General features: G+C 45.3%; 1 protein-coding gene across 1 annotated transcript; it reads left to right on the top strand.

Annotated features, from left to right (window-relative positions):
* The first annotated feature begins 21,198 nt into the window (after nt 1–21,198).
* On the top strand, nt 21,199–58,305 carry Ipo5 (importin 5). Its single transcript, XM_032917417.1, has 24 exons — nt 21,199–21,394; nt 27,860–27,940; nt 30,640–30,832; nt 32,572–32,674; nt 33,413–33,509; nt 33,837–33,941; nt 36,637–36,759; nt 36,844–36,964; nt 38,865–38,952; nt 39,697–39,803; nt 43,227–43,351; nt 43,435–43,524; nt 43,605–43,778; nt 45,326–45,544; nt 46,732–46,815; nt 48,764–49,018; nt 49,725–49,821; nt 51,088–51,260; nt 51,853–52,020; nt 52,776–52,898; nt 54,047–54,266; nt 54,864–55,092; nt 56,410–56,551; nt 57,005–58,305. Exons 1-24 carry the CDS (start codon nt 21,305–21,307, stop codon nt 57,089–57,091), a joined length of 3,294 nt encoding a protein of 1,097 aa, XP_032773308.1. The 5' UTR covers nt 21,199–21,304; the 3' UTR covers nt 57,092–58,305.
* The last annotated feature ends 13,285 nt before the right edge of the window (nt 58,306–71,590 follow it).

Raw genomic sequence — 71,590 nt, 5'->3', positions numbered from 1 at the left:
GGCAATCACAAAAGCATTGGTGCTCACCCATTTATTTAGGAAAACTTGTCTAAGTCTCATCTCCCATTCTCCCCTGGCCCTACACATCTGTAATCTACCTGCTCTCTAGAAATTTGCCTTTTCTGGCTATTTTGTATAAATAGACTCAGTGTCATCTTTTGTGGTTGCTTCTGTCCCCTGACACATTGTTTCTAAAGTTAATCCAGCATTATAGCATCTATCAGAAACTGTTATTTTTTAGATGGGTGTCCTGGCTCATTTCTAAAAGGCCAACGCTCTGAGAGCATGTTGTTGTTAAAATATAAAAATAAAAAAAGTAAATGTTGTCTTTTACCCCACTAGGTCTGTACTGTGGTGTCCCAAGACATCTGCTAGATATCTGGGCGGAAACACATCCCAGCCGCACACTTTCCTACACTCAAAGCCTCACATAAAAGAACACACAACACAATAATCTTTGACCCAATTGGTAAGATATAATTGCCCACTTAAACATATAAAGCCCGGTACCATCCATCCCTTAGGAACATTGATAACAACCTGTAAATACACAGAGCAGGATCTTAACATCACCTGCCATGGCTTCTCCCCCTTCCTCTCTCCTGTCTCCTCCTCTCTGTCCTAGTCCCCTCCTCTTCCTTCAAACTTCTTTCCCGCCCACCCTTCCTTCTCCTCCAATGACAGGCCTCCTTCTATCCTGTACCTGCCCCTCACCTGTACTTTACAAATTCAATGGGGAGTTGGTTCTGGTGAAGTAACCTGAGTTCTGAACACAGGACTATGCAGCTGACCTTGGGGCAGTGGAATTAGCATCAAACAGAGATAACTTCAGGGCAAACCACAACATTTCCCCCTTTTTGTCCAGTTAAAAAGCCTTTTCACTTATATATAATTTGAGTACAATTATTACCATTCTACAATTTATAAAGCATATGATATTCTCAACACCCAGTCCATCACTTTATCAGTTAAACAGAACATTTAGTTATTTATTCCAGCTTAAGAGAGGTTTAAAATCTACATTATATCTTGGCTAGTTTGTATACTATCTGATAACTATCCAATAAAATATGTATAGAGTTAAACAGCCCGATAGGCTATGAGACTATAATGTCTTCAACCCCGTCAGAAATCTGGGAATGACCAAATCCCTATACACAAAGGAAGCCTAACACGGCTTTCAGAACTGACAGGTTGTAGAGACAAATCTCCACTAGCACAGTCCCCTATTAGCAAACATGTGAGCGCAAGTCTTCAGCCTTCTGGCCCACAATCAACTGACAGACTCTTGAAATGCAGATTTTGAAGGGCTGATCACCCAGTCTTGGCAGGGTTTATCAGTCAACTATTCTGCATAATTTGTCCTTTTCTGGACAGTATTAGTCTGTAGATGAAACAGGCAGTTTTGTCCAGTGGCTGCCTAGCCACAAAGTATTGCCTCACCTGGATGTAGAGATGTTCAAATTCTTCGTTAAATCCAAAGGGGAACTGTTAGGAGCAGATATGTCTCAACAAAAGATAAATAACTTTAAATCTCAAATTTTGTGGATTTCTGACGTTTTTGAAAACCATCTATCTATATAAGACAATCTGGACTGTTGTCTTTATATCTTAATAATATCTTGAAAGTTCTCTCACAACATCAGTAATATGTTTGCTATTTGGCCCTTAACTCACATGTGTAATCAACTCAGAAGTTTGTAATGACATCAATAGAAGGACTGGCTCTAAACCTTGTACTTTTAATCTCTTTTAACAAATAAATTCTATATCAAAACAAAGATATGATTTTAGCTTAGTTAACAAATAAGATTACGACTGTATAACTCAATCTACCTAATTCCTCCCTGTTAAATTACAACCAATTTTAAGTACCTCGTAAAAACAACTTTAGAATAACCACTTTCAGCCTCCCAAAGTCCAGGGAATTGGGGTGACGACTCCTCCGTAGCTTCTTCAAGCTGTACATGGGCGTTGAGATATCCTTAGGGGTAGGGGGTAGGAAGAATGAAGCAAATGCTGTAGCAGGATGTGTCCTGACTGGACCCAGCTGAAAGTCCTTGAGACCAGGATTCCAAGTAAGCACACTCTAAAAATACAACTCTGAGGACAAAAGTTTAGAATCGAGATATCTTTTTGTTTGATTCTCCTGAATAAATTTTTCAGGCGGTCTACCTCTATCAAATCTGATCAGTATGACTCTGAGAGGTTTCCAGAGCCTAATCACACTTCTTAAAAACACAAAGACAAAATCTTTCTCCCAAAATACTGTGTTCCTTAGTCTGAAACCAGAAAAGTTTGTATCTTGCACTCTCTCCCAGAGTAATAATATAACCATAAAATTCAAAGTCACACCCATCATGAAGACTAAACAATTTTTTAAAAAGGAAATAAGCTAAACAGTGAGCCTGATAGGCTTTTGTGCTCTGTGATATCAGGAAATTAACCCAAAATTCCCGTGGAGCCCACGTTAAGAGAATTCGAGCTTCCTGTTGTGGTAAATATCAAAAGTAACCACAAACCCTCGCTAGCCGGCATCAACGAGCCATATGGCCTTTAGCGGGGTAATTCATAAAACAAACCAAATAACTTTTATCAATTCCAGTATCAATAAGCAACACATCAAACCAGGACTTTAGCCCAAAATATCTCAATCTGGCAAACTTTCTACCCGAAGCTACAGATTTTTATTTAACCTTAATAACTTCTATAATATATGCCTGCATTCACTCTCCCTGGTGTTACAGACATTTATCACAACTCTCTACTTGGAGTTAGTGACCAATTTTTCCCTATCTAAGTTCCGAACCATAGATGAAAATCCCCAAATGATTCCACCACGTGATTCGGGTAATCTCTGTACTCTCCTTAAAACAAACTTAAATGCCTTCTATCAATTCTAAAACCAACAAACAACTTAAAGCTCAGGACTTTAGCCCAAAATATATCCATCTGTTAAGCTCTCTACCCGGAGCCACAAAGTTGTCTTTTACCCTGCTATCTCTGACACCGTAGTGTCCCAAGATATCTCGTAGATATCTTGGGGCACCACAGTACGGACCTAGTAGGGTAAAAGACAACATTTACTTTTTTTATTTTTATATTTTTACAACAACAAGAGCAGAGTGATCTCCATCCAGAGTTTGAGACTAGGCTGGGTCATACAGAGGCCATCCTAGGCTATAGAGTGAAACCATATAGAGATGGTTTCACAGATATAGACACAAGATATATAGACATAGATGAGAAAGCATCTTGTTGGCCTCTGTTTAACTTCTTAAGACTAACTCCTGAATTATTTTCCATACTGCCACAGCACTTTTTTACATCCCAACAATGTAAGTGGATTCTAACTTTCCACACTCTAGACGTTTTGGTGGGTGTGAAGTGGCATCTCATTATGGCTTTGATTTGCATTTCCCTGATGACTAATGCTCAACGCCTTCCATCCACTTACTGGCCAACTGTACAAGTTCTTTGGAGGACTGCCTGTAAAGATCTTTGCCCACAAGAGTCTTTTTTGAAAAGTTAGGTAGCAGATTAAGTCATTAATCTCTGCGTTGCTTCAGATCTGGCCCTTCACTAGATGAACTACATGAGTGTTAACGGTATGAACTAGAAGCCCTTGGTCCCTGTTAGTTCAATAAATCCATGCTTTAAAAGGGCTTCTCGGAGCTGGAGAGATGGCTCAGTGGTTAAGAGCACTGACTGCTCTTACACGGGTCCTGAGTTTGATTCCCAGCAACCACATGGTGGCTCACAACCATCTGTAATGAGATCTCTGATGCTCTCTTCTGGTGTGTCTGCAGACAGTGACAGTGTACTCACATACATTAAAAAAATCTAAAAAGAAAAAGAGGGGGGCTTCTCTACTGAAGTTCAATGGTGTGTATGTGTGGGGTGGGGCAGGTGTATGCAAGTGGAAGACAGAGGCCGATTCTAAGTGTCCTTGGGAGCTCTTTGCCTTCTTTTTTGAGACAGAATGATTCCCACTGGACTGGAATTCACAAAGAAGCTGTCCAGAGAGGCTGGGTCATCTACCTGCCTTCATACCCTAAGCGCTGGGAGTGTAAAAGCAAGCACACATCACCACACCCAGCTTTTTCTTCTTTCCTGTAGGTGCTGGGATTGAACTTGGGTCCTTAAGCTTGCAGGGCAGGCACTTTAACAAGAGCACCACCTCCCCACACCTACAAGTCTGTGCTTTGTACATGGAAGTCAAAGACATAATGTGACAAAAGGTCCCCGTCCCCCAGAGACATGAATATTTGAGTCAAAGAACCGTGAACACCGATGACTGTCACTCCAGGCAGGTCCTCTGAAGGACAAAATCTGAAGAGCTGCTCTCCGTGTCATTGCCACAAGCCACAAGCCACAAGCAAGGGGAAGCCCCTGGATGTGGGCCTGCTTAATTTCCTGGGGCCATTAGAGCTGCTGCTGGAAGTAAATAAATCCGAGCCGAGTGTGGAGGGTCAAGCCTATAATCCCCGCGCTTGGGAAACTAGCAGGATTAAATGGTGCGTCCAGGCCAGCTTACACTGAGAGAAGATGTCTCGAGAGCAAATAAGACCATGGTGTACTTGTGTGAGAGTCTCAAAGAATGTTTACAATTCTAACCTAAGTAAACTAAGAACAGAGCAAGCTTCTGTGTGAATTTACATGACGTAGTGGTCCGCCTTCAACACTAGCCAAGTGGCTTCATCAAATGCACGAGGCAGTAAGAAGCCACGCACCCCAAGAAGAGTCCCACGCAGGCTCTCCACAGCGGCGCTCAGGAAGGGTGCACGTTGGAGATAGCTGGGATCCGTGGCATCTCCCCTCAGCTCGGTAATGAGCTATGTTACTTCATTTAAATGTGAACATTGCAGAACTATTTTTGAGTTATTTTTTTTAAATCCACAGTCTCAACATTCCCCAAAGTAAAATTGGTCATGGTAGGAGGGAAGGGAGTGGAGACCCATGCGTGAGTGGGTAGATGTAACTCCGAGGTCCGCGAGTCTGAGAAGATCAGAGTACCCGTGTGCCCATGGGTAGAAGTAACGCTGAGGTCCGGGAGTCTGTCATGATGGGGAGCCAAGTGGCTGGCAGGCGCAGTGCTGGAGCAGTAGCCGAGAGACCACCTCATCTGTATGTTTTAAACAAAGAGAGTGAGACTGGACCTGGAATGAGCTTCTGAAACTTCAAAGCTCACACCCCAGCGACACACCTCCACGAAGGCCACGCCCTCTCCTAATCTTTCTCAAATAGTTCCACCAACTGAGGACCAAGGAGCCATTCTTTTTGTTTTTTCATTTGTTTGTTTCTCAAGACAGGGGCTGGAGGATTGGTTCTGGTTAAGTGCGCTGACTGCTCTTCCAGAGGTCCTGAGTTCAAATCCCAGCCACCACATGGTGGCTCACAACCACCTGTAATGGGATCTGATGTCCTCTTCTGGTGTGTCTGAAGACAGCTACAGTGTACTTATGTATATAATAAATAAATCTTTAAAAAGAAAGAAAAAAAAAAGACAGGGTTTCTGTGTGACCCTGGCTGTCCTGGAACTTGCTTTGTAGACCAGGTTGGCCTTGAACTCAGGATCTGCCTCTCTCTGCCTCCTGAGTTCTGGGGATTAAAGATGTGTACCACCACTCCTGGCTCCTATTCTGATTCAAACCAACAAAGCTGAGTAATTGGAACCTTGAATCCCATATGACCTCATAGGCTAAGGCAGGCGTTGTCCTCTGTTTATTAACGTGTGTCTTACCCACCACCCTCATTAAGAGCGCTAAAAGAAATTTTGTGGGAGCTAGAGAGATGGGTCAGTGGTTAAGAGCACTGACTGCTCTTCCAGAGGTCCTGAGTTCAGTTCCCAGCAACCACATGGTGGCTCACAACCATCTGTGATGGAATCCGATGCCCTCTATTGGTGTATCTGAAGACAGAGACAGTGTACTTATATAAATCTTTTTTTTTAAAAAAAAGAAATTTTGTGAAGTCGATATGATTGGCTGGATGGATCCAAAAAGGGTTAGAAGGCTAAAAATGATTAGTAGGGGTAAGAAAGTGGTAAGAAAGTAGGGGTAAGAGTGCCTGCCTCAGAAGCAAACGTCCTTAGTTTGAATCCTAATTACCTAAGAACAAAGGCAGGATGGCCATTCACGTCTGTAGCCGTAAGCCTAGATTGAGTGGATCTAGGACTATACTAACTTATTCCCCAGCTATAAGGCCCCTTGTTACCTGCTATTTCTCCTAGCCATGCAGTACTGGTCCATGCAGCTTGCTCTACACCAGTCAGTCTCCTTCTCTCTCCCTCTCTACCTGCCATCCTCTTTCAAGCCTCCAGTCCCACCTTTCCCCTCCACTGCCCAATCACAGGCTGTAGCCTTTTATTGACCAGTTAAAGTGTGGAGAAGGTTCACTGGCCATCACTTGCCAGGGACCATTGTCTCTTGAGGGACCAGTATTAGCATTAGAATACAAGCAGCAGCAGGCCAACCCACCACATTCTCCTCACCTACCCAAGCACCAGCAACTACTGAAATCCTGTGGGAACAAGTACTCAAATGCCTGAGATTAGGGAATTAGAATTCGTGTCTTATTCAAACCACTGCATTGACTTTGTCTCAAAAGGTCAGATGGAGAGTGATAGGGAAAGACACCTGACTCCAATTTCTGGCCACAGGTGCACACACGTGCGCACACGCATATACACATTATGCATGACACACTCGAGGCCTGTGATTAAAACGGGGTGAGTGACAGGCACAACGGGTCATAGATCAAAGCGCCGTCCGCAGGCTTCTCTAACCCTGACATTCTAGGCTACCTTTAGCCACAACATTGGCTATTCACAATCCTCCCACTCCTGGGGCTGCTGAGGAAGTGCGATGCACGCTCCTTCCTCTCAAGTTAGTCATGGTGTAGGTTGAAGGATGATCAGGGCTCAGCTGGGCTCCACTGGCCAAAACCAAGCGACCCTTCACAGAGGCAGGAAGAACTTCTGAGAATCTTGCTCCTGAAACACGTTCTCCATACATTTCAGAAAAAAAATCTAGTTTTGAGCTGGGTGAGGTGGCACAAGCCTGGAGTTCCAGCGCTTTGGAGGGGAAGGCTAAAAGACTGGAAGTCCCAGACCATCTCCATTACTCAGAGTTCAAGGCCAGCCTTAGTGACAGGAGACCACTTCCCTAAAAACAGAAAGCCTGGTTTTAATCTCCCTGTAGGATCCTTGAGGGAAAATGCCCTCAGGACACTTGCCTAGGAACCAGAATATTATGATAAACTCCAGATGAAGGAAGAGGAGGTTGCCGGGCGTAGGCACTGAGCAGCTTTCTGAAGAGGCCCTTTGAGGGCATGTGGTTCAATCTCTCTTTACCCAGAAAAAACAGACCACAGAAAGGATTCTGTACAAGTCTTCTTAAATGGTTCTAAACCATTTAAGACAGTAGGTTGTTTAATTCAGAGTTAATACAGAGTAACGGTATTTAACAGTAGGGGCAGCCAAGTGGGCGTTGAGGAAAATGTAGATCACGCACATAATGTCCTGAGAGAATTTTATTACCAACCCAAAAGTCAGATCGTGATTTAATATGGAATTTCCTGTTTCTTCCACATAAATTTATATACGTTTGTTTGTGAGACTGGTTTTGCTTGGTGCTGAGTAATGAGAGTTGAAATATACAGGTAAAGAGCCGACTCGTGTGTCTCAAAGATGAACTTGGTGGCATCTGTGTCCCATCCCATTGCCCCTTAATTCATGTGTTTTGTTCTCCCGGGCCTCTCCCTCTACATTTAGGTATACTTTCCCTGTGTTATCCAATTCTACAGTTCAGAGCCTGCAGCTGAGCGGTGGGCAGACTCAGACAGCCATGAGGGGAGGTCACAATTGCATTCTAGTGTCTCCATGGTGACCTCTCTGAGCTGTGAGGTCAGAACTGTGGGGTTAGTGCCATCCTATGACCGAAGCAAGCATAGGGCTGAGAACAGCCTTGACTACTGTAAGTAGCCCTCATGCTCCCTTTAGACAGAGAAAACTTAAGAGCTTACGGAAAGGAAGGCATTTCTGGTTAAGATCTATGGCCCTCCTTCTGCTCTCCTGCTCCGGGGGACTGGGAGTGCAGCATCTATTGGAAGGAGGACCAGAGGAAGGGATTCTAGCCGGCAGAGACTAAGAGAAGTCCACGGCAGCGCCTTTAGCCCACTACACCGTCTCTGTGACCTTGGTTAGAGCTGCTTAAAGCAGAACTGGTCTCGTGACCCACACGGCCTGTCACCATCCCAAAATAGTGAGAGATGGTTCTCTAACTCACTCAGGTAGTTCCGGGGAGAAACCTTACCAGGGCCCATGTGTGAGCACAGCCACTTTTCTTGACTGGGATTCTTTGCGTCACCAGGTAAGTTATCCCGGGTCTGGCTGGCTTCTCTCCTAATGGAGTAAGTTATCCTGGTTTCGGCTAGCTTCTCTCCTAATGGAGTAAATTATCCCCAGGTCGTCTGGCTTCTCTCCTAATGGACAGGAAGATCGTGTTTTCCTTTATAACTCTGATCTTCACTTCTTCACCTCCTGCTCAAGTGATTTAAGTCTGGTCTGCTAGAATGGTCTACCCCCATTCCTGTAGCAAAGAACTACTGGCCACCTTCTATTTAAAGGCTCTGGAGTCCCAACTTGGGGCTCCTGGACGTTATGGTTGTGTCCTTTCGGCACTGAGCAAATTTCATCTCAGCTTTCAGAGACTTAGGCAAGTAAACGAGAGGGACGCATTTCACCTTCAATCACTCAGTAACCAACACAGGGCTTACTTAAAGAACCACCTACTCCCGGGGCTGGGGATTTAGCTCAGTGGTAGGCGCTTACCTAGGGAAGCGCAAGGCCCTGGGTTCGGTCCCCAAGCTCCGGAAAAAAAGAACCAAAAAAAAAAAAAAAAAGAACCACCTACTCAGTCGCTCTGCTCCTCAGAGAACTGAGCGTCCTCACCAGGGTAAAGCCAGTGTCATCTTGCAAAGAAATAAAGGCCCATCCATATCTATGGAGCTCCCTAAACCGTTCTGTCACCTCATGAGTGTGGGTGGCTGGTCACACTGGCAGGAGAGACAGCTATGGGTTGGAACATTGTGTCACCTCCAGAGAGAGGAGACCACTGGGAGATAGTTACAAACCCTAAAATGGAGAGTTAGTGGGGTTAGGAGTGTGGCTCAGTCCGTAGGGCCCTAGTCTAGCTTGCGTGAAGCCCTGAGCTCAATCCTCAGCATTGCATAATGGCCATAAAGTCAGATGTGGCAGCTCATGCCTGTGACCCTGGCATTAAGGAAGCACAGGTAGGAGCTGCTCTGGGGTTCTAAGCCAAACTGGTTTATATATTGAGTCACAAACCAGTCAGGGATATACAGCAAGACCTTGTCTCAAAAAAGCCTCTTCTCCCTCCAAGAGCAGCCTAGATGAAACTCTGCCTCATTCATAGATAGATAGATAGATAGATAGATAGATAGATAGATAGATAGATAGATAGATGGTTTGATAGGTAGTTTGATAGATAGATACATATATACATACATACATACATACACAGACATAGATAATAGGTAGGTAGGTAGATAGATACACAGACATATAGATGGTAGGTAGGCAGGTAGGTTGATAGATAAATAGATAGAGAGACAGACAGACAAATTGACAGTTGGATGGATGGATGGATGGATGGATGGATGGATGGATGGATGGATGGATGGGCAGGCAGGCAGGCAGACAAACAGACTGACTGACTGACTGACTGACTGACTGACTATGTGTGCTTCACTTCAGGAATGCGCTCTGCTCTCCACACATGTCACCTTCTACCTTTGGCTTTCCTGGCATTTAGAGCACACATGAAGCCAGACAACAAGTAGCAGACAGATAAAAACAGTGCCATTTTTGGTTAGCGGTTACCACAAAGGATGGCAGATGACAGAGAAGAGGCGCTCCTAAACTAGGGAAGATGCTGGGAGCACAAATCTCTAAGCTCCAGGACAAGGAACCCTATGCTGCCGGCTGCTCTGGGGATGCTCTGTTACAACACAATGGATAGCTGACTTGGTAAACCTCACCTGCAGAGGCAGGAAGACCCCCGGGAACTGGTCCAACCTCCCAAAACACAGATAGGGGCAGCCTTGAGAACGAACCAAGATCACTTAGTGGTGAAGGTGGGACAGGAGCCAGAGCGCTCATCATGTTCATGCAGTCGCCCATCACAGAGGAGAAAGTCTTCAAAGCTACAAAGGCTGGGGGGGTGGCTCTGTACACAAAGTGCTTGCCGTGTTCTGCTTCATCTCTGCAACTCACACAATGGAGGAAGGACAGAACCCACTCCACAAAGCTGCCCTCTGACCTTCATACCTGTGCTGGGGTATGTGCATACACACATGCACATTCACACACAGGCACACATGTATACGCACATGTGCACCCGTGCACACACATGTGTACGTACGCATGCACACAGGTGCAAACACAAATACAAACACGCAACACATAGATGCTCACGCATGTGCGTGTGCACACGTACTCATGCACACACAAACACGCACACATGTACATGCACACATGTTTAAGACACACAAACGGGTGCATACACACGTACATGCACAAACATGCACACACATGCACACACAGTTCTCCTGCTCACCCACTCAAGTTTAAGAGCATGTTTTCACTGTCCCAGTTTCCCCCATGTGCTCTCCAGTCACCGTAGCACAGTTCCCCTTCCACCCGAGTGCAGGCAGCATAGGGACCTGAAAACACAACCTTTGCCTACACCCTGCAGACATTCTTCAGAGGGGTAGGGACCATTATCTCTCTGGATAATCAAACAAAACTGGAAGCAAGAACAAAGCAAGGATCTAACTGCTTGGATGAAGGTGGGAGAGGTCAGCGTGTTGAGCATTTTTAGTCCAGCTCTGATCTCATTCGTTAGGTGAGGCTTAAATTCCATGTTGCTGAGAAAGAGGTGGCGTGAAACAGAGGTCAGGAGAGCTCACACTTAAAGGAAACTGGGACCAGAGAGGTGGCTCAGCGGGTAAAGGTGCTTGCTACACAAGCCTGACAACCTTGGACTCCACTGTACAGAAGGAAGGTGTGAACCTTCCATTCAGTTGACCTCTGACCTCACGATTGCCTCATGCACCCACCTACATGGTGCTCATGTGCACACACAATAAGTTTTAAGAACGTCTTAAAAGAAAATTGTTTTTTTTTCCCCCTTTATATTGGGTACTCTTTCCTCTGTATGTATGAGAGAGAGAGAGAGAAAAATCAAAACAACTCTGTCAAAGACTGTGAGACAACTCCCTTTTCCCTGTACCCGTTCGTCCAAACAGAGGGCTCCCCACTCATTAGTGTGTTACAGGATGTGTGATCACACTGTGAACACCAAGATGGTGTTATTTACTGAAAATACCTGTATCTGCTTTGCGTGTGGCTCAGGCCTTAGCGCACGCCTTTAATCCCTCCGGCTGGAATACAGACACACCCTTAGCACACGCCTTTAATCCCAAACAATGGAGGTAAAGTTAGTTTGTAGGAGGAAGCAGTGTGTGAAAGTGATGTCTAAGGGATAAGTGGCAAACAAGGTGATGAATCAGAGAAAGATTTGAATAGGAAATGGTCAACTCATGAAAAGAGAGAAGAAAGGGAAGCTACTTAAGAGAGCAGTGAAGAGAGGGAGGGAGGGAGGGAGGGAGAGAGGGAGGAGAAAAAGGAGGAGGAGGAAGAGGAGCAAGAGGAGGAGGCGGTTTTACCAGGACAGTTACTGAGATACAGATTGCAAAGAGAGAGAACAAGCTAGACACAGCATGAGCCAGAGGATGAGAAGGGGTCAGAAGACCAGGACAGGGGCTGGGGATTTAGCTCAGTGGTAGAGCCCGTACCTAGGAAGCGCAAGGCCCTGGGTTCGGGTCCCCAGCTCGAAAAAAAACAAAAAAAAAAAAAAAAAGACCAGGACAGTTTGACAAAGTTAGTATGAGGACAAGCAGACCAATTCAAGAGGAACTGAGGAGGAGCCAGGTTGAATCAGTTAGCTAAGAGAGGAGTTTGACTGGAACATCTGAGTTGAGCCAGCCAGTCAGAGTTCAGAGAGAACTAGAGAGGGTGAGCATATTCAGCAGTAAGTCTCAGAGGCTGAAAACATTCTAGGCCAAGGTTAGATTGTACAGAAGCTAGAAGCTTCCAGGATTAGGGCCTAGGTTAGCAAAGGGGACAATTACATCGGGTGAATCGAAATTACATTTACATTAGTGAATTCCTAAATGCTAAAGAACTGTTTGTAATCAGGAATCAACAGGGAAATCCAGGCATGGTGGCGCAGACCAATAAGCCCAGTGCCCGGGAGGTAGAGGCGGAAGGATCAAGAGTTCATGCTCATTGTCAGCTACATGGGGAATTTGAGGCCAGGATGCTCAAAGGATAAAAGCCCTTGTTCTGAGAGGACTTGGTTTGAGTCACTACCACCTATGTAGACGGCCAGGCATAACAGTCCGTAAGTGTCGGGGCGGAGATGCCAGTTCCCCAGAGCTCGCTGGTCAGATGTTCTGTCACAAGTTTCTGTTCTGGAGCAACGGGAGAGCTTATCTTGGGCAAAGAGAGAGGAAGACACTAGAACAGTAGAGGTCATCCTCTGGCCACACACACACACACACACACACACACACACACACACACACACACACAATGATCTATGTCCAGCCTAATTATCTTTATTTCTTGAGACAGGGTCTCTGTACTCCCAGAACACAACACATAGACTAGGAATTCACAGAGATCCCCCTGCCACTGTCTCCTGAGTGTGAGGCCATACTCAACTGAGACTCTAAAAATCAAACAAAAACTAGCTAAATTTGACCATTTTGAACACGGCTGCGGGCACCATCTGATAGACTGAGCCATTGCTGTAAGGCTCGAAGTGAGTCCTAACTACCAGGAGACACCCCCATCCCCACCCCCACCCCCAGTGAGGCAGGAGAACAGAGTTCGATGCAAATGCCAAGAGGTTTATTTTCTGGTGCGTCGGGATCGCCCTTCAATCAGCCCCTGCTGGAGAGTGACTAGAATGACCCTGAATGGGGTACAGGTTACATCAGTAACGTTACAGTTTAAACTTATTGGTTAAGCATATTGACCTTTGAATCTATTGGCTAGCAAGCACATGACACGCATTCGAACTCTACCTGGGACCAGAGGGTCAGGTGACTATCAGTACATTCTGCATTTTTTTTTTCAAGAAGGTCCCTGCTCCTCCCGAGAACTGTGGGTGGAGGATGGAACTTGGCGTAGCCTTGACCTGAGGTGGGAAGCTGGTACTTCGCCTAATCTTGACCTGAGGCGGTGGGTGTAAGGCTGGCAAAAGCCCCTAGGGCCTTTCACGGGAACCCCATAACCTTCCTACTTTCTACCAGGCCAAGCTTCTTACACTTCAGTAAGAACTAGGGTCCTTCATTACTTTCTGTGCCGCACAGCAATGGCCCCTAAAGCCCCCAGCACCTTCACTTTCCCTCCTACTTCTACACAGTATGTCTTTAGAACCATCTCTGCTCTTGTTTTGGACTTTTGAGAGTGGAGTCCACATATAGAGTTTGAATGGCCTAACTTGGTGTGTAGCTAAAGATGGCCAAGAGCTTCGGAATCTCCTGCTTTTTACCTCCCAGGTCCTTGAAACTACAAGTGTTGGCTATCTCGGGGCTTTCACGGTGCTGGGGCAGAACCCGGAACTGAGAACAGGCTAGGCAAGCGCTCTTCCAGTGTGGTACATCCCTAGTCCCTCAAACTTTCCTTCTAAGATAATGTCTATTAGTCCACCAGGGGTTTCCCTTTTCCTTACAGCAAGTTGCACGGCTAAGCTGAGATACGCCTGGGCCTTATGTCCCTCCCAGGCCTCCCCCATCCATCTTGCTTACTCAGTCTGGCTACGAGCTTTCCTCCTGCCTACAGTATAATTCATCTTCGCTCTAGAGGGTTTGTGCTGTTTTCTCCGCGCCTCCGTTTCTTCTCATATTTCTTGTTTTTCAGCATTAAAAATCTCTCAAAAGACTGTGACCCCAAAGTCACCGTGACCTCAGGGTCACAATGCCCCCACTCCTATCTTGACCTCACTCTTCTCTCTCACCCATCAACTCGGGAAGTTATCTTCTGTTCCCTGTTCACTGTCTCGTGCCCGGGGCTACAGATTGGAAGCCTGAGGGTGTGGAGGCCTTTGCCTTCTGAGTGCTGTGACTAATTGTGTGGACCACCAGCCCTGGCTCAATATACTTTTAAATGACATTTAAGGGGGATTGTTTGTTGTGTTGTTGTTGGGGATCTTTGTTTGGTTGCTTGCTTGGTTGGTTTGGTTTTCTTAGGGTTTCTCTGATTGTGAGGATTTCATAACCCCCACATCTCTGGCTGTCCTGAAAATTGCTGAGGAGACCAAGCTGGCCTCAAACTCAGCGATCTACCTGCCTGTACGCCACCAGGCCTGGCTACATTTAATTACCTATGGCCTGTGTATGGGTCGGCATATGCAGGTCCTCCCCACCTAAGTTCAGCCTTTTAAAGTATACGATTGTTAGTTTTGTATATTTACAACTGTACATCCACTAACACTGATTCAAGAGACTCACGAATCTCTTCGTTACCCATGTTAGCTTGCTTTTCTGCTGCTCAGTATAAACACGTCACCCAAAGCAACTTGAGAGGAATGAACTCACTGTGCTTCATAAACTGTACAGGGTGGGGCAAGGTAGGAACAATAGAGGCAGGACCTTAAAGCAGAAACCAGTGGGAAATGGCTACTTACTAACTGGCTTGCTCAGCTGGCTTTGTTATACAATCCTCCTGCAGTGGCTGGGATCTCTCTCCCACACTAATGGACAGTCAAGAAAACACGCACACCCAGACTTGCCTACAGGCCAACAGCTCATCTCCGTGACTCCTTGGCTGAGGTTCAATCTTCCCCGGTGACTATGGGTTTTGACTAGTAGATGATGAAAGCTAACTATGGGACCCCTCCTTCCCCCACTCAAAAGCTACATAAGTATCTATAGTCTTCTACTCCCACACCTCTTCTCCCCTCTGCCCAACCCCCAGGCACAGCAAGTTGCACGGCTAAGCTGGGATACGCTTAAATTTAAATGGGGTTTTCTCATTGGGTGCATTTCATAGAGCACTTGAGCCTTCGTGTCTGCGGTCACTTTCTAAGAAGATCTTAAAAGCCATCCGTGTTACATTGTCTCCATCTGTCTTATTTCTTTTCATTGCCGGGTACTACCTTGCTGTCTACTTGCACCATACTGGGTCTCCTCCATCCCCAGTTGACCGTCTTTCCCTCTGCCACTGTCCATTAACTGCTGCACATGCTCCATCAGCAAAGCATGAGGGATCTGAGCCTGGAGATTCCAGGGTGAGGGTTTCGATTCCTCCACGTTCCCAGCAACACTTACTGCTGCCTTTTAAACTAAAGCCGTGGCTCCAGACGGAACGGTACCTTGAGTTTTTTCTTTGCATGTCTGTAACGGCTAATGCTGTTGAGCATTTCCCATGTGTTTACTGCTCATTGTCTTCAAATGCTTTGCTCACGTCTTAACTGGGCTGCTTTCTTGTTCAGTGTAAGAGTTCTTTGTATGTTTTGAACCTAAGTCCCTAAAGGATACCTGGCTTACACAAGTTTGCTCCCATTCTACAGGTTCTCTTTTCCCTCTCAGGATGGTGTTAAGCACTGAGAGACCAGAGCTGTCATTCTACTGGTTGAAGGCTTAATATTGCATGCAGGAAGCACGGCTTCCACCCCTCAGCACCACGTAGAACCCACCAGGCTGTTACAAGCCTGTAATCTCAGAATTTAGATCAGTTTGAGATTATCCTCAGCTACAAGGTGAGTTCAAGGCCAATCAGGTTACATAGTACTGCAGGCTGGCCCCGTACAGTGCTATATGGACCAACCTGGCCTTGAACTCAGGGACCTGCCTTCCCTACCTTTCAGGCGTGTGCTGCCATGCAGAGCGCAAAATATTTAACGTAAAGGATGAGCTCTAATCACTGTAGGACACAGCAAGGTCAAAGTCTGTGAGAGGACCAGCGCTCTGCAAGTCCCGATAGCAGCTCGTAGTGTGTGACCTGGAGCTTAAAATCCGTAAGGCACCCGAATCTCCTTGGCACGAGATTGTTTCTTGCTCCAAACATAGGAGTGGTTCTTACTAGAGTCTCAGTTATAAGAAATGAACACATCTCATGGAAGGTCTTCTGCTTTCCTGAGTTGATTAACTACAAATCTTAGTTCGCAATCCTCAAATCCCTTCAGCAGTATCTAACCTTGTATTTGAACAAACAGCTGGGTACCACAAAGCACCCGCATTGAAAATAAAAAGAAAAAAAAATTAAGCAGCACAGGACCTTTGTCAAAAATCAGGAGCTGGGCATTAGACATGATGGCCCAGGCCATCCGCACTGGGGACGGCAGCAGGACACTCTGGCCTTTCAGTGCTGGGATTACTGGAAGAAACTATTCTACCTGGCATCTTGTATCTCTCCTTATGTAGGTGTTTGCGACTGATTTTCCCTATGAGCCTGCTGTCGTGGCAGTTTTATCAGTCTCTGGTGTTTTCTAATTTCTTTCATGAGTTGTCCTTTAATATGGCTGCCATTAAAGTTGTGCTGTTTAATCTCCACATACGTGTCAAGTTCTCAGATTTCTTATAGTCCTTAAATCTAATCTCTATTATGCCAGAGAACAAGTTTTTGATTGCAACCTTTTTTTAAAAAATAGGGTCCATCCTGGATAATGCTGTGTATGCACGCGGGAAATGTGTGCTCACAGCAGTTAGTGGGTGGCGTCCTGTGCAAACCTAGTAGGGACACTGGGTTTATAGCATGTCTGTCTCTCTTCTGTCTTCTGTCTATATACCTGGCTATCCTATCGGTTGCAGGAGGTGGGAACTCACATCTTAAACTGTTCTCACTGAACCGTCTCATTTCTTAGATGGGTCAAGTTTTATTTGGGGGCGTTTTTAGATCCACGTGTTTATAACTTCTACGTCTGGACTGGCAAGACAGATCAGCCAGTGAAGGCTCTTGCCGCCAAGTCACACAGTCTGAGTTTGATCCCTGAGACCCACATGGTGGGAGGAAGGCGAGAGCCAACTCCCTGTCCTCTGACTTCACACACCATATGGCGCATAGGCACTCACATGCATGCTCTCCTATCCACTCCGTGTAGATATGTGTAGATCGTGTTTCTTCCACATATAGAGAAATTAACATACTCTTAAAAAATCTTTAGCTGTATCTGATTGGGTTGATCCTGTGATGGAAATATCCCATCATTAGTGACATTTTGTTGTAAAATATGCATGTGATGTATGTCTGTGGGTTCGAGGGTGGCCTAACACACACACACTTAAGAGCTCAGAAGGACAACTTTGTGGGGAGGTGGTCTCTTTCTGCCTTCATGTGGTTTCTATGAATTGCGGTCATTTGAGTCAGAACCTCAGCTGCCCTTACACTCAACTCTAAAGATACTTGGTCCTGGGCTCTGCTTGGGTGGCAGCAGTGCAGTCCGCCGGGCTTCTTTTGGAAACTGTTTATATGAGGTGTCTTTTTCCATTCTTTAACAGTCAACATATTTGTGTTCTAAGTAAAAACATTAATCTTAAAAATGAAACCCTTCTGCTAAGTATATTTTTATTTCATGTTTAAAATGCAGCAAAGGGGACGGTATTTAAATCCATTTGCCACATTTAAATGAAAAACAGTTATCCTCCAGGAAATATTTTTCTTTAGCTCTTGACCGGTACTTGATTTTAAAAAAAGCAAAGTGTATGTGTGTGTGTGTGCACACGTGCGTGCATGTATGTGTATGTGTGCGCATGTGTGTGTGTATGAACCCCAGCAAGTGTGTAGAAGTCAGAGGACAACTTGGAGGAGTCAATTCTTTTTCTTTTTTTTTATTTTTATTTTTTATTTTTTCTTTTTTTCGGAGCTGGGGACCGAACCCAGGGCCTTTCGCTTGCTAGGCAAGCACTCTACCACTGAGCTAAATCCCCAACCCCAGTCAGTTCTTTTTCTAATGTGAGTCCTGGGGATCAAACTCAGGACCTCCTGAGTTCTGGGACTAATGGCTCCGTCTACCAGCCACCAGGCTCAGCTGTAAATTTGTATTCTACAAGATGAGATTTGACCTGATGGTCTTCTAAATGTCTTCAATTCTGTTTATGTCATCAGCAGGGAAAGGAAATTCCTAAGCAAGGAACACCGCTCAGAAAGTGTTGTGCCATGCCTCCAAATCCCTGAGAATCAAGTCGAAAAACTGGGAGCAACAGAAAACACTGTACGGTAACTGATGTATCCTTTTACGCCAATACCTGATTTAAATGACCACGTATATAGTTTAGCCACTTGTTTTATTCTGTTAGAAGTAAAATATATGTTTTTAACATGTTATTTTTAAGTTTCTAACTAGCCATACTTTAATAAGTAAAGAGAAACAGCTAAAAATGATTGATTTATATATAATAGAGTTAGTGAATTTCATTAATAGACTTTAAACCAATATACTCTTTCTACATGTTACCGATATAAAATGTTATTAATGTCCTGTTGTCTTTAAAACTAAATGTAAAGTTTACATTTTTAGTATATGTGCTGCCGAAGCAAGCACAAAGTTTACGTTTTTAAACTGAAAGCACACCTCCTTTTGAACCAGACATATTGAGTCATCAATAGGAACACACCTTTGGTCCTAGCACTTGGGAAGCAATAGCAGGAAGGGCTCTGTGATTTCAAGCCCAAACAGAGGTTGACAGTAACAACGAAAGTAAACAGAAATTATTAATACAGTTATCACTCCATATAGCCTTGACATATAAACTTATGTTGAGGTATTTATTGTTCAATAATCATCGATAAACATTTTGCTGTTTTAGTCACAGCCTCGTGTAATGCAGGCTGTTCTCTCTGTGCAACCAAGGATGGTCTTGATCATCCTACTTCCACATCTTGAGCGCTGTGCTCACAGGCAAGAATCTTCAGACTTCCTTTACGCAGTACTGCCAAACCCAAGACCTCATGCATGATAGGCAAAAACTCTACCATTTATCTTTATCCCCAAACTGGGCATAGAGGCAATGTACAGATTCATCTCTCAACAGAGTCTGGGCAAAGGCACTGGGATAAACTTGGAGTTGAGAGTCAGCCAAGATTTTTACAACGGAATCTGGGAAAGGTCCCCTCTAATTTTAGCTACTATATGTGTGTGTGTGTGTGTGTGTGTGTGTGTGTGTGTGTGTGTGTGTGTGTGTGTGTGATTATGTCTCTAGGTCTTATTACACTGTTACCTAGTTAATTAAAAATTGGTTAGTATGAGATTCCCCAAACTTTAAGAACTCTGAATGAGGAATTCATGTCCTATTCTCTCTCTCTCTCTCTCTCTCTCTCTCTCTCTCTCTCACACACACACACACACACACACACACACACACACACACACACACACATCAAGATAAAATATCGACTCCAAATTAATGTACGAAATGGTCTAACCTTGAGGAAAACAAATGTGGCCAAAGAATGAATTCCAGGTAGGAAACCAGTTTTACACAATAGTTGTGCTTGCCTGCTGTAGAAAAGAGAACCCTGCCAGTGTGGCAGCTAAAACTAGAGGCGATAACTTTCTCCACAAACCAACTAAATGCCACTGTAGAAGTTTTGGCTGGTTCTTACAATTCCAAGTTAGCCCAGATCCAAGTTAGCCCAGGGCTTCTGGCCAGATTTTGCATGACCTGACCACGGATGATGTAAGACCAACCTTTAAAATCACCCAAGAAAAAAATACTTAAGACTTTCAAAACACACAATTGCCAGAAGAAAAAAAAAAAAAAAACAAACTTCAAGAAAAATCCATGAGTTGCTGAGCTGCAGTTACCTGCCTCAGGCTGTGGAAACCAATTACTCAGAAGTAGTAGAGTCCTTTTAATTCAAGACACCCTTTCCTCCTGCTGTCATCCTCAGCTTTGGACACACAGTAGGCTTTCAAAAGAGTCTGGGCAAAGGACCTGGATAAATTTGGGGGTTGAGAACCAGCCAAGATTTTTACAACGGAATCTGAATTGTGGAGAAAGGTCTCCCCTCTACAGTCGTAGCTGCAACCCTGATTGCGTTCTCTTTGGGGGCCAACCCATCTATTTTGCAGAACTGGTTTCCAACTGGGGGTGCTCTTTCACTCTTGGGCCACATTGTTTTTTCCATGTCAGACCATTTCATACATTAGTTTGGGAGTCGGTTTTTTCTCTTGGTATGAGCATTTGATTCTCAAAGGGTTTCGATTTGAGTTCTGCTCTCTCAGCTTAGGCAGCCCCAGACAGAATGATGGACCAACCCTGGTGTGTAAGCATTGGGGTTCAGAGAAGAGGAGGGAGGCAGTCTCTGGTCCCCTCCGTGCTGGCCTGCGTCAACTATCATAAGATCAACCACGTTAGGGAGTGGCTCATGCCTTCTCCCATCCTTAGAGAGCAAAGAAGCTCCAAACACCAGGACGGATGGCAGTTCCCGGATGGGAGCGTGTGTGCTTCGATCCCGGGTGGAGAAGTGCAGGGGGAGAGCCGGTGATGAGCAACCCCTCTTCCGGGACAGTCCCAGGACATGAGTCACAGGACAGCGGAGGGTAGGGGCGGCCTGAGTCACAGGCTGAGGGGGACGACACGACATCACAGGGTCAGACAGATGGAGTGGTCTGCAGAGGCGTGTGTGTCTGTGATCCGCTGCTGGGGAGATTGGGGTGGGAGGTCCCGGGGCCCCAAAGCCCTAAGGCGAGGCCACGCGACTGGCGGCAGGGAAGGGAATCCAGCCAGCCCCCGGCGCCGAAATCTCCCGCGCTCTGGAGCTGGCCCCTCCTCTGGGCCCGGCCTCACGCCCCTCGCGGCAGCCCGGCCGGGTCGGCTCCTCCCCACCCGCGCCCCGAGAACCCCAACCTCGTTGTACAGCGGCCCTAGAGCCACCACACACACCCGCTAGGCCCGCCTCCCGGCGCGCGCTGGAGTGACGACACCGCAGGGTGCGTGGCCAATCGGCGTGGCCCTCCAGGGGGCGGCCTCGGGCACGCCCCCCGCGCCGCGAGCCAATGGGACGCCGGCGCCGGCAGCCGTGGCGGGGTGAGAGGGCGCGAGGCTCCGCCCCGTCCTCCCTTGGCCCCTCGGCCCCGCCCTTCCTGCCCGGCCCCTATACCCGCGCCGCCGCTGGTGCCGGTCGCCGCGCTGGGCCCGCCCCCAACCCTCCCGCCGGCCCGCCAGCGCGCCTCACAGCTCCCTCCTTCTCTCTCTCACGCCTAGCGCAATGGCGGCGGCCGCGGCGGAGCAGCAACAGTTCTACCTGCTCCTGGGAAACCTGCTCAGCCCCGACAATGTGGTCCGGAAACAGGCGGAGGTAAGCGAATCGGCGGCCCCGCGACCCGGGCGCGCTGATCCTTCCCTTCGCGGCCGGCCCACTGGCCCTGGGCGCTCGTCGGCCGGCGGAGCGGCGCAGGTCGGCCCGGCTGGCGGACAGCGGCTCCACAGCCCACGTGCGCGCCTCCCGCCCGGCCCCGGCCCTTCCGGCCCGTGCAGCGGCGGCGCCGGTTGCCTCGCCGCCGACCCGCGCACACGTGCCACAGCGCCTGACGCGCTGCCCCGCCCGCGGGCCCCGCACCCGGGCCCCGGACTCCCCGCGTGGCCCACCAGCCCTCTAGGGCCGCCAGACCCGGGCAGCTCCGGACCCGGCCCGCTTCCCCCACCCCTGCTGCTCCCTTCCCCATCCCCGCTCTGGGAAACGTGTGTCCTGCTTGTCGCTGCCTTACGGCGTCTTTCCCTCCAGCCCCCTTTTGGTTTCTGAAAGGAGCTGCACAAGCTGGGTCCCTTCAAGATCGTGTGAAGTTGCCTTTGAGGGATTCCTGCCGACCACCTCGCTCTGCTCTTCAAATTTTGTTTGATCCCTAGAGATTTGGGTTTATAAATGGGTAATACTGGGGAGTGTGACTGTTTTAACTGGGCCAGTGCCATCTCTTTTCATATAACCCAGATCGTTCTCAATCTGTCTTAGTTCAAGAGTTCCATTTCAGATGCAGTTGTAAACCCATTTGCAATAATCCTATTAGCTCAATAGAAGACGGATGATACATTGTTAGTGTTGAAGCTCAGATTTTTGTGAGGTAATTCCTAGGAAAGTTGATACGTGGAGCTCCTTGCGAACCATGTGTCTGAAGTGATTTTTTAGGAGACTCTGAAGATGTGTCGATACCTTTATTTACAGAGCAAAGATGTATTTTACATGTCGCTAGTGAAGTTGACATGTCTTGTACTTACCGACCTAAAGTTGAGAGCTGTGTTTTAAAACACAGTTGCTAATTTTGCTTTGAGTAGAAAGGATATTCTGGCCACACTTAGTTTAGTAAGTAAATAAGTTGGAAACTTAACTTATGTGTGAAATGCCACTTTAAACTATCTCTTTTTTTAGTGGTACTTTTAAAATTAATTTGGGGGGGAGGGAACATAACAAGGTTTGGCTCTAGTTTACAAAGGCCCTCAAACCTGTAGCAGCCCCCCGCCCCACCTCCCCCAGCCTAGCTTTCCTGAGTGCACAGGTTCCCATGCCTGCCTTATTCAAGTAAAACACAATATATAGGGTGAAATTCAAACGGTACAATTCTTCACCCATTCTCCACGTTTGAGTATTTCATGAGTCTTCCTTGAAAATGTATCTTTAAAAGCATTCATATATACATCATGTTACCGGAGTGGATTTATAGTATGCATAATTCTGCGATTTGAATTTTCCCTGGGTTCATTTCACATTGTCACCCAGAAGATCACACATTATATAAATAAGGTGCATTATTTATACCAGCATCTCCCTATAAATGAGTACTTGATGCTTGTGGTGTGTTGAAGGTATTCAAGATGGGCTTGTGTACATGGGGCTAGATGTACACTTGTCTTGTAGTGTGTTCACAGTGTACTGTACATGGGACTAGATGTACACTTGTCTGGACATGCTTTGCCAGGTTCATCTTAAAGGTGGTATATGTATTTAGAAGTAGCATGCATGTATTACTTGCAACAGTTTCTGCATGGGATATGATGATGCCTAAACATTTTGTAACTTTCTGCAAACTCGAGGTAATTTTTTTAGACCAAAGCAAGTTCTTAATCCCACTCTATAATAGAAATCTCCATGTGTTGCAGAGCAGAACTGCTTTGTAATTAGTAAGCTAGTTTAATTCTCCCCTTCCCTCCAGTCGCTTAAGTCTATTGTCAGGCCTGGTGGGAATCTCTCTTCTATTGAGCTAAATACCAGTGTCTGGTTCAGCTTGAATTCCAATTTGGTGCCTGTTGTAAATCTTTTATCTCTTTAGGGATAGTTAGTAGCATTCAGCACATTTTCTCATAAAGAACAATCGGAAACGAATAAGTTAGTGCTCTATTCCTAGTGAAAATATTTAGATACTACATTTTTCCTTAGTATAACCTGAAAACATGCTTATATAGAAAATAAGTTTTGTGACACAGAATTTTCTTAGTTTGGCAAAAGAGTAAATTTGGGGTGGGGGAGGTCCTTGATACCATATGGTATAATACTAAGTTGTAAATAAAACTTCCTAGAAAAGCACGCACACGCACACGCATGCACACACGCACGACTGCACAGAAGCTCTCAGTGCCCCCCTTTGAATGGGGAATTTGTAAGTAACCTAAACAAATGAAATACTAAGTCTGAGGAAACAAATATGAGAATACTTTACTGGAGCTGAGAAATTGGCACGGGCTCCAAGAGTATATTTGTAATTTATTCAACCAAAATAAAAATACTTAGTTGACACATCAATACCAGACTCTTGACTAAGGTTACTTTTACTCTTATAAGGAGTCAAACAGTGAAAGTCAGATTGTTACATTTTTTTGAAGTGGTTGAAAGTCTTTCTAAAAGACTTTTTTTCCAAGTCTACGAGAACGTTCTAACTTTACAGAAAATGTTTCTCATATTTAAGGAAATGATTTTGAGATGGGCTTGTGTCTTAGTCAGGGTTTCTATTCCTGCACAAACATCATGACCAAGAAGCAAGTTGGGCTGACACTTCCACATTGCTGTCCATCAGCAAAGGAAGTCAGGACTGGATCTCAAACAACCCAGGAAGCAGGAGCTGATGCAGAGGCCATGGAGAGATGTTACTTACTGGCTTGCTTCCCCTGGCTTGCTCAGCTTGCTCTCTTATAGAACCCAAGACTACCAGCCCAGGAATGGCACCACCCACAATGGGCTGGGTCCTTCCCTCTTGATCACTAGTTGAGAAAATGCCTTACAGCTGGGTCTCATTGGAGGCATTTCCTCAACTGAGGCTCCTTTCTCTGTGATAACTCCAGCTTGTGTCAAGTTGACACATAAAACCAGCCAGTACAGCTTGGTAGCTAGCACATGACTTTAATTCCAGCACTGGGGAAGCCAAGTCCGGAGGATCTTTGAGTTCAAGGCCAGTTTGGTCTAGTTAAGTTCCAGGCCTGCCAGCCAGGACTGAATAAAGAGACCCAACTTCAAAACAGGAAGGAGGGGAGAGAAGGAAGATTCTTTTGGATGTTCATATGTCTTGGAATACAATAACTAATACAAATAAGGAACTAAATAAATAATTGGCAAGCAATTCAAAAGCATTCATAGTATCTATAGTTGGGCATTTTTATCTGACATTAATTGTGTGTGAATTTTAATTCTTTTTTTATTTTTATTTTATGTATATGAGTAGCTGACTTCAGACACACCAGAAGAGGGCATCAGATCCCATCACAGATGGTTGTGAGCCACCATGTGGTTGCTGGGATTCGAATGAACTCATGACCTCTGGAAAAACTGTCAGTGTTCTTAACCATTGAGCTACCTCTCCAGCCCCATGAACTTTAATTCTTTCTTTTTTTCGGAGCTGGGGACCGAACCCAGGGCCTTGCGCTTCCTAGGCAAGCACTCTACCACTGAGCCAAATCCCCAACCCCATGAACTTTAATTCTTAAAATTCCTCACTGATAATAATTGTATTGAAGAAGGATAACATTGGAAAATATACTTGGTTAGGGAACCAAGATCTTTCTAAAGTAGAAGTTCCTTGCTCCCTCTTTGGTATTTTCTCATGCAAGGAACTGCCCTAAACCTGATGGAGTGAGCAGGTAGAGAACTTCTCCTCTGTGGGCAGGGAGGGGGGTGCAGTGCTGGACAGGTTTTGGTTATGTATGGTAGGAGTCTCATAAGGTTGGGTCTGTCTAACTCTGCTGGGTAGGGAATTAAGAGGTTTAATATATTGTTAGTCCTGTAACAGGAGTTTTCCTTCTTTGGGGTTTTTCACTTAGAGGAGAGTGTTGCTTGCTGATTATTTGTATTTTTGTTTTCTAGACAAGAGTCTTACCCTGTAGCCAAGGCTGGCCTGGAACTGCAGGCAGCGAGCTTCATTCTTGCTTTGGCCTTCCACGTGCTCTGTATGACTTTTTAGTGACAGCTTTGCTGTGTTCTTTAGTTGCTTTGGTAAAAATTTAAGTGAAAAATTTCAAGACACATGTATATTTTGTAATCAGCCCATATTTTACATAAATTGTGTCATTTTTGTAATAAACTCAGCGCAGCACCTCAGCTTGTAGACCTTTGGGCGCTGTTTTCAGCACTGTTGGAGCATGTGTTTTAGATCACGTGTTTAAGATGTATTTATTTTATTTATATGAGTACACTAGCTGTCTTCAGACACTCCAGAAGAGGGCGTCAGATCTCATTACAGATGGTTGTGAGCCACCATGTGGTTGCTGGGATTTGAACTCAGGACCTCTGGAAGAGCAGTCAGTGCTCTTAACCTCTGAGCCACCTCTCCAGCCCCCTAGATCACGTGTTTAGATCATGTGTTTTATCTCACAGTCGGACTGCAGGCCTTAGGTTCACCTCCCCCACAGAAAGCTTTTCCCTAGACTAAGGTGTTTCGGGACTTAAACTTATGTAAGGGGGCTGGAGAGATGGCTCAGAGGTTAAGAGCACTGACTGCTCTTCCAGAGGTCCTGAGTTCAATTCCCAGCAACCACATGGTGGCTCACAACCATCTGTAATGAGATCCGATGCCCTCTTCTGGCATGCGGGTGTACGTGCAGGCAGAAAGCTGTATGTTGTATACATAATAAATAAATATTAAAAAAAAAAAAAAGTAAGTAGAACTCTTGAGCATGCTAGTCCCAAGAATGAGACCCAGAGCTGTGGGTGCCAGAGACATTTGAAGAATGGTTGTCTTGGAAGCCCAGGCTCTGTCATTCATTGTTGTCTTCCATTTTAAGTGATTTCAGGGGATCAAGGTTGCTCACCTTCTCTGCCAGTATCTCAGGTGCTGTGATGCACTTAGAGGGTTTATAGGGATACCAGGACAGGTTCTCAGTAGCCGTTATTTTCTTCCTGTGTCGTTTTTGAAAATCCAGTGACAGCAAGTAAGGTCTTCAAAGTTAAGACTGCTAAGAAACTAAATCTACTTTAGACAGACAGGTAGAAAGGTCATTAAGAGCTTTTCCAGGTACAATACTACAAACGTGCTTAACCTGATCTAGTGTTCAGGTGAGAGGTCCGCTATTAGACTTCTCATGCATGAATTCTTTTCAAATAAGTCGAGACTGGTTTGGGACCTATTCTAAGAATTTTGCTTTGTTGTTGTTGTTTGAGATTTTAATATAATTAATTATATTTCTCCCTTCTCTTTCCTTCCTGTAAGCCTTCCCATGTACCCCTCCCAACTCTCCTTCAAATTCAGGGCTTAAAAAAACCCCTCATATTGCATGCATATATACATATATATGTGCATATGTTGCTAAATATAGTCTGCTCAGTCTGTATATTTCTTACATGTATGGTTTTAGGGCTGAGTGTTTGTACTCGTCCACAGGGGAATACCACTGAGCTCGCTTTTGACTGATGTCATCTGCCTTCTTCCTACTGCTGACACAGTACTGTGTGCTCTGATACTACCTTAGGAGAGAAGAAAGGCATTCTGATCCACAAACCATTTTTAATAGATCCAGATTCGACATTGGAGTTTGTTTTTGGTTTTTGGTTTGTTTTTTTTTTTGTTGTTGTTTTTTGTTCTTTTTTTTTTTTTTGGTTTTTTTTTGGTTTTGTTTTGTTTTGTTTTTAGCCAAATTTCTCTGGACTACAGTCATTTGAGAAATAGAATATTCCTTCCTTGAAAATATAGCATAAAGAATTTGGATTCTTTCTCTTGCTTTAGCTAAGGAGTTTTTAAGCAATTGTGATTTGAAAATGTTGCCAAGATTAAGTAGTTTGTTTTGGGTTTTTTTGTTTTTGTTTTTTGAGCTGAGGACCGAACCCAGGGCCTTGCGCTTGCTAGGCAAACGCTCTACCACTGAGCTAAATCCCCAACCCCAAGATTAAGTAGTTTGATATGTACTATATTATGCGATATGTAGTTTGATATGTACTATATTTACGGATATCAGAGTTAGCTCTTGTTTGCAGTAGTACATTGTGGTCATGTTCTATTTGACACTCCTGGAACTGGATTGTCTGTTATGAGCCACAGGGCCATGGTAATCAAACCAGGTCCTCAGAGAGCAATCATGCTCTTCACTACTGAATCTTCTTTCCAGCCCCACATTGCAGATTTTTTATTTACTTAATCTTTTTTGTTAACCAGGGGACATAAGTTTGAAAGTGTGCACACATGAAGAGGTAAGTAGAGAGCTCCTTCCTCACCCGTCTGGAGTAGAGCACTTCACACCCAAAAGAAACTGCCAACGTCAGCAGTGACGTACTGTGTCCTCACCCGTGTGTCCTCACCGATTCGCTCATGCAGTTTTCTAACATTTTATCTCAACTTTCCCTTGTCTCATGCAGGAAACCTATGAGACTATCCCAGGCCGGTCCAAGATCACATTCCTCCTACAAGCCATCAGAAACACCACAGCCGCTGAGGAGGTAACGCGCGCGTGCGCGCACGCACGCTCTCGCTCTCTCGCTCTCTCGCTCTCTCGCTCTCTCTCTCTCTCTCTCACGGAGGGATGCTCAGTGACAATGAGATCTAATAATTCACTACATATATCAGATTCTTTTTTTTTTTTTGGGGGGGGGGTTCTTTTTTTTTTTGGAGCTGGGGACTGAACCCAGGGCCTTGCGCTTCCTAGGCAAGCGCTCTACCACTGAGCCAAATCCCCAACCCCATCCAGAATCTTTATGGCCTATTAAGGTAGTTAATAATTAGTTCTTTATATATAATTACTTTTAGGAAGATCTTACTTAGTTTTGAGATGGGGGTTGTATATTCTAGGCTGTCCTGGAAATTCACAATTTTCCTGCCTCTTTCAAAGTGTCTGGCATTACACACATAACAAATAAATTTTCTAGCTATAAAAATTGGATTCTCTCATTGAACTATTCTAAAGGAAGAAAAGTTCTATTTGCAAAGTATTTGAAGAGAAATTTAGATTGACTTATTTTATATGAATGCACTGTACTTGTCCTCAGACGCACCAGCAGAGGGCATCAGATCCCATCACAGATGGTTGTGAGCCACCATGTGGTTGCTGGGAATTGAACTCAGGACCTCTGGAAGAGCAGTCGGTGCTCTTACCCACTGGGCCGTCTCTCCAGCCCTAGATTGACTTATTTTATGTGCATAAGATGTTTTGTGTACATGTGTATATATATGTACCCGATAAGTGCCTACAGACTGTTGTGAACCGACGTGTGGATGGGGACGACACCAGGTCTTCTCGAGAACAGCAGGCACTGAGCGTCCCCAGCCCTCAACAGCATTGACGTTAACCAGGTAGTTTGAAAACAAGCTTATAAGACGTGTGCATGCCACTTCTACATGAAGCATGTGTGCTGGAGAGACGCTCAGGACAGTTTCCTGAACGCACTCTGTAGACCAGGATAGCCTCATTCACAGCAACTCACCTGCCTCTGCCTCCAGAATGCTAGGATCAAAGGTGTGCACCACACTCAGCTGTTTTTATATAATTTTAGAAGGACCATTATAATGAGGATTTAGGCACAAAAGGACAGGTTCCAAGAAAGAAAGGTACATTCCAGATTCTTGGTTTGTTTTTAACTGTGTATATGTTCCTGTGTGTGTGCGTGTATATTTGGAGACCAGAGGGTGACTCAGGTCTCTACACACATACTCCCCTTTATCTTTGAGACAGGATCTCTCACTGAACCAGAAATTCACTGATTTGGCTAGACTGGCTAGTCAGCAAGCCACAGGATTTCTCAGGGTTCTGGTTTCCATCCCTGGGATTATGCTACCATACCTAGCTTTCATCTCCCCGGTCCACCATTTTTTTTAAAAAAATTGGTCTCACATTGTACCTAGGCCATCTGTAATTGTGAGTCTTCTGTCCCTGCCTAGCCAGGGAGTTAGGACCTTTAGCGAATTATCTATTGTACAAGATTCAGATTTACTGGAATTTTAATGTATTTCCTCCGTGGTAAAAATGCCTTTTATAGTTTGCTTTTCTTGTGTGTTTAGTACTTAATTTTATTGTTTCCTACCATAAAGCAGTGTCCTTCCAGTACTGAATGTCTCTTACTATTTAAAAGTGTTAAATGCTTGGGTCTAGAAAACCCTGCCTACAAGCTTTGCATATATAGCAAGGTCCTAAACATTCTCTGCTAACAGTCAAGCATTTGCTTATGATGTTTGTTGGAAATGAAGAGAGCAGTGTACAGTAGCTGTTAGCCAGTCCTTCTGCACACTGTAATTCAGAATGGTGTGGAGATCCTCACAGGGTGATTAACAGTAACAGCTGGCTGCTCTGCTCGATGGCTAACAAGGGAGCCACCTAATACTGTGAAGGCAGTCACAAAGTGAAGCCATGTTAAATTTGTGCAAACCTTGATATGGCTCAGATGTTAGCTGTGAAAGAGCCTCTGTATCCTGACTGTCACTCCCCTGAACTTGTGGTTAACTCAAGAAGTCATCGTAAATATATTCCACAGGAGTTTCTTGGCTTTATTTTTTTTTGTTTTTGTTTTTGAGACAAGATTTCTCTGTGTAGCCCTCGTTGTCCTGGAACTCAGAGATCAGCCTGCCCCTGCTTTTTAACTGTTGGGATTAGAGGCGTGCGCTGTTGCCACCAACACCCAGCTCCGTAGATTTTAATGTGAATCTCAGTGTACACCTGAGTTAGATCAATACTTTATAACTACTGGCAACTTGCAGATTTGCTCACACTAGAGAATCATAAATGGATTCTATAGCATTTTACCAGAGACTAATGAGGAAGGGCAGTTAATGACAAGAGTAGTCCAAACGGAGCAGAAGGTAAGGTAGGGAGGCAAAGCCAGGTGGGCACGTGATCAATAGTTCCCCAGAAGGATCAATTTGAATTTTCAAGTGTTTGGAGTTTCTTGCCTGTGCAAGATAGATTATTATGACTATACTGAGCATCTCCCAATTTTCATCCAAGACCCCCATGACAGGAGGGGCCTAGAGAGAACTACCTACTCCCTTAAATACTATCAATAAAGTTTGCTGCACCTCCCCCTAAAAAAAGAAAAGGTACTTTGAAGTAAGTTGTAAAAATAGGACAATGAAACCCATCCATGGCAAAGGGCTGGAAATATTTTCTCTAGTAAGACACAAGGTTAATAACAATGTTATCTATTTATAGGCTAGACAAATGGCCGCTGTTCTCCTAAGACGTCTTTTGTCCTCTGCATTTGATGAAGTCTATCCAGCTCTTCCATCAGATGTCCAGACCGCCATCAAGAGTGAATTGCTGATGATCATTCAGATGGAAACACAGTCCAGCATGAGGAAGAAAATCTGTGATATTGCTGCAGAATTGGCCAGGAATTTAATAGGTTTGTGCACAGTAGGGTACAAGGGAAGGGCTCTTTAGTTGCCTCTGTTTCTTTGGACATTTTTGAGACCTGGTCCTAATTAGCCTTAATGTCCTGGCACATGCAGCTGCCCCACCCTGTCCTCCTGTGTGCCGTGAATAAGAGCGTCTACGACTGTACCTGGTCCTTTCCTCTCCCTCCACATTGTGTGGCTGGTGCTTCTATAGGCCAGGTTGGTCTCTTGCTCATATGAGTCCTGCCCCAGATCCTTGAATGCTGGGACAGCAGGAGAAAGGCAACGTGCCCAACTTTCATGTCCTTTTGGTTTTTAAACTAGAATATTTATAGCTATCGAAAAACTGTATTCTATCAAAATGAATATAATTTTAGATTCTATCTTTATAGCTAAAGATTACAGGTATTTATAAAATCTAGTTCTAATATTTTAACAATTTCTATTCAAGGTGTCCTGTAGACAGTTTTTGTCTTTGATTCAGGGTCTCATAGCACATGCATGCTTTGTTGTTTTGTGTTGTTGGACCTATCTTAATCTCCTTGTTTTGTTTTTTTTTTTTTAAAGATTTATTTATTATATATAAGTACACTGTAGCTATCTTCAGACATACCAGAAAGGGCATCAGATTCCATTACAGATGGTTGTAAGCCACCATACGGTTATTGGGATTTGAACTCAGGACCTCTGAAAGAGCAGTCAGTGCTCTTAACCACCTGAGTCAGCTCTCCTTGTAATCATCCCTAAGCTTGAACAGTGGAAGGGCCTTTTGTGGCAGGAGTACGTAGAGTACTTGACTAGTATGTCCAGGACTTAGGGTTTAATGCCTAAACCACAAATAAAGTTAAAAACGGGAATTTGGTTGTTTTCAATGTTCAGCTTTTTAAAAAGAAAGATAATGGTGGAAAGAAAGGAGGAAGAAGACAAACAGATTGACGGGTGTCTAGGCTGCCCCAGACTCGTGGTTACTTGTGGCAGTGTGAGCAGTGAGCCTCTAAAGGCCATAGGACCTTGTATGCTTACTCCCTGTGTGTCCAGGCTGGCTGTGGGCTTAGGGCAATCCTCTGCAGCCTCCCAGGTGCTGGGACTGTACGTGGGCTTCTTTGCTCATTTTTTTCCTTTTGAACTGAAAGTTGAATGTAAAGCCTCACACGTTAGGCAGAAAGCGCTTTACTACTATCCATGAGATGGTTTTGAAGTTGCGATTTTCTTGTCCTATCTAAGTTGGGTTTGAGGCCTGCACCACCAGGTCTGGCTTCAACTTTGTATTTTTTTCGTCTTGTTAAAAAAACACTGATGGTGTCCTATGACACATACCTAGCACCCTATATACACTGCACAGCGTGTGCTGGTCACGTGATGCTCTAACAGGGCAAGGCTGGTGTGGGACTATGTAGTGAGGCCCTGCCTCACAAACAACAGCATCTCTAGTTCCAGGGATTCCCGGTGTTTTCTCCAGTATGAAAGTAATAACTACTTTCATTTCAACAGTTGGGGAGGGAGAAGGTGTGGGTGTAGCTGTGGGTGTGTGTGCCCAAACACTTAGCAAACGGAAGTGCTCCTTACTCTACAGTGTGTGCTGACACCACTGTCCCATGCAGTTGCCCTGTCCCAGTACTGCCGCTGTGGCAGAGTGGTTTAATGGACGTCAGTAGCATGGGAGGCATCTGTGCTGCTGTGCATTGTGAGTCACACAAATTTATGAAGTTTGAGCTGTACACGTCATGTCTGGATTTTGTATTTGTAGATGAGGATGGCAACAACCAGTGGCCTGAAGGTTTGAAGTTCCTCTTTGATTCAGTCAGCTCACAAAACATGGGACTCCGGGAAGCTGCCCTTCACATATTTTGGTATATAATCTGTTTTAGTATTTTGAAAACTTTATTGTCACTAACATCTTGTTTTAGCCTGGAAGTTCTGCGTTATAGTTTCTTGAGTTTTGTCTTTGTGTTGGAACCAGTGTGAAAGAAGGAACAGCTGCTCTTCTCACACTTGGCAATTCCCGTGTGTGTCTGACAGTTCTGAAGTGTTTCCACACAGGACCAAGTGTAACTTTAAAAAACCACCTTGTTATTTTGAACATGGGAACCCTGCGGAAGATGTTTCTGGGTCTTCTGTGGCCATTCCATATTTTAACAGACTTCATTGTATTTAGAGAAGTGCTTGTCACAGCATTCGGTGACTGCTGCATGGCTGGCTGCTTTGTACGATAGCAGCAGCTGGGTCTGTCCCTGTGCCGGCGTAAGCAGTACGTAACGGACTCTAGACACATCACTGGTGTGGTTCAGTGTTGCATTTAGCTCTCCAGAAGCACAGTGAAACAGCTTGACTGTCCTGGGTCACTAAGACTGGACGCAGGTGGTCAGTGTGCGAACCTCAGGTGTGGCTTCTCCTCCCATCCGTAGCTTGTCTTCTACTTGAGATAGGAGAAAGGGGGCCTGGAGTGGCCTGCTGCTCTCTCAGTGTGCAGCTCAACTGCCTTCTTTCATTCACCCACTTAGAATGTGTAGTAGGTGTGATTTAAGGACTGGTGAGTACTGGAAAGATGGTATAGCTTTTAAAGTCCGGTCTTCTGAATCATTTCTTAGGAACTTTCCTGGAATTTTTGGGAACCAGCAACAGCACTATTTGGACGTCATCAAACGAATGTTAGTTCAGTGTATGCAAGATCAGGAACATCCTTCGGTAAAACATTTCACTTCTATTTCCACCAGCTTCAGGTCTGACCTGTGACCTGAGTCAGTGGGGTAAAGGGCTGTTTGTACCCACTGTTTTTCGGTTCTGTTTCTGTCGGGGTGAGTGTTGGCATCTCCATGTCCACAGGAAGATAGCAGCTGTCGGGTAGGCCCTCTTCTACCTTTATGTGGGTGCTGGGAACCAAGCGTGTGCTGCGAGCACTATTGCCCTCTTAGTCATCCTGACAGCCCCCATTTTGACTCTTATGCCTTAATAAATGCTGGATTCACTGGAGTCTGCCGAACCCCTCACGGGTGACTCCTGCCTCCCTTGCAGATCCGGACACTGTCTGCCCGAGCTACAGCTGCCTTTATCCTTGCTAACGAGCACAACGTCGCTTTGTTCAAACACTTCGCAGACCTGCTGCCTGGGTTCCTACAGGTGAGAGCACATCCTCGTGTGGGCCACACGCACTCCTTCCTGACGCTGGTTTCCAGGGATTGCATTCTCATCCATTGTAGGTTCAGTCAGTGGGCATGGACATGTGTACCCATTGAGCCTGCATTCACTGTCCTTGCAAGGGTTCCTGATCTGTGAACTTCAGAAGACAAATGGGAAAATTCATTCTGTCCCTCTACTCTGAGTCACGGGGATCAAGCTCAGATTGCAGTCTTGGCTGCAGGTGACATTACCTCCTGAGCTATTCTCTGGTTCCCTGAAAGGCTTTTTGAGACAAGATCTATTTTGTTTTGTTCTGTTCTGCTCTTCAGAGACAGAATTTCTCTGGCTGTCCAGGAGTTCACTCTGTAGACCAGGCTGTCCTAGAACTCAAAGATCTGCCTCCCCACCCCTACACCCACCCAAGTCCCACTCCGTGGCTGAGACAGCTTCTTACAGCCTAGCTTCACTCAAACTCAACCCTTTGCTATTAAAAGACAGTTTTTTTGGTTGAGTTTTGTAGATTGTTCTTTTAGGATTTTTTTTTATTGTTTTCTTTGTGAGGTAAAATCAAAGGTAGCCTGTGTTTGCCTATAGCTTGCTAAGTAGCTAAGGAGGACTTTGAACTGAGCATCATCCTGAATCTATCTGCCTCCTAAGTCCTGAACTTTACGTCAGTCTTATGAGGTGTTGAGAATGGGATACAGAGCTTCCTGCTTACTAGGCAGACGACAGTTGAGCTACATCTCGACCTTCATAGGCTTTTTTAGCCCTTAATAGTTACAAAAACCTGTCTGTTGTAGAGGTTGTATAAGGGCTTATTTATTAAATTACCAGATAGCCTATAAGATTTCCATCCCTTTCTGTGCAAGGAGAAAGTGAGCGGGAAGAACACACTTGCCCAAGAGCACATTCCTACCAAGTAGAGGGTTCTCATGAGTGCATACAGGGCCGCAGGCCTTGCTGCCGTTTGCAGTTCTAAGTTTATGCTTCCTCACATTGTTAGTTCCCAGCGACAAGTTAGTTCTCCAAGGCTGCCTGCCTCCTGCCTTAATCACAAATCAAAAATTGGTATCCGTACTGTAGTGGTCCAGCCTTGTCCAACCCCCAACACCTGGAGGTTTTTGAGCAAATATGTGATATATAATAAAAGAGCTTGCTTTTCCACAAGCAAGTGCTTAGGCACAACTACCCTAGAAAACTATCAGAATAGTCTGTGATCTGTGCACATAGCTAAAACTGGACAGATGGCATTGATAGGTCAAGTCACACTTGTTTTTTCTGTTGGTAAAATTTTCTGACCACAGTGGCAGAGACAAGGTAGACCCAGGGGGCTCAGTGGGATAGCCACACCAGCCCAAGGGCAAGCTTCAGGGTCAATGAGAAATTACGGTGGAGAGTGATAGAAGATGATGCCTGATGTCGACCTTTGGCTTCCACACATGTGGGAGACTGTCATACACTGTGCACATAGCAAAGTCCACATGCGTGGGTATGTGTGTGCAGTATCCTGTGCACATAGCAAAGTCCACACGTGTGGTAGTGTGTGCAGTACACTATGGAAATACCAAAGTCCATATATGTGTGAGTGTGCAGTACACTCTGCACATAGGAAAGTCCACATGTGTGTATGTAGTACACTGTGCTCATACCAAAGTCCTTTACGATAAAATGGTGTTGAATTTATACGCGACCGTATATACTTTGGTGTAACTGGCTGTTTTGCTTCTGATACCTAACAGGAGGCAGATGCTCTGTAAGAAGTTGTGTTCTTTAGGGAGCAGTGACAAACAGACGGGGCTGGGTGTGGAGGCCCACTTCCTTAATTGCAGCACTTGAAGGCAAAAGCACTGGGTCTCTTGAGTTTTGAGGCTAGCCTTGTGTACATGGTGAGCTCAGGCTAACCAGAATTAACACAGTGGATCTTGGCTCAGAAAAGGTTTGGGTGTAGTCACTATATACACAGTTTACCCCTCTTTTTTGTTGTAATTGGTCCAACCTGTGATACAACTAAAGCTAAAAATAAGTTGTTACATTCTAGGCTCAGATCATGATTTCCCATTTTTAGAAACACTTGGCATTTGTGATGATGGGAGATCTATGGTGAGAGAACCTTGCCATTCCCTCATCAGCCAGAGCAAGCATCTCCTGGCATTGACTTTTCTTGACCTCAATCATATGTCAAGCAAGAACTGCTTCCTAGAAGAGATTGCATTCTAGACGTCGGCCATATAGGTTTCAGAGTGGCTATATGAACACATGTGCTCAGCAGTTTAGAAGAGGTCCCCTTTCTCCAGGCCCTAACTAGTGTTTTGTTGTGATTAAGCCATTCTTACAGTTAGGATGCTGTTTCACTGTAGTTTAGGTCTGCCTCTTTCAGGACTCAGGCCTAAGTGTGTGTGTGTGTGTGTGTGTGTGTGTGTGTGTGTGTGTGTGTGTGTGTGTGTGTGTGTGTGTGTGTGTCTGTCTGTCTGTCTGTCTGTCTGTCTGTCTGCCTGTCTGTCTGTCTGTCTGTCTGTCTGTCTGTCTGTCTGTATCTGTGTGTTCCTCAAAGGGAAAGGTATTCTCTTAACTCCAGGAACACATTTGCACTTGCCTGATTGCACTGGTCAAGTATTTAGTGCTTCTTAGGAATGAGGCATTGCATCACAAGGTGAGTCTTGAACACAGCATTTGTTTTCTGTTTCCTCATTTGTAGGCTGTCAACGACTCATGCTACCAGAATGATGATTCGGTCCTAAAATCCCTTGTTGAGATTGCAGATACTGTGCCAAAGTATTTGCGCCCTCACTTAGAAGCAACTCTACAGTTAAGTCTAAAGGCAAGTTGACTCCCTAGATCAGTGCTCTGCTTGTCGTGTTCCAGTAGTCTACACTACTGAATGTGTACGAATTTGTCTTTGTAGTTGTGTGGAGACACTAACCTCAATAACATGCAGCGCCAGCTTGCTCTGGAAGTGATCGTGACGCTGTCGGAGACCGCAGCTGCTATGCTAAGAAAGCACACCAATATTATCGCACAGACCAGTAAGTCAAAGCTCTGTGACAACGGCTGCGATGGGGACTGTCCAGTCACTTCGCTAGGACTGTGTGGCTTCTCAGCTTACTCAGTAATGAGTATGTGTTGAGTTAGGTGAATCTGGGGATGCCTCTGTCTGTACATGTTTGCTGAACCCAATATTGTGGATCTGCTTTTAGTTAGGACTTTGCGGATCTCTGAAACCTGGTAGGTATTAGAACTAAAATTGGCATTCTTAAATTGTGTGCAGAGTTTATAGCGTACAAACTGATGAAGAGAGAATGGACACTGGACAGGGGACAGAAAGGAGAGAGCATGGCTGCAGCTCCCCAGAGCAGACAGGACCACTCAGCTCTCCCCCATCAGGGAGGGCTGCATGTGCTCAGGAGGCCATGCGATTGTTGTGCTGTGGACACACTTTAGCTTTGGGACCAACCTGTCCCTTTTCATCATGAGCTAGCAGGTATCTGAGCAAGAATAGATGAAGGATGAACTTAAAACTTGAAAGGCAGGAACGAGTATGTCTGTTGCCAGTTCCAGACAAAGCCAGCAGTAGCATACTGAGGATTGGAAGCAAAGGAAACTACTTGTTACTTATTGATCTAAGAGTTTATAAGGTTATTAATGATAAGAACAGGAAACATGGTAGAAACAACAGGTAAGCAGATGAGACCCGGTCAGGCCATTCAGAGACCAACAGAAGTAAACAGAAGTTCTCATTGTAGTCAGACTGTGGGAGTTGCTCACATAGACTCGGTCTACAGCTGCTATGAGGGAGCACGGTGCTAAGGGGCTGGCCAGAATGGGTCAGATGAGCATCATGGAGAGCTTGGCCTCAAAAGCAGCAGTGCAGGGTTTGTTGGTGTGTTGAGGAAGGAAGCAGAAAGAGGAGTGTAAGAGATGGCTCACAAGGGAAGCACAACCACAACTGACCTGTGAGACCAGTGAGGAGAGGTCGTGAGACAACTGCTTACTTACACAGAAGAAAAATTCCAACCCCAGATGTGTTAAAAAATAATAATTTGTAGTTGGTTAAAGATCCAAGTAAATCTAGATAGGTTTTCTAAGTGGAAGTTTAATAGGAAAGCACTTTCAATGCTTAGTTACAAGCCAGAGATAAAGATACCAGGATAATTGCAAATACTAAATTAACTGTCTACCAAAAGACAAGGCTCAAACTAACAAGGTCTATTCTAGGCCAGCCTGGGCTGCGAGAGACCCTGTCTCAACAGCTAAACCATGAGCTTAAGGGAAAAGGACAATTGCAACAGATACAGCTAACAAAGCTCTTCTCTCAAGAGAGATTCGTAAGGCAGCATTCTGGCTTAGCATTGGAAGCTCTCAATAGAAACAGTGTGTGTTGCTAAGAGGTATGAATGTGCCAAGGAAGAAGCAGATTGGGGGATGCATGCAGTTTTCCCTGTTACTCATGCAGAGTGATCTAAAGAACTCAGAACCTACCAGCCTTCACAGGCACTCAGGTCCCAGGAGGGAGTGGCTGGTGCTTTGTAGTTCTGTAAGGCCTGCTTGGACCACTCGTAGTCACTTCTCTCCATCCACATTATGTAGGTTCCAGGAGAGTATTCTGAAGAGAGTCTGCTTGCTTGAACACAAGGCTGTAGAACCTGTGTGGCAAGCTGGCTGGAAATGCGATCCTTTGAAGAAAAAAATCAATCTCACTTAAATTTCTTGAGGATTGGGGTTGGGGATTTAGCTCAGTGGTAGAGCGCTTGCCTAGCAAGCACAAGGCCCTGGGTTCGGTCCCCAGCTCCGGGGGGGGGGGGAATTTCTTGAGGATTTCTTCTTTTTTTTTTTCTTTTTTTGGGGGGGGATATTAAAAATAAAACACATAGATAAAATAAATTCAGTCTTGAGAGTCTTGAGGTATAAATTAATTCTTGACTTTAGTTCCTCAGATGTTGGCAATGATGGTTGACCTAGAAGAAGACGAGGACTGGGCAAATGCTGATGAGCTAGAAGATGATGATTTCGATAGGTAATCTACAAATCCTGGGTTAGGGCTAGAAGCCTAGTAGTGAACAGAGGACGGGGCTGAGACTGCAGGATCTGAGACCTGTCTCTCCTTACCAAGTTGTATCTCTAAACTCGTTAAAGTTTGCCTTTCTGTTAGGTGCATTTTTGTATCACTTAATGGATCATCTTAAAACAACACTTTACTTGGTTAGTTCAAGTTAAAGCAGGAAGGATATCCATGACAGCAAAATGTATACATTAGTCTGGGGTTTTTTTCAAGAATTAAGTCAGTGGCTGGCTGTCTTTGTGTGTGTGTGAGATGGGTGGAGAGGGAGGGAGATATCAAGATCTGGTCTGTTGACCGATAGCAGCCTGAGTACGTCCTGAGACATCTTAGAGGCAGATGAGCTTCAGGTGTCTGCCACGGGTTAACTGAATGTCTTTCTAGATTAGGAGAGACACAGTTTTCCTCAATAGCTGATTTACTTAACTCTTGAAAAATAAGCTGTGGACAGCAGGGCACAGCAGACCTGGTAGACTGAAGTTTCTATGTGCCAGGCTGGAGGTGTAGACCTCCTATCTAGCACTCACCTGAAATGCAAGAACCCAACATCCACCCTAATTTAGCACACACAATGTTTTACTTACCTTCCTTTTCCTTCTCTACCTGGAGGGTTCTAAGCCCACAACTTACAGCAAAGACCGAATTCTTATCAGATATTTGTCTGTATCCTTTTTGCTTATTCTAATTTCATTGTGTATTTAGCAATGCAGTTGCTGGTGAGAGCGCATTGGACCGAATGGCCTGTGGACTGGGTGGGAAGCTCGTCCTGCCAATGATTAAGGAACACATTATGCAAATGCTTCAAAACGGTGAGCTCCCTTTCTGACTTCTAAGCTCCCTTTCTGACTTCTAAGCTCCCTTTCTGACTTCTCGTAGTCTAGTAGCGCGTGTGCCCTTCTTAAGCTTAAGCTCTGACAATCATCTAGACTGTTTACAGTTAATCTGCTTGTTTCTAGAATGTTTAACCTAATTCTTATATTCTCCTGACGAAATTCTATTCAGTCTAAAACTAAAGACTGTATTCTTAGGAGCCATGCATGGGTACCATTCTTGTAGTCCCCGCACTTGTGAGCCTATGAAGAGGTTCCTAAGTTCAAGGCTGTCTCAACAATAAAGTTTTACCTTAATGCTGAAGATATCATTACTTCTCTTCCCTCTAGAACTAGCATCAGTGCATAGAGGTAGGAAACTTTTGTTGTTGATTTGGCTTGGGGCAGCTGCTGTTTTAGGTAGCCTGGAACTCTGAAGCCTGGCATTGGTGATACACAGCTGTGATGCCAGGGCTGACTGTCACTTGGGTGTGGAAATGGACAAAATGAGACCCTACCTACAAATAAATAAATCAGTTAATTTAAAGATAGGGATAAAAGAGGCAATTTTTCATTGGGTACAATTAGAAGCCAAACCATTTGTGTTAGTTTGTTATTGTTCCTTGGTCAGCTGTGTTCCTATAGTCATATCAGGCCCATATTATTGTTACTTTTGCTTAATTTTAGTTTGTTTTCTACTTAAAAAGTTGATAAGGATGATCGTTTTTACAATTTAAAATACAGGTGTGTTTAAGTTCCAAGTCTTTCATACAAAGGAGTTTGTTCAACGTTGGTTAGAGTTTTCTCAGATCTTTGTACTGGTCCATGGTTTTGTGACTGCTGTGCAGTGCAGGCACACAGCATAAGCTTTTGTTTTCAGTCATATCTACAGAAGACAGCTTGTTTCTCTTCTGACAGCTGCCTAGCATTTGATGATCACCACTAATCATTGTCATGCTGCAGAAATCTTGGCTTATCTTATGTAAATGTCCATGTACCTGAGGGGTAGATCATAGGAACCACATGAAGGAGGCCTAGGCTGTCAGTGCAGGATTCTTTGGTTTGTTTAGGGTTAGAGTTAAATCCCAGGTCTCCCTTAACATGCTAAGCACACACTACCCCTAATGTGTACCCAGCGACGGGGGGTGGGGGGGTGGGGGTGTGTCTTAAGGTGGAAAGAGAAGAGACAGGCAAGTAAGGTGTGGAGAGCTCAGGCTCTCTACACTCATCTGCTTACTGATGTCTTCCTCACAACCTGTTCAGCTCTTCCTGTGCATGTGTTTGTGGATGCACACAACATGCATGTGTGTCTGTGGACACTTGTAGGAATTAGTTATCTACCATATGGGTCCTCGGTTCAAACTCAGGTTGTCAGGCCTAGCTCCTTTGACCCCCTTGGCCGTCTTGCTGGTTCTAGTCTTGAGTTTTTATTACATAACTCTAGCTGACCTGGAACTCAGAGATTTAACTACCTCTGCCTGCCTCCAGATGATAAGAGTGTGCCACCACCATGACCCTAGACACTGCCTGCATACATTTAGCTTGTAAGGGTTGCTAGAACGAATAAATAGAGCTTGTGAGTTTCTAATTTGAAAAAGTGAAGCCCAGAGAATATTACAAGAGTATGCAAGCTGGGTGTAGTAGTCACACTCATTATTCACAGAAATAGTCGCATGTGTTTGAATTTGGGTCTTAATGTGTACCCTTGGCTAGCCTGGAACTGTTAGCTGACCTTGAATTCAGAGTGATCCATTTGCCTCTGCTTCCTGAATGCTGGAATTAAAGGATGCAGTACCAGGCCTGAATAGACATACTTTTATTGTGAAGAACAACTATTATTCAAAGCAAAAAGGAGAATTGTAAGAATTACTGTATTTGTGTAATTTTTTAAATACTTTAGGTGAGTTCTCATTATTGAGCATATTTATCTGGTCTTGGAATTTCACACATAATCTCTGTACTCTGTTCTTCAAAGGTAGAGTAAAAGAATGTTACAGGAATAGTGTTGACAGAGTGAAAGCCCTTGAGAAAGGCCTTTGGGGTTCTTGGCACTGAACCATCTATCCTCACACCACAACTTTAGTATAAACTCACTCATTTATGCTTAGCTGACTTCACTCTAGGAAGAATATGAAGCTACAAAGCCTGTGTCACTGTAATGTAATAAACAGGAATGCTTAGAAATGAGCCTGTATCTCAGGAGTAGAGATACTTGCTTAGCACATGTAGAACCCTGGAAGTCCTCCATACACACACCAGAAAAAAGGTGGGGGAAAGAAACGATCCAGAAACACAGATGGTGTCCTACTTGATTATACACTTTCCCCTGACCTCCATTTCTAAATAGCTGGGTGTTTGTTTTTAATTGAATTACATTTATTTAGTTAATTAGGGTGATTATATGTTGAGGCAAACGTGTGCCTTAACACACATGTAGGCACAGGGGCCTCTTGGTGGAAATCTCTTCTTGCACTGTGTAGACTCAAGCGACCAAACTTGGTGGGCTTGGTGGCAGACCACTTACTACCTGTTGAGCCATCTTGATGGCCCTACTTTGTGTTTGTGGGATAGGTATTTGTGTAGCTGGGCTGGCTAGTTAAATTCCTGATCTTCTGAAATTGATGTTATGTGCCACAATGGACCAGCTGCGTGTCTTATTTAATGAACCCAAAAAACAAATATATAGAGTCCACTAAAATAAACAGTGCTGAATTAATGTTCTGTAAACCAAAAACAACTAGCTGTTATTAATGCTAGAATACAGATGAGTTTTACCCAATAAAAATATTTGGACAATGAGCATCCTTCCCTTGGCTTTTCCTCAAAGGCATCAGTCTTACTAGGAAACAGTTTGGGGCACCAAAAGTCCTGGTATTTGTTGGTTACAGTGAATCATATAGAAACATTGGTTTTGTTTTGCATTTTTGTTTATTTGGTCCCTTAGGTGGAACCCAGAGCCTATGAATGGTGGGTAAGCACTCTACCATTGAGCAAGCTATAGATGCAACTCAGAAAAGTCTTCATCTTTGGGAGAGAAAGCCAGGACATAACTACAGTGAGGCAGGGCATGGTGATGCCTATCACCCCCACATTAGGGAATGTGTGAGGGGAGATTTCAGGCTCAACCTCAGCTGGACATCTGCAAGGCTGTGTCTGTCTGAGAGTAGAAAAGAAGCCAGCCAAGTTAGATCAAGGTCCGTTTCTCTAAAAATACACATAGGAAATGTGTTGTTCTGTCTAAATGCTGCTCCCCCAGGCCTGCTTAGTCTCCAAGGTCAGACAGGACTGGACTCATCCAGGGTGGCATGGCTGTAGAGAACAATTTTAACTTTTTTATTATTATTATTTTACATTTCTCTCTTCCAGAATTAGTATGAGGATGAGCATCTAATTACTTTCCTTCTGTGTGTCATTCTTTCACAGCTGATTGGAAATACCGGCATGCGGGATTGATGGCCTTGTCCGCCATTGGTGAAGGATGCCACCAGCAGATGGAAGGAATTCTCAATGAGATTGTAAATTTCGTCTTGCTTTTCCTCCAGGATCCTGTAAGTACCAATAAATGCTTTGTAATTATTTAAGTTTCATGTGGGATTTGTTGCCCTTACTAACATAACGGAACATGTTCCAGCACCCAAGAGTCCGGTACGCAGCCTGCAATGCCGTGGGTCAGATGGCTACGGATTTCGCCCCTGGTTTTCAAAAGAAATTTCATGAGAAGGTGGGTACCAAGTGCTGTTACCTACACACTTTAATGGGAGGGAGGATACACATCTCAGATCACTTGGTTGAATTTTTCAGGTGATTGCAGCTTTGCTTCAGACCATGGAAGACCAAGGCAACCAACGGGTGCAGGCCCATGCAGCAGCTGCCCTCATTAACTTCACTGAAGATTGTCCCAAGTCACTGCTTATTCCCTACTTGGATAACTTGGTGAAGCATCTGCATTCCATTATGGTGCTCAAGCTCCAGGAGGTGAGTTTTGAGATTCTCAAAGCCTCTGCATATGACATAAGGTTTGCTGGACGGGTGAGAGCTGAGACAGGCACTGTCACTGGGACAAAAACCTAAAAGCAGGAGGCAGATGCTCCAGGCTCTTCAGCAACTGGTAATTTTGGCAATGTCTAAAGTTAGGAAAGACAGTCCAAAGTAAAAGTCTCTGGAACAAGTTGGGTAAGAAGAGAGGTAGGGGTGACTAGCCAGAGTGACAGGAGAGACAGACATGTTCAGTTCTGAGTCAGTGAAAGAATTTCTGTGGTGCCCAGCTCCCAGTTTCTGGGATTATAGGAGTTTGCCACCACAGAGGCCGCACATGACAGCCACAGTGTCAACTGCAGGGCACAGCATCCAAGCACGCTGTGCTGTGAGAGAAAGTGGAGAGGACCGTGAACATGGGTTTCTGTTAGGAAAGTGAGGTGCATGCTACAGAGCCTGGGGTGGAGGCAGCCCTTGTCTGGCCGTCCCTTGGGAGACTAAAGCAAGGAAAGCCCAGGTTCATGGCCACCCTTGAGGCATGGCATGTCTCAAGACAGTAACAAGGCAGAGCACAGAACATAAGGCTCCCTGTCTCTGTTGGACCCCGCCAACACAAACCCATACATGTCACATGGCCACGTTAAGACAACTCAATTCCTGTATCTGGTATGGATGCTAACAAGTGACACTGGAGTGTGGTTAGAGAGCAGGGATGTGAAATGTGGGGAATACCCCATAAATAAGCACAGCAAAAGGCTTGGCCAGGCATCGAGTGTCAGACAGACAGAGGCAACATGGGGGTGGAAATAAAGAAGGTGAAGTCATGGAAGGTGAGCAGGCTTCTTGTACAGTCTGGATTGGCAAGTGGATTTGGACAGACAGAGAACTTGACGGCAAAGAGAACCTAGCTTGTTGGTTCCCGAGGGCCCATGTGTGAAAGTTGGTTGAGATGGGAAGAGGAGGGCAGTGTTGAGGTAGCCTAGGAGAGGCTGCTCAGGATGTTGTTGCCATTGACAGAGAAATGAAGGACTCTGGAGCGGTGACTGGTTCTCAGTAAAGAGTGCTGTAGTGTTTATTGCCAGCACACAGCACAGTGTTGATGTCTGCTGCAGGCAGGGTCGCTGTCTGAAGAACTGTGGACGAGGAAAGCACATTTTCCTAGAAGGGCCATCCAGGGAGCTGTCAGAACATAAGGAAAGAGCTAGGCAACCTGTAGTCAGGACCACAGCCACCCGGGGCATAGTCTGAGCTGGGATGAGTCACAGACGGGATTTTCTTGGAGACACAGTAGGGCAGCCTAAAAGTATTGTTTAAATCAGTGAGCAAAAGGTAAGCTTTATCTATTTAAAAAGAAGAAAGAAAGGAGAGAAAGAAAAGAAGGAAGAAAACTAAAAATGAGTTTAGATTGTGCTTTATCAGCAGCTGGGCTGTGTGCTTCTGACTTCTGGAGGGCGGCCATAACATCTGTTCAGAAAAATAGTCAAGAATTTGGGAGGGGTGGGTTCCAGTCAGTTACTGAAATGATCGCTTTCATGTCTTCCCTTCAGCTGATTCAGAAAGGCACCAAGTTAGTTTTGGAACAAGTTGTGACATCCATTGCATCAGTTGCAGATACTGCAGAAGAAAAGTTTGTCCCCTACTATGACTTATTCATGCCTTCACTGAAGCACATTGTTGAGAATGCAGTCCAGAAGGAGCTGAGACTGCTGAGAGGGAAGACCATCGAGTGCATCAGCCTCATTGGTCTGGCCGTCGGGAAGGAGAAAGTAAGTAATGGGATTGTGTCCGTCAGGTCGGCTTCTCTGCATGGCATGGCTCCAGGGCCTTGGCAACTGGGGGAGGCTGTTTTCTGTCTAATAAACGGTTCTCTGAATGCTAAAGGGTTTTTTGGGATTTGTTTTGTTTTGTTTCTCTTAACCATCCCCTCACACATTCTGTTTTAAATAGAAATACATAGTTCCCTACTCTTTTTCATTGTTAATATTAATGATTCTGATTTGGTCTGGTTTTCTTGGTTTCTTTTCTCTCTCTCTTTTTTTTTTCCCCCAAGAAGTTTCTCTGTGTAGCCCTCCCTGGCTGTTCTGGAACTCCTGTAGGCCAGGCTGGCCACAAATTCAAACATCCTAGTTTAGGAATTAAAAGTCTGTTATGCTGCCACAACCCGGCTTTTCCGAAGCCTGGTTTTTGTTTTTATTTTTCAAGAGGTGGTCTCTCTGCGTAGTCTTTGACTGTCCTGGAACTCACTCTGTAGGCCAAGTTGGCCTTGAACTCAGAGATCTGCCTGCCTCTGCCTCCCAAGTGCTGGCCTTAAAGGCGAGCGCCATCACCCCTGGCCATATCATTACCTACTTACTTTTGGATTGTTGTAAGGGCACTAAGCCTAACCAAAACGTAGGTGTGTGCATGCATGGGTGTGAGAGAGGGGGGGGTTGGGAGGGAAAGAAAGAGGAGAACAGCAGTTAAATAGAAATCATAAAATACTTATACACTTTCATAAAGCAATCTATAATTTTCTTCCTTTATTCATAGTTAAATTATATAAACTATAAACTAGATTTTAATGCAATTAGAAATCTCTTCCTTTCTACCTTAAATTTCAAGTATATTTTCTTAGAGCATCATGTTATACAATACAGAAAAAAAATTTCTGAATAATTTTATCTGTATGACTGATCCAAAAGGAAGATATAGATTTAAAACTTATTTATTGGGAGGTTGGGGAGCATGTGACGATAGTTAGCAGCTCTTAGGAGTTACTTCTCTCCTCCGTCATGTGCTCCTTGGCATGCTGAGCCGTCTTGCTGGCCCTGGACGCGGGCTGAAGCTTGTTTAGTGTTGGGAGGGTGGTAGTTTTTGTGTTGTCAGTGTTTTACTACTGCAGGGGAGGCAGAGCGGGGAGCAAGCATAGGGCATCTCTGATGGGTGTAAGGTGACGGTTTCTGTGCACTCTTAGTTCATGCAGGACGCTTCGGATGTCATGCAGCTATTGTTGAAGACGCAGACCGACTTCAATGACATGGAAGATGACGACCCTCAGGTGAGCAGTGCAGTTGGCTGTGTGCCTGTGCGGTGTTGGTTGGTTTTTGTTTTACCTGCATGGATGTGTGTGCGCCTTGAGTGTGTCTATTTATTAGTGGTCGTGAGCAACCATGTGATGAACCCAGGTCCTCAAGAGAGCAAGTGCCCTGTCTCCAGCCCAGATGTTAATTTTAAAATGGTGACAGCTTTCTAGAGACACTCTTAGTTTAGCCTCTGGCTACAATGACCTTGGTCATTCCCTGTTCCAGAACTGTTTCTCAGCCCTGTTAGCCTTAGTTCCTGTCTTCTCAAAGCTCAGGTTTGTTGCTTTGGCGGACTCTGTATTTGGCCCTGCTTGCTTTCTGGAGCAGAGCTGTTCAGAACTAACTGTGCTGTGGATTTCTCCTCATATGTAATGACTCACACATCTTTCTCAAGGGTAAAGTATGTCTTTTAGGTGCCTCATGGCTGTTTGCCATTGACTTGTGCCTCTTGTTAAGAGTCTCAGCCCTTGTGTGTATGTCGAAGATGTAGGCTCTGTTTCCTCAGAGGGAATATCTGTCTGCACATGCTTGGCTGAGTCCTAGTCTTTGTAAAGCTTTCTTGCTGTATTCTCAGTGGTTTTGATAACACCAGAGTAGCAGCACTAGTGCTTAGCCTGGTCCTAATGGTATTGGAAGTGCTAACATCTCACAAGGCACTGAACAGTTAGCGAACCATCACCCTTACAGGAGCTTTCTATGATTATTTCTCAGCTAAATAGGAAAGTCCCGCTGTGCAGAGACTCATCCTCTTTGGGTTTTCCGTTCTTTACAGTGCAGTAGTGTGTAAATGAATTCCCACTTACTTTTGTGTAGCAGGTAAAAAGGCTGGAATGCAAACAGCTAAGAGTAGGGAGGTTGGAGACCACAGGCTGTATGGAGGGAGTGTGGGAAGGAGGACTGCAGTGTCAGCTGTATATTTGCAAATGCAGAATGCTTGGTGTAGAGGAAATAGATACAGAGCACGTGGGATGAGTAGACTTTCTTCACAATTAAGTAGAAATTAAAACTCCTTTGATATTTCATGTTGTCCCCAAGCAGAACAGCTGTTATCAAGAAAACAATGACAGCATGCTAGATTATGGTAACTTTGAGGACGTAGGGGATGAGGAGCCCTTAGTTCACCACTTTGGGGAATGTTAACCCCAGCATGTGGGAGGCAGGGCAGGCTGGTCCACATAAAGGCAGATGCAGTGTTCAATACCTTTAATCCCAGAATTTGGGAAGCAGAGGCCAAGCTACTTTATTATATAAAGAATTCCAGGTCAGCCAGGACTACGCAGTGAGACCCTGTCTGAAAAAGACTAAAACTAGTGCTGCAGTGCTGCTGTGGGAGCTGCCTGTGCTCCTGGGCAGATGCCCATAGGAGTCCATATCCCACAGTTAATTCAAGCAGTCGTGTCTCTTCACAGTAGCAAGGAGGCAGCAACATACAAGTGGGTAATGAAAACACAGTACACGTGCTAACCAGCGTGTTAGTCAGCTAGGAAAGATGCAATTTGCAGAACAGGTGACCTAAGAAATGGAATGGCACTGGTGGAGGAAGGGTGTAGGCAGGTGCCAGACCTCAGGAAGGGAAGGACCAACCAGAAGGAGGCATGAAGATGTCCCAGTGAAACCTGTTGCCTCCTGTGCTGATAGCACCCTGGAGAGTGGGCTTTCATAGTATTTGTAGATGCTGTGCCAGGCAGTATGAGTTCTTCCTTCAAAAAGATCAATGTCTAGAAGCTGGCCTTCATTTTAGTTAGTGGCACAGATGAGTGAAAGAAGAAATTGTAATTGCATCACAGGGGTAAGTAGAACGGCCTCGGCTGCTGCTCTGTTGGAAGTGGACGGCATTGGGAAAGGCATGCGCATGTCTGGATCTGTTTCCTCACCTGTCTAAGATACCCATTGCCTTACGGCCTGTTTGGAATGTTCCCCCAGATTTCTTACATGATCTCAGCGTGGGCCAGGATGTGCAAAATCCTTGGGAAAGAATTCCAGCAGTACCTTCCCGTGGTTATGGGGCCACTGATGAAGACCGCTTCAATTAAGCCTGAAGTGGCCCTTCTAGACACCCAGGACATGGAGAATATGAGTGACGATGATGGTTGGGAATTTGTGAACCTTGGAGATCAGCAGAGTTTTGGTATTAAAACTGCAGGACTGGAGGAGAAGTCAACGGCTTGCCAGATGCTGGTACGTTGCTGCGACCGAAAGTTTTGTTTGCATCCTCAGTCGTTGGTGCATGAGACTGTTGAGTAGCTGCATGCAAATACATTAGACCCTTGTACTTGCATGAGACTGTTGAGTAGCTGCATGCAAATGCATTAGACCCTTGTACTTGCACAGTTTCTCCTTTGCTTGTGCCTGTTCCGTTTGTGTGATGTGTGTGGGATGCAGACACACAAGCTCCGTGGCACACTAAGTCAAGTCAAAGGACACCTTTCAGAGGTGGGCTGTCCTTCCGCTGTCACACAGCCATGCAACACACGCTGGGTCTCAGGTTAGCCTTGAACAGCAAGTCCTTACCCAGAGCTGGCCATCACCATGCGTTCTGTAAAGTGTACAGAGGTTTGGGTACAGGCTGTGGGGAGTAAAGGATTTTTGTGTATTTCAGGCAAGTCTATATAGGGACTAAGAATATATTTTGAGGGGTTGGGGATTTAGCTCAGTGGTAGAGCGCTTGCTTAGGAAGCTCAAGGCCCTGGGTTCGGGTCCCCAGCTCGAAAAAAAAAGAAAAAAAAAAAAAAAAAAAAAAGAATATATTTTGAATAAATGAACAGAAATGTGCTTTCAGTATTAAGGTAACTAGTCTGTTTTCAGTGTAAGACAGACATGGTCAGAGAATCAGTGTTAATCTTTTGAAACCCTGTAACTTAGACCTTGATTTCTTTTCTTGCAGGTTTGTTATGCTAAGGAATTAAAGGAAGGTTTTGTGGAATACACTGAACAGGTTGTCAAACTGATGGTCCCACTGCTGAAATTTTATTTCCATGATGATATCCTTCAACAGCTAGTAGAGCACATCTGGGTGTAGATCTGTAGTTCCCTGAGCTGCACATTATATCAACCATTGCTGTGCACGTGCTCTGACTTGATGTGTGTGTGCCTGCCTGCCTTCACCTCACTCCTAAGGTGTGAAAAGGAAAATATGAACCATGCTGTAGTTGGCTTTCTGTGACCTTCATTGTGAAGACTGACATTTTAGGAATAGGTGTCCACAGTACCTGTTGGATCAGCCACCAGCGATGGCTGACTTTCTGTAGCACTACTTCCCGTAGATCTCAGGAAATCTTGTAAGTTTCACCCTCAAGTCCCTGGCAGGTGTGACCCTGACACACCTATGGGTGTGTTCCTAATCTGCACATAGCACTCATTTTCATGTGGTGCATACAAGGAAACCAAACCAACCTCATGTTCCTTAGTGTTGTCAGAGGAGTGCATTACAGTCAGGTCTCTAGCAGACCCCTGGTAATGCCAGAGGAGGAAGTAGAGTTTCCTTTCATTAGGAACACGGGTGCTTCTAACTCTGCACCTGTGTCTACATGCGTCCATTATCCAGATGAGGCCAGAAGATGCTGTCAGAGCCCTGGCACCCAAGTTAGTTGTGATTCACCATGTGGATGTGGACTCTCCATGTGGAGTCAGCCTGGGTGCTCTGGAACCAGTGCTCTTAGTAACCACTGAGCCAGTCCCTAGGACTTGAACTTACTTTTTTCGGTTTAGGTTTGATTTCATGTGTATGAAAGCTTTGCTATGCCTGAATGAAGGCATGGTGCATACCTGCTGGTACAGTGGAGGTCAGAAGAAGACTCCTGGGACTAGAGTTGGGACGGTTAAAAAGCCATCTTGTTTATTCAAGGGAACTGAGCCCCTGTGCTCTAAAAAGCAAAGCTGAGCCGTCTCCCCAGCCTTTAGCCTCTGAAATGACTATTTACGAAGTTTCCTTTATAAATGGTAGTAGAAAGGGAAGAGCCACTCAGTCCTCACTAAAAGCCAGCAAGTCTTACATAGGCTCCTGAGTAGTTCTAGGAGAGCTTAGCTGCCGTTGCATGTAGTACAGAAGCAGAACAGTGAGAGGCCCTTCACCCTTCTAGACCTGCTCCTGCTATGTGGGTTGGGGCGGGGCAAGGCAGGGTAGGAAGCCTTTGCTGGTTTGAACCTTCTTGTTTAACACAGCACTCGTCTTAGGTAAGTGGGCATGTCAGTAGAATGCTGGGACACTACGGAGGTTCCTTGATGGTGCATTTCCTTAACGATAAAACGGGTTCGAGTGGCAGCAGCAGAGTCCATGCCTCTTCTGCTGGAGTGTGCGAGAGTCCGGGGTCCCGAGTACCTTACACAGATGTGGCACTTCATGTGCGATGCTCTCATCAAGGCCATCGGCACGGAGCCTGACTCAGACGTCCTCTCGGAAATAATGCACTCCTTTGCTAAGGTAAATGGTTTCTCTGAGTACTTTTATAAGGACCGTTTGCCGAATAAATTGGGGCAGGGAGTTACAGGACTTTGCAAGTGTATTGTAACAAGTCACTTTCTGAAAATGTTGCAATTTTTGTTCTAAAATGTTGGTATCATTGTATTTGTTGGTTGAGAAGTAACCTTTGGAGAAATAGGTTACACTGTAAGGATTGTTACAGGTAGGGTTGGTTACATAGTTGACAGTTGATAGGAAATTTGTAGCTTCACTTGGTGAAGCAGTTGGTGTGCAGTCCTAGGATAACACTAGAAAGCCTGACGCTGGTATCTCGGCCACGGTTTATGCACCGCTTATGTCTAGATCCTCCTGTTAATCCCTACCTCTCCATACTTAGCTTTGATAGCAAAATAAGAGATGAAAAGGCTAGGTGTGTATGGGAAAGGTTGGTTAATGTCCTGGCTTTGAATCTGCACACATAAGCTAGGCCTAAAGAAAAGCTTTGTTTCTAAGGCCTCTTTGTGGAATGCTGGTCTTAGATACAAGATAGAGGGGTGCACTCTAGGCCTAATGGGAGGGTTTTTCTCAACCTCGGTGTTTTCTTCATCCACAGTGCATTGAAGTGATGGGAGATGGGTGTCTCAACAATGAACACTTCGAGGAACTGGGAGGTATACTGAAGGCGAAGCTCGAGGAACATTTCAAAAATCAAGAGTTGCGGCAAGTTAAAAGACAAGATGAAGACTACGACGAGCAGGTTGAAGAGTCGCTACAAGATGAAGTGAGTCATGCCTTCAGAACTTCACTCCCATGACGCTGCACCTGAGGCGTGCTGCATGCTCCAGTTCTAGTCACCTCCCAAGTTACCTCGGAGAAGAATCTGGCGTTTATAGAATTAGTCTTTTGAAATGAACTGGTCTTTGGGTTTGGATATTTCTTTTTTTTTTTTTTTTTTTTGGTAGTATTCCAACCTAGCGGATACCAAGGTTCCCTGATAGCCTGTTGCTTACAAACGTCATTTGCATTCAGTGGTAGTTTCCCACACTCAGTGGTTGTTCAGAGTGACTGTTGGCAGTCAGGGGCAGCTGACCCTAAGGCTTCTTTGTGTGTTGTAGGCAAGCATTCTTTCTACCTCTGGGTTAATATCCCTGGGCCTCTTTATTTGGAGAGGAAGATTTTACCTCAGTTTCTCAGTGTTTTGCTCAAACTGGAATTAACTAGGGATGCTCCTTACCCTCCCGAGTCTGCCCACACCCCAGGCTCAGCTGCCCCTGCCTTTGCCGTCATCCTGTCAGCCCATGCAGCCTCGTGCATGCAAACATTTGACCATGGGTGGGGCCAGCATCTGCTGTGTGGCCTCTCTTCTGGGCTGTGCTCGCATAAAGTCCAAGGCAGCTACAGTAAGCACAGCTCTTACCATCTGCTCTGTGGTAGAGGCTTCTTGTCAGACCTCAGGATATAGAGTATATTATAGATGTTCAAGAACTCAAGCAGGTAGTTCTTAACTCATGTGATTGTGTTGTGTTTCTTTTTTAGGATGATAATGATGTTTATATACTGACTAAAGTCTCAGATATTTTACACTCAATATTCAGTAGCTACAAAGAAAAGGTGTTGCCGTGGTTTGAACAGCTGCTCCCATTAATTGTCAACCTGATTGTAAGTGTTAATCATCTCAAAGCTATTTGAACAGTTAGCCTGCGTCCTCGCATCGTCTCATAGAATGTCTTCTACTTGGGGTTAAAGATGGGCCTCTGAGGTGGGCTTTGGACCATACACTTTTAATTATGCACAGCCCTGTGTGTTTTCTATGTCCTCGGCACATCAAAACAGTGATCCTTGCTGGGTACAGTCTGCAGTCGTGGCCTTTGGTAAATAAGCTCATCTATCTGGTTTTCAAATACTTGGAACAGTTTAAGGTTAACAAAGTAAACACAAGTAGATTTATCATACCTCTGCTCCCTCACATGTACAGCTTCTTGTACATTAACAGCTACAATCATGGAGAACCCAAGACTTTGCATGTTCTAGGCAAACAGTTTGCTGCAAAGCTATCAGAAACCCCTCTTTCGGGGGTTGGGGATTTAGCTCAGTGGTAGAGCGCTTGCCTAGCAAGCACAAGGCCCTGGATTCGGTCCTCAGCTCCGGGGAAAAAAAAGAAAAAAGAAAAAAAAAGGAACCGCTCTTTCTCCTGCCTCTCTTCTCACGCATCTTTTTTTTTTTTTTTTTTCTTCTTTGAAAAACAGTCCTGCTAAGTAGTCCAGACTGCTGTGGAACTTGGAATCCTTTTACTTCAGCCTGGAACTTTAGTTTGTTTGGGTTTTTTTTTTTTTGTTGTTTTGTTTTGGTTTTGGTTTTTTTTGTTTTTTCCTTCGGAGCTGGGGACTGAACCCAGGGCCTTGCACTTCCTAGGCAAGCGCTCTACCACTGAGCTAAATCCCCAACCCTAGCCTGGAACTTTAGCTGGGACTACAGGCCTTTGCCAACAGTCCCAGTTTGGGACAGGGTGGTGTTAGCCTCCTGGGTACCAGGGGTTTGCAGGCATGGTGCTCTGCTTGGTCACCTTACAAAGTAAATGTATGCACATTGCTCTGTCAGTTCCTTGTGACGTGTGGGGGATTCTGAGACAAATCACACAACTCCAGTACTATGAAGTTATGTAAACTATGTATTCCTTCCAGTGTTGTTGCTGTAAACGTGGTTATTATTTCCTGTATTGGGTACATTCCCTAAATAGATGGTTCATAATTAATTGTTTACATTTTTGTACCAGTATTCAGTACTTAAAAGGGATTCTCATTTTATAGTGTCCACATAGACCCTGGCCAGACAGACAATGGGGATTGTGCATCTTCGATGATATCATAGAACACTGTAGTCCAGCTTCATTTAAGTATGCAGAATATTTCTTAAGGCCAATGCTCCAGTACGTGTGTGACAACAGCCCGGAAGTCAGGCAAGCTGCAGCATATGGCCTTGGCGTCATGGCGCAGTACGGTGGAGATAACTACCGCCCCTTCTGTACAGGTGCGTGTGCTCACTCTGCGTTGTGCATTCTGTCCCGGCAGCCTCTTCCCTGGCCTCCTCGCCATACCAGGGAACACTCTGGCCCCATTTCTGCTTTCTTCTCCCTACCCGGCCCCACCTTTCTTGTTTTTATAATTCCTTTTTAATTTTAATCTCCCTTCCCATCTCCAGCACAACCTGTGCTGTCTTATCTCATAGATGGAAATGAAGGTGAAGTGGCTTCACCAGCCTTGTAGGGAGGAGAGGCTGGCAGTGCTCAAGCTCGGGGCTCTCAAGCATAGGCAGGAAGTGTAGGCCGCATTGTGTTCTATGTGTGCCGGCTCTCGGGCATAGCTCTCATGCTCTTGTCCAGGCTTGGTGTCCCCTCCACTGCATACAGATAGTTCTGGGACAGTGAAGCTTTAGCAATCAGTCATGGACCAGAGATAGAACTGTTCGTCTTCATCAGCGTGAAGTTTAGCTGACCTGTTTTTTGTTTGTTTGTTTGTTTTTCCGGAGCTGAGGACCGAACCCAGGGCCTTGCCCTTGCTAGGCAAGCGCTCTACCACTGAGCTAAATCCCCAACCCTAGCTGACCTGTTTTTACTTGTTTATTTAGAAGCACTCCCGCTGCTTGTAAGAGTCATTCAGTCTGCAGATTCTAAGACCAAAGAAAATGTCAACGCCACAGAGAACTGCATCTCAGCAGTGGGAAAGATCATGAAGTTCAAGCCTGACTGTGTGAATGTGGAGGAGGTCTTACCACACTGGCTGTCGTGGCTCCCCCTACATGAAGATAAAGAAGAAGCTGTCCAGACCTTCAGTTACCTGTGTGACCTGATTGAAAGGTACAGGCCAGCCTTCTTCCTTTCTTGCCTCACTTGTGGCCAGCGTGCGTATGTGTTAACCCTGGCCTGCAGCATGCTTTTGTGTGTGTTTTTTGGACAAAGATGTAACTTGAAGTTGTTCTCTGTTCTTAGCAAATAGTTTCATGAAAGTTACCATCAACTGTTCAGTTGCCTGCCACATTTGCTATGGATCAGGTCTGTGGGGGCGAGGTATAGTAAGGCATATTGAAATCCCAGGGCAAGTTCAAGAGCATCCTTGCTAACGTAGCAAGATCCTGTCCAAAAGAAATGGAGTCCACCAGGCAGTCATTGTGCTCTGCTCTTGTGTGTGGTGTCACTCATACTGCAGCAACATAGTGAGTGACTTCAGAAACTTTGGGATCAAGACTTGCTGTCTGTCTTACTGCACAGCCCTCCGGCTGACTCTATTCTTGGCTTGTTCACTGCTAATCGCTGTTTAGTTTGTTCACACTTCATACATATATCCAGTAGAATTCTTGAACTCGTTGTTTTGGTTTGGGGGATAGCATATTCCTCCATGCCTGATTAAGGCTCATAAATACTGTGTGTGTGCATGACCCACAAGGTTCTGAGGAATGTGATAGCCACTCTCAGACTACCCTGTCCTTCCTGCATCTGAAATAGCAGTCCTCAGGCTATTTGATCTCCTTGGGAGTGACCTGTGTCAGTGACTCGTACTCAAGTTCACTGTTTTCTTTCCATTGAGCCTGCCTGAAGTTTATCCCCTAGTTTACTCTTGAGATGCCCAAGAAACCCTTTTGAGACCGTTTGCTGTATCAAACATTATTCTTGGTACTATTGTATGTAGCTTATTTGTTTTGTGGTACTGCACCAGGTGTCTCACATGTGCCGGGCAGTGCTGTATGGCTGAGCCCTCTTTTTTTCCCTTGAACGGGGTCTCAGTAAGAGACCCAAAGCTGGCCTTGAACTTGGCACTCCTCCTTCAGCCTCATATTTGCTGAGTTTACAGACTTGACACAACAAAACTGTCTTGAGAATTTGTTTTGTTGTTTTGTTTTTGACACAGTGCAGATTAATAAAAAGCACTTAATTCTTTTGTTTGGTCTTTAAAAAAATTCTGAGAAATGAGCCAGTCTGTTTTTCCTCAGTTACATAAGAAGAAACTGCAGGCCTACTAAGTAAAACCATCTGGCTTTCTCCTTAACTGAGCCAAGAAGACATTTGCTCTTAATGAATATACTGTTATATGTAGAAGAACAGGAAAGTGTGGCCATGAGTGATCCCTCTTACAGATTTTATTTATAAAGGTTCTTTTTCTCTTTTTTTTTTCTCCAGTAACCATCCAATTGTTCTTGGCCCAAATAATACCAATCTACCGAAAATATTCAGTATAATTGCAGAAGGAGAAATGCATGAGGCCATCAAACATGAAGACCCCTGTGCCAAACGCCTGGCCAATGTAGTTCGCCAAGTACAGGTAATCTGGTTTGGTTGAACTGGAAAGGACAGATAAAATGTCCTAGGTATTTGGTTGTGGGTTCTGTTGTCCTTGATGTACATTAGGAGTTAACATTTAATGGGCTGTAGAAATTTCATTTTTATATAAACAGGCTTCAAAATGGATTATTATCATAATCTTTCCACTAAGCACGTTAAGTTCCTTCAGTGGGTACTTAGCACATGATCATTCATTTCAGAATATCAGAAGGGAAAAGGTACACTTCAATGATGATGTTAGAATAAAGCAATTGTGGGTGACTCACTGAGGTAGAGGCATGAACTTTGGAAAAAAATGAACATTTATTGATTTTACAATAATTATCAAATTAAGGTATAGAATGTTTGTTTAGGCATTGTTACAGTCTTTGCACATTGTTTACTAAGTACTTGAAGGGATTACCGTGTCTAAATGTGTGCATTTCCCCCCTAGACTTCTGGAGGATTGTGGACTGAATGCATAGCACAGCTCAGTCCGGAGCAGCAGGCAGCCATCCAGGAGCTCCTGAACTCTGCCTGAAGGGCCTTAGTACCACCTGCCAGAAGACTAACTCCAAATAAACGTTTACCCTTTTGTTTAGGTTTCTTTGTTTTGTTTTTGAGCAAGAGAGAGCAGTAGTGTTGTGTGTGGGCCATTCTTCTGGAGCCATGCGCAGGAAAAGCAGCCCTGTGTCAGAGTGGACTGCCGTGGATCTCCTCAGACCCGCAGAGGAGGTCCCTGTAAGCCCTGTGGTAGCACTGCAGAGTATTTTTCTATTGCCGTGTCTGACCCCCGTGAAGGGAAGGGGGAAACGATTCCTTTTCTCGGTAGACGCAGAAACGTAAGGAGAGCGGCTTTCAGATCAGTTCATCCACATAGATGTGTGTTACACAGACTGGGGGACAACCTAGTGTTCATTCTGTAAATGGAGTGAGTCTAGGGGGAGGGGTAGAAAGAAGCCTTTACCAGCCAACCAGCTGCAAACAACTGCTGACAAACCAGAAGCATGGGGCTGTCACGTGATGTCACTCTGGTTCTTCCCCAGAAGGCTTATGCAGTGACTCGGTGTGGAGGCTGTGCCACTCCCGGCCCTTGAATGTGAAGTGTCGTTGGCATGTCTGGCAGTCTCCTTCACTCCTCAATAAACAGCATTGAAACACAAAGAGGCCTGTGTAGAACTTCAGTGCTGTCTGTCCTTGATTGCTTTCATGTTTGATATAAGAGTGATCTGATATTTTTTTAAGGTGAGAGAGTTCTGGCTCAATGTTTCCCCTCCACACTCTCTGCAGTGCGGCCTGGGAAGTGTGTGTGCTGTCTTGGAGTTAATTTAAGCTCAGTTATAACACAGCTACTCTGTTCACAATTGGTATTCTGAAGGTTTGCAAATTCAACCAGCTTTTCCAAAGCTCGGATTGTTCTGTTGAGCAAAAAGTTTTGGCTTAGGATTTTCATTGCAGACTGTAATTGCTCAGAGCCACACGCAGCTTTCGAAGTTTTTAATTTTACAAGTATTATGGCTAAACTTATTTACTGAAAATTTCAGTAAAGTGTGTGAAATTTTCTTTATGTATTAACATCAGAGCAGTAACTGACTAGCTGTTGTTTCCTTTAAGTAATTTTCTAAGGGATCTTAACCGATTTTCTGTTGAAACCTCGGTGTTAACGTTTTCATAGTTTGTACTAAATTTAACTGTGATACAAAATGAGTTTTATGCATAAATCAGAATTTAAAATTAAACATTTCTTTCTTTAAATGATTTGCATTACTTCATTAAAACAAAATTTGGAATGAAATTGAAAATAAAATGGGTTTTATTCAGATGGCTCACTGGTTAGCATATGCCCTTGGGATATACGTTCAGCCTCTAGCCACCACATGGACAGTCTTGGCTGCTTCAGGATCTGACAGAAAATATGTTGAGTGACCTCAGCACTGGTCAGTACTCTCTGCAGGTTCTCGGCCTCTTGGAGAAGGGGTGTGGTGGAAGGGTTAGCGCTCTGTTCCCTGCAAAGAGACCCTGGTCAGTGGTGCAGACCTCTGGCTCCAGTCTGAAGTGGGGCTTTGCACTCTCCTAGTGCCTGGAGCAGTGTTAAATTTGGCTTTTGTTTAGATTACTGCTGCGTTTGCAGAGGTAAGGTGGGGGCGTGGTTAGAAAGCATTGGGATTTGTGGAGAGCTAGAGTGTGCCCCTTGCTAAGTACTTGAGGACCAGTGCCCGCACACCGACGACTCCAGGGTCCATAGCAGGATACTCTGTGACGCAGATTGGCAGGTAGAAGGACTGGCAGTGAATTGATGTGGGGAAGAAACAGGTGCTGAGGCCAGTGCAGCTTGAGATGCTCTGGGAGCCGAGTTTTTACATTGTCTGTCTGGAGACACACTTGAACTACCTCACTCTGTCTATGCAAGATGAAAACTACTGGTTTCCCCCACTTTTAACCATGTTAAGTGGCCTTGCATGTCAGTAAGTGATACATTTTACAAATCTGAGCTTTCTAGAGAGAAAACTAAGGCTCCGTCTTTTCTGGGAATTTTGTAACTAAGCACACGATGCTGTAAATTAGAAATAAACTGTTCCAGTGGTAACTGGATACGCTGTAATGTGAAGCACCTTTGTCACAACCCAGGTTGTAGTTTGGCTTAGTAAGAATCCATAAGTAAAAAACAACTGGATGCAGCTGGTCTACTGAACTGGGGATGGGGTGCGGTGCGTGCTTGATAAAGCGTCTTAGGGTCTAGTTATCTGGAAAGGTTGCTCACTTGAATGCCAAGTAGGTGATTCAAACAACCAAGCAGCCAACTAGTATCTCCCTCAATTAACCCTGCCCCAGCTCCCCAGATGGTTGTGCCAACCCCTCTTCATCTTTATGGGATGTTTGCTTCATGGGTATGGGTGTTAGCCCGCCTGCCATGTCTGCAAACTATCTGCAGTGTCTTCGGAGGCCAGAAGAGGGAGTCAGATCCCCAGGTTCTGCACTTCCAGATGGTTGGAGCTGCCCTGTGGGTGCTGGGGACAGAACTCCAGTCCTTTGTAAGAGTGGTACATGCTTTTAGCCACTGAACTCTCAAGCCCCTGCTACAGCTTAGCTTTGCTTTTTTTAATCTATTACTTTAACACATGTATTTTTTTTTTCTTTTTTTCGGAGCTGGGGACAGAACCCAGGGCCTTGCGCTTGCTTGGCAAGCGCTCTACCACTGAGCTAAATCCCCAACCCCTTTAGCACATGTATTAATGTGTCTGTTCTGCAGTATTACATTGAGGTCAGAAGGCAAGAGTTGGTCCTCCTCCCACAGTGTAAGTCCCAGGGATCAGATGAGGTTGTCAGACTTGGCGGCAAGCACCTTTATCACTGAGCCACATTGCCAGCCTTTACAACTGCAGGTGCAGGGGAAGTGGCTGAGCCGGCTGAGTGCTGGTTTAGGCTGGGTGCTGGTTTAGCGTCAAATGAAGCCTGGCTTCAGTCCTCCCCAGGCTACAAGAGACTAAATTCTAGTGAGTATGAGGCTCTGGGTTCAGTGTTCAGTAAAAGGGAGATTAGTTTCTGAGCAGGACGTGGGACAGTAAAAGTATCTCATGGTTGTGATTCCTTCTGACTTCAGCCACACACAAAGCCTCACGTTCATTCCCCGGCACTGGACAAAAGGACCTATGCTCCAAAATACAGGCCGTCGGTGTAGTATCCATGCACTGAAGGTTCTGGGCACACATGAGAAGAGGTGTCTGTCTCCTAGGGTATCACAGCTGCCTTCTGGTTCACATGGGACACGCTTCAAAAGGCTGAGAGACAAAGCCAGTCCATTTAATCCATGGGAAGCTAGGTAAGGCACCCCGCTGGCTTTGTAGCAGTCCCCCAAGTCCTGCCAGCTATGTTGAGGGTATACAGGCCAGAAGGGTGACAAACTGGGGGCCTGGCTATCTCACCTAGCTACAACTAGATATTCCCCCAAAGTCCCCATGGCTCGGCCTGCAGATAGAGGAATGTCACAACCAGGAGATTTGATCTTCTCCAAACTACCTGAGAACAGCCTACCACAGCAGGACTACTTTCTATGGAGTCCAGAAAGATGGCTGTGCATAAATGGTTCTCTCCACTGGAGTTGTCAAAGGTCTGTTGTGGTAACTGACAATTTACTGGCATTAACTATGTTGGTGGCAGCTAACATCCATGTCCTGGGGGGATTGGGAGGCAATTCCCAATGAATCATTTACACATACTAGACACAGCCAAAACTGCATAACAGACTGAGATATAGCATGGTGTGGACCGATGCTGCCTTAGCATGTAAGGGGCCCAGAGTTCAGTCAACGCTGAAGAACTTAGGGACATCTGAACTGGAAAGTCACTTAGTTCTCAGAAGACCCAGCCTACGGGATTCCAGTAGTGTGTCAAGAGGGCAGAACTATAGTCTCCTCGGCGCCACAGGATGGAGGACATGTACCTAGGAAGGGCATCCAGTCTCTCGTGGGCTCTTAGATGGAGCAGCTTTTGTGGCCTTGTCGCCTTACTGGTGTGGCTGTCTGCTGACTTTCACAGAACGGGCCACTGGAAATTTGTTCATAATTCAAAGGCTTAGCAAACACCCCATGAAGTCTCTTCTTGCTCCTGTTGTTTTCTTCCAGCAGAAAACATTTTGCACGTAACCTAAACAAGCACATTTGCTTGGTTTCATTCACAACAGTCTGAAGGGAAATCCGCATTCCTGATGAGTGTCCTTGTGTTTCTAATATGGAGGGCTCAGACAGCAAACCACTAAGCAGCAGGCGTCTGGATCAGTCAACAGTGGTTATCTGCCCTTCCTGCAAACACACACACACACACAGGCACACACACGCACAAACACACACACCTCTATAAAATGTCAAAGATGGCCTCTGAGGTATTCTTGCAGGAAGTTTGTAATAGCCGTCCATCATAACCGTGAAGAACACAAATCCCTGAGTAAGGAAAGATAAACTGTGCTGTGGGTTGAACCCAGAGCCTTACATGCCAGTTAAGTGTGTCAGGTTATATCCCAGCTCCCTCATTTTTTATTACATGCATATGCATGCACAAATCTGTTAGCATGTATGTTGTGATGTTGGTGTAGATAGCAGAGGAATAAACTTCCACCAAGTGGGACTGAGGAAGCAAACACAAGCCTTAAGCTCCTGTCTTCGAATTTCACTGCCGTGAAGAGACGCATGACCAAACTGACTTAAGCATTTTAATTGGACAGTTGTTTACAGTTCAGAGGCTTATTCCGATATCACCATGGCAGGAGCACGGCAGCAGGCAGGCAGTCATGGTGCTCCTCAGGCAGAGACTGGGCCTGGTGTGGCTTTTGAAACCTCAACACAAACCTCCCTCCAACGAGGCCGCCCCTGATCTTTTTAATCCTCGAGAGTTCTGCTCTCTGTAACTAAGCATTCAAACCATCACAGCCCCTTTCCACAATATTAATAGTAAAAAAGCATTCAAAGATGAAAATACCAATTGCTCAGATTAGCTCACTATTCGAAGTGTACCGTATCAAGGCAATGCAGTCTACTGCAGAAAGGAATGCAATTACATGGCGCTCAGAGGTTAAAATAATAAGTGTCTGGGTTGACTTTTAAAAATGAAATATAAACAGCTACAATTTCAGTGAAATGAGAAGTCCACAGATGAAGAAACCTGAGTTTAAAGCAGCCCGGCTAGTAGGGAGGTAGAGGCTTGGCAGTCCACGGCTGCGAGAACTACACCGGGAATCCAACCCCAGCCTGGACAACTTGGTGAGCCCCTCCCTGTGTTATGCAGGAGCCCTGAGTTCAATCCCATTGTACCACAGACATTGAAAAGTCAGCCTAGCTCAGCCCCCAGGCTGCCTTCTTAGATTTGGATTTTTTTTTTCTTGTTTTGTCTTAAAACAGCATCATGCTTCTTACGGTGGCCTCAAAATCCAGAATGCTGCTGCCCCTTTCCAGGGAACAAACAATTACATCTCAACCAATATAGTAGGGAGATTGGTGGTAAATGCAATAAAGTGGTGGAGCTTTACATTAGTATAGTTACCCTTTGTCCTTGGTTGTGCTTATGCTTTTATTGTTTTTATTGTGTGTATGGATGTGTCTATATGTGGGTAGAGGTGGTGGTGCATGAATTTACCCACAGCGGCTAGAAGAGGGCATGATATCCCTCAGAGCTGGGGTTGGAGGCCACTGTAAGCTGCCCAACGTGATGCTGAGAGTGAAGTCAGGCCTTCCACAGGAATAGTGACAGCTTTAATGATTTAATTTCTATTTATGAGGCATTTTTAATAAAAAAAAATGATGCTACATGACCAGCCACGTCCAGTAGGAGGCTTTTCCAGTTCAGATTTCTTTTTCTATTCCTTAGAACTGCCAGTATGTCAGTCGGTGGTAATGCAACCTTTAATCCCAGCATTCAGGAGACAGGGGCAGGCGGGCGTTTGAGTTCAGGGCCAACCTGGTCTACAGAGTGAATTCCAGGACAGACACAGGTGCACAGTGAGACCCTGTCTTGAATAAAAACACACAAAAATAAAAACCCAAAACCTAATATTGTAGGGTTTCATCAATATATATAACAGATTCTTTTTCCTCAAAAATTATAAACTCGGGGCTGGGGATTTAGCTCAGTGGTAGAGCACTTGCCTAGGAAGCACAAGGCCCTGGGTTCGGTCCCCAGCTCCGGAAAAAAAAAAAAAAAAAAAATTATAAACTCACTGAATTCCTGCCATATTGATCAACCTTATAGGTGTACAATTTGCAAAAGTAATGCCTTAGAAAGGATCAAACAGGAATTCGCATATCGTTCTCACACAGGACCATGCTGATCTCTCTTGGTCCAAATTGGTGTCTGTGCTGCTGAGATCAGCAGACCTGAGAATTATGCCTAAGGAAAGACTTTTTGCTCTTTCCTATAAAATGTATGCAAAGTATTTTTAAATATGTATTTAAAAATTCAAAAATCCTCAAAAACATCGTTCTGGTTTTGTTTTCTCCAGTTCCATGTATGTATCTGTGTAGAGGCTTGTGCACGTGAGTGTAGTTCTTACAGAAGCCAGAAGAGGGCATAAGATCTGCAGCTGTTCTACATGCCTGTGTGCATGCTGGGAATTCAGGTCCTCTGACAGAGCAGCAAGCACTCTTCACCACAGAGCCATCTGTCCAGCCCCACTCACAAAGGACTGTCCTGGGCTGTAAATAGCCTCCCTCCCAGCAAGCACGCAGAAGTTAGTGTGGCTGAAGCTTTGTAACAGTGAAGACATGGTTGTTTACATTATGATCAGCTTAGGTGTGGCTTTAAGATGCTATTTGGGATTTGGTTTTTTGTTTTTGTTTTTTTCAGTTCTTGTTAATGGAGAAAAGCTTTGAAAACCTTGAGAGGGCAGTAGAGCAGCATTCCTGCTTTAACAAGTTTGAGAACAATGGCATTTAGAATTTTTCCATTAAAAAAAAAAAAACAACCCACTAACTCATGCTAAGGCTATTTCTAAAAATCTCTTACCGATTCTACTGAAATACTTTGGATCTGAAGCCAGCTTCTTAGCCATCAGGTGTGCTAGAACGAGGCCAAATGAGGGGCTACACCTAGGGCTCAGCAGGTAAGAGCTCACACTGCTCTTTGCGGAGAACCAGAGTTCAGTTCCTAGCATCCATGTTGGGCAGCCCGGGGGGGGGGGGCGCCCGCAGCTCCAGCTCCAGGAGATCTGACATCTTCTGGCTTCTCAGGGCAGCTGCACTCATGTCCATACACCCACATCAATTAAAAATAAATCTTTTTAAATTTTCCAAAGCGATGTGGGAAAATGGGGGTGGCATTGAGAGCAACAAAGCCGTTATCAGCTTGGTGAGCCTAGCTAGCTCCGTGGGCTAAGATTGTTGAAGACTTCACAGCCATCAAAGCCCCCCGAGCTAGTCTCACATTCAAGGCCTAGACTTCAAGGACTATAGAAGGTAGGTATTGGGGAGAAGTTTGTTATAGATGGTGTATGTAGGACCTGGAGAGGCAGAGGGCAGAGTTCCTATACAGCAGGGGTGGATCAGGAAACAGGACGCCATCAGACTGTTTACCTGGGGGCTTTTAAAAGGGCATATATATGGCGGAGATAACGGAGAGAGGTAATGAATGGGAGGGTGTGAACTGAGCCAAGTCAGCCCAACCACAAGCTGTCCAGCTGTCTCCTCGCTTAGAGCTACCAGGCAAGGGAAAGCGATAACCAGGAACCAGAGCTCTCCCTGGCATCCCTGGCCTCCAGCAAGGGCATTCACAGAATGGCTGCTTTGGGCTCACTTCCCTGACTAACCGGTTTCTATCTCTCCTCTCCTCACCAAAAGAGCAAAGAAACAAATGATGCCAGCACTGGGGAGGCTGAGGCAGGAGGAGTACTATGAGTTTGAGGCCAGCCCGGCTACAGAGAAGGATGGGGTGTGGGGTTATCTTGAATAACTGGAACCCTAAGGGCAAAGGGGATGCTAGGGACTTATCTAGGACTTTTCTGGGATTACTCAGCTGTGGAGTACAGGCCCAGAGTGAACTTTAGCGGCATTTGGCTCCATCCTGAGCACCAGACAGAGGCAGGAGGACACCAGAATCACCCATATAGCAGGTAGACAGTTTACACCTAAAAGTAGAAAGGAGCTGCCTGTAGACCACTGTAGTACATGGGGCTGTCTCCAGCCCATGAAGAATACAAAACCTTCACCTGGACCCCATAAAACAAGACATGTAAGGCCACAACAGCCACCTGCCACCCAGCTTCTGAGTTTGTGTGTCGAGGGAACAACAGAGACATCCAGTTGTCCCCAGGCCTTCAGATCCCCACGGTCCCCAGTGCCTGATGTGACCCAGTGACTGCCTTCCATCTGGCCACCAATATGCGACCATCCCGTGAATTCCCTGCTTGGCAAGTTGACTATGAAGTTCTGATCAACCCTGGCTCATTTTAATAGGTTCTTATTTATTTATTGTGTATACAGCCTTCTGCCTGCATATGTGACTGCAGGCCAGAAGAGGGCACCAGATCCCATTACAGATGGTTGTGAGCCACCATGTGGTTGCTAGGAATTGAACTCAGAACCCCTGGAAAAGCAGTCAGTGCTCTTTAACCTCTGAGCCACCTCTCCAGCCCCCAACCCTGGCTCATTTTGACCCTACAGATCTGAGTACTTCCAGCAAACCCTCAAGCCAAGTAATCAATACCTTGTCACCTCAAGCTATGGTCTGCCTCCAGTAAGACTCAGGGTGTTGTTGTTTTGATTCTGTGCCCTGTTTAACCTTGTATAGCTGTTCTGTAACTTACAAATAGGCCTGTGTTACTGAGTAAAGTGTGATACGTGCTATGAAAGTGACTATTAGTAATGAAAACTGGAATAAAAGATGGTAGGGGGTGCAGTGGGAAGCACTCTTCTAGACCTGATGTGCCTTTTGCTCCTGAACTCATTGCAACTGTGGTTACTTGTACAGCAGGGTGCTATAGAGGTTTGCATGAAAATGCCCCTCGTGGTCTTAGGTATATGAACACTGGCCCCTGGTTGCTGGCCCTACCTGCGGAGGGGCAGACAGTCCAGCCCTGCTGAGGGGAGCATGTCACTGGAGGTGCGTTTTGGAGTTTTGGTGACTTGTGCCACCTTCTGTTCATCTCTATAATTTGTGGCTCCTGGTGTGCACTCTCATCCTCCCGTTCCTGTGTCCATGTCTGCAGCTTGCTGCCGTGCCTCTCTGCCATGACAGACTCATCCCTCTGTGTCTTAGTCAGGGCTCCTACTCCTGCACAAACATCAGGACCAAGAAGCAAGTTGGGGAGGAAAGGGTTTATTCAGCTTACACTTCCACATGGCTGTTCATCACCAAAGGAAGTCAGGACTGGAACTCAAGCAGGTCAGGAAGCAGGAGGCCATGGAGGGATGTGTCTTACTGGCTTGCTTCCCCTGGCTTGCTCAGCTTACTCTCTTATAGAACCCAGGACCACCAGCCCAGGGACGGCACCACCCACAATGGATTGGGTCCTCCCCCTTTGTCCACTAGTTGAGAAAATGCCTTACAGCTGGGTCTCATGGAGGTGTCTCCTCAGGGGAGCCTCCCTTCTCTGTGATAACTCCAGCTGTGTCAAGTTGACACACAGAACCAGCCAGTACACTCTGGAACTGTGAACCCCAGTCAGCTTACAGCTGTAAGCCTATTGCAGTGACCAAAAAGCAACCAATGCCCAGCCCAGGAGCCTTCCTCATGCATGGCAGAGGGTTTGGAAGGCTGTACTGACAGTCATGGATCACTAAGAAAGCCATGGGAGAAATGGCAGAGGCTCCAGTAAATAACCTCATGCCTATGGGAATGGGACTCACTTTAGTGGTTACTGTTTTTAAAAGCTATTGAAGTAAGAAGGGGACACACTGAGAAACTGAGGGCAACAAGAGGGGATGTGGGGATTCCTTACACTTAAAACACATTTCATACACACAGGAACGCGTCAGAGGGTAAAACAATTTTCCAAAGATGGGAATAGGGGAGCCTGTGTTTGCTGGCTCTGGAAGAAGCCTGGAAACCAAGGAAACAGGGGTAGCTTGTGAAGTTGTTACCATTCGATACATTGTAACACTGAAAAGACACAGATGTGTCCACTGCTCCTAGCACAGCCGCTCACATCCCTCACCTGCATATCCACTGGTTCTCCACATCTGGCAAGAGTGACCTAAGTGGGAAGTTAAAGCTGGTAAGGCTTGGGACTGAAATATTCATATAGTCATCGAGAGAATTCAGCATCTGGTATCTTGAATATCAACAGCCAGTATCTTGAATATGTGACAAGCCATTTGGTGCTACTGGATGACTTAACGTTGTGTAGGGGTGGGATGATTTGGCTGCATGAATCCTGGGCACCATGTTATGCCCCCAGTGCCCTCAACAGCCAGAAGAGGGCATCACATGGGTTCTGGAGCAATCCCAGGTCCTCTGCAAAAAAGCAGCACTATTCTTAGTCACTGAGCCATCTCTCCAGCCTCTGCTGTTACTTTTAAGGCAATCTGTAATTCCCATCAGAATTTTGGTCTGGAATGGCAGAGTTAAACAAAGAAGCAAGAGGAACTAGGAAAGATCATTACGGGTAAAATGTAAAAAGTGGCGTCCCTTTAAATGTTAAGTTTAGCTGCCCCTGTGTGCGTTGTTTTGAGCCAGGGGCTCACTCTAGCTAAGGCGAGCTTCAAACCCCAGCCAATTCCCCTTCATCAGCCTTCCAAGCACAGGAGTGAGCCAGCATACCCAGCTCTGAGCACATTTCTGAAAAGGAGCCGTGTGCCATCTGGTGAAAGGGTTTTATATTGTTGGAAATCTAACATATGTCTGTTTAAAAAAAAGTCATAGCCCTTTAAAAAAGTACACGATTCTGACCTTAGGCTGAACTTAAGGTCTACCTTGTCGTGTACAATTTGAATGCATTTATTTCTCCTACACAAAGCCCATAATGAGAACAGTCACCTTACTGCTTCCTAGGTAGTCAGACTGTGTGTGTGTGTGTGTGTGTGTGTGTGTGTGTGTGTGTGTGTGTGTGTGCTAAATGCATGCTTTTCTTTATGTCCCAGAGGACAATCCCATGAGTAGACTGGAAATGTTCCTCCCACAGTCTGAGTGTTTCTGTTTCCACTATCTAGGAAAGACTAGGGATGGATTAGGGATGGGGGCTGTACGAACAGGTTTCTGGATAGAAGATGCAGGTCTTTGTTTTTGTTTTTGTTTTGTTTTGTTTTGTTGTTTTTTTTTTTTTTTTTCTTTTTTTTTTTTCGGAGCTGGGGACTGAACCCAGGGCCTTGTGCTTGCTAGGCAAGTGCTCTACCACTGAGCTAAATCCCCAACCCCGATGCAGGTCTTTGTAATTGTAGCACTTCTTATTCCCAGACTCATCTCTTCTCCCCAACCCCCATCCTCAGGAACTGTGAAACAGTAACAAGGCCCAGATCTGACTGGACCGTTGAAGTCTTTCTTCTTGGCTTAGTATACAAAAAGTGAAGGTCTAGGGAGCTGGCCCAGGGGATACAGCACCTGCTGTGTGAGCATGAGGACTGGAATTCGGGTCCCCAAAAGTCACCTAAGAAGCTGGGCATGTGCGATCACGTACTTCCAATACTCAGGAGACAGTGATAGAGGATCCTCCAGAAAGCTGGTTAGTACCCAGTCATTAACTTCCAGGTCCAGGGAGAGACCCTGCCTTGGTAATAAAGTGGAGACAGGGTGTAGGGGGCACCCAATACAGCCTTGTAGCCTCCACTCTCAGAATTGTATACATCCAAACATACATGGACACAGAATATGAGACATGAACTCGAAAATCAGCTTTTCCACCCTTAGGGGTCAGAGGTTATATACAGAATGTTACTAAACAAAACTGGAGGGGGATATTCATTTATTCAGGAATATGGGTGCCACTTCTTTCTCTCCTTTTACCGTTTTTTTCCAACCACTTTCATGGCAAGTGTCAGCTCTTTGGTTAGGGGAGGTTATGTCTTGGCATACAGATGAGGAGTTAGAAGTTGTCTGATATAGCTCTGGCAGTCATCTTAGCAGGTCCAATCAGTTTGGCCAGCCTGCTGAAGCTGGATGTGGTGGTTTGAATATGTTCCGCCCAGAGAGTGGGTGGCACTATTAGAAGTTTTGGCCCTGTTAGAATAGGTGTGTCACTGTGAGCATGGGCTTTAAGACCCTCATCCTAACTGCCTGGAAGTCTGTCTTCCACTAGCAGCCTTTGGAACAAGATATAGAACTCTCAGCTCCTCCTGCACCAGGCAAAGGTTGCTTATTGTACTAGAATTCCTGTGTGTGTGTGTGTGTGTGTGTGTGTGTGTGTGTGTGAGAGAGAGAGAGAGAGAGAATGTGTAAGTGTGTGAAAGTGTGTAAGAGTGTGTACATGTGAGAGTATGTGTGTGAGATTATATGTATGTGTGTGTGAGTGTATATGTATGTGTGTAAGAGCATATGTGTGTATGGAGAGAGAATGTGAGAGTGTATGTGTGTGTGAGAGTGTGTGTGTGAAAGAGAGTATATGTGTGTGTGAGAGAGAATATGAGTGAGAGAGAGTGTGTGTGTGAGAGAGAGTATATGTGTGTATGAGAGAGAATGTGAGTGAGAGTGTTTGTGTGTGAGAGTGTATGTGTGTGTGAAAGAGAGTATGTGTGTGTGAGAGAGAATGAGTGTGAGAGAGTGTGTGTGTGTGTGTGTGTATGTGTTTGTGTGTGTGTAAGCCTATGGGTGTGCTGCCTGTGGAAACTACAGATCACAGTGGAATGTCTTCCTCGCTCTCTCTCTGCCTTAGTGTTGAGACAGACCTCTAACTGAACAGCCACTGGGATCCTCCCGTCTGTCTCCCAGGGCTGGGCACACCCAGCTTTTCACAAGAGTGTTGGGGAATCCATACTCTGGTCCTCATTCTTCACACCAAGCCCCTCAGAGTCAAGAATTCTACCATGGGGGCAGGAGAAACTTCAAATAGACTCACGGAGGGACTCCTTTTTCTTCTATATCCACTCAATTTCCTCTGACTTTCTGTCCTGCCCCAAAACTGGGTGGGTGGGCACATTTCCACTGATTGTGTTCCTCATCTAAGTAAGGGAGGACTTTGGCAACTGAGAGTCAATAAATCATGTACATTTAAATTGTTTTTTTTTCAGTTGTGTGTGACAACATCCCACAGTGTCCCATCAAGTCCTCCCTGGGGCCAGGGACACACAGGCATCCTTAGGACCCTGCAGTCAGGGGCTTTTTGTAGCTCATTACGGACTCTACCAGAGAATGAGTCCAGGGCCTCAGCTCATTACTGCAGCTCTCTCCAGCCACAGAGACAACCGGGGCTGGAAACGAGAGCCAAGCAGCCAGACTTTGTCCTCCCAAGGGCCTGTGGTAACCAAGAGAGTTTCTGGAAGCAAATGAAGATTTTTTCCCCCCCTGCATTACAATGAAATCAGTTTTCCTCAGTTTCCTCCAAGATAAGACGTTAATGGTGGAACGGCTGGGTTCACGGGGCAGTCACACAGTAGGGAAACAAGAAAGCCATTTTGCTTTTCTGTTCACTCAGATCCCTTCCAGCTGATGTCTAAGACTGCCTGCACTCTGCAAGCAGGCTCTGAGGTTTATAGGCCAGGGTCCCAGTCCTGCCTTCTTCATCCCACTGTGGCTGCTCCTGACAGTAGAGTGGGCTTTGACAATGAACTTTGAGCCTTGGGCTAGCTCTATAATCCTGGACCAGGAGGGAGATGTCCCTGAGACCCAGTGCCAGAGCTGATCCTAACACTGACAGCCCCCGGCTTCTTCAGTCTGTGAAAAACTGTCAGAGAACAGCAAGCCTCCATTCTACAACCCAAAACCAGGGAAGATGTTTGCACAGCAATTTCGAGCCAGTGTTGCCAGCCCAGGTCATCACCCTGTCAGGATGCTTGGCTCTAAAAGTTAAAAAACAAAACGCATCGCTTAGAAATCCGTCAGCATAGGAAGGGGTTACCATTAGAAACCATTCCTTTCAGGGACCATTAAAAAACGAACAATTTAATTTGCATTTTGAAAGACTCAAAGGAAAAGATAAATCTGTCAGGATGACTAATGGGGGAGTTTGATAGTACAAATTATTATCTTTTGTCTTAATGGAGACTATGATATACAATGAAATCCAAAAGAAAAATGAAACCGATTCAAAGGAATCCTATGAAAGATTTAACAAAGTGTGGTAGAACACAATGAGGCCATCGTCCCTCTAAGGGAACTTCAAACTGTTTTTTTCAAATTCACACAAAAAAAACAGAAGGGCTGCGAGTGTAGCCCTGTTGGTGCAGTGCAAACCTAGTTTGCATAAATCACTGGGTTCCACCCGAAGCCGAATAAACCAGCGTCTTGGCGCTCACGGGTGAAATCCCTGAGGTGGGGCTCCTCGGCATGGGCCACAATCCCGAGAAGAGCTTCTTAACCCCCGTGGTCTTAAGCACGCAGCAACTGTTCAAGCACAGGGTGCTCTGGAGTTGTTCTCTAGGTGGGCCCCGGGCTCTGCTGCTCACACCCATACTGAGAACCAGACTTTAGT

The sequence above is a fragment of the Rattus rattus genome, chromosome 12 (assembly GCF_011064425.1).
Source record: "Rattus rattus isolate New Zealand chromosome 12, Rrattus_CSIRO_v1, whole genome shotgun sequence".
NCBI classification, from domain to species: domain Eukaryota; kingdom Metazoa; phylum Chordata; class Mammalia; order Rodentia; family Muridae; genus Rattus; species Rattus rattus.
Note: the sequence above shows the minus strand (reverse complement) of the source record. Positions and strands in the feature narration are given on the sequence as shown.

Coding starts and splice junctions, on each gene's coding strand:
- Ipo5 (XM_032917417.1), top strand. CDS start 21,305: ATGGCGGCGGCCGCGGCGGAGCAGCAACAGTTCTACCTGCTCCTGGGA. Junction 39,804..43,226: donor TATGCAAATGCTTCAAAACG/GTGAGCTCCCTT, acceptor ATTCTTTCACAG/CTGATTGGAAATACCGGCAT. Junction 51,261..51,852: donor TAATGCACTCCTTTGCTAAG/GTAAATGGTTTC, acceptor CTTCATCCACAG/TGCATTGAAGTGATGGGAGA.